This window comes from Hesperophylax consimilis, chromosome 7, assembly GCF_061612785.1.
Source record: "Hesperophylax consimilis isolate HC1 chromosome 7, BYU_Hcon_1.0, whole genome shotgun sequence".
Classification (NCBI taxonomy): domain Eukaryota; kingdom Metazoa; phylum Arthropoda; class Insecta; order Trichoptera; family Limnephilidae; genus Hesperophylax; species Hesperophylax consimilis.
This window is the reverse complement of record NC_142842.1, coordinates 16,809,181-16,881,269: the sequence shown is the minus strand read 5'-3', so window position 1 is coordinate 16,881,269 and position 72,089 is coordinate 16,809,181. Positions and strand designations below refer to the sequence as shown.

General features: G+C 33.1%; 5 protein-coding genes across 6 annotated transcripts; 4 read left to right on the top strand and 1 right to left on the bottom strand.

The window, feature by feature from the left end:
• Nucleotides 1–25,154: 25,154 nt before the first annotated feature.
• LOC149422384 (esterase FE4-like) lies at nucleotides 25,155–29,990 on the bottom strand. Its single transcript, XM_089633767.1, has 3 exons — nucleotides 29,770–29,990; nucleotides 27,315–28,597; nucleotides 25,155–26,902 (listed from the first exon to the last, which is right to left on the bottom strand). The coding sequence occupies exons 1-3, from the start codon at nucleotides 29,905–29,907 to the stop codon at nucleotides 26,731–26,733; spliced, it is 1,593 nt and encodes a 530-aa protein (XP_089489893.1). The 5' UTR covers nucleotides 29,908–29,990; the 3' UTR covers nucleotides 25,155–26,730.
• A 5,345-nt stretch (nucleotides 29,991–35,335) lies between these two features.
• Nucleotides 35,336–43,946, top strand: LOC149422383 (uncharacterized). The gene is made up of 6 exons (XM_089633257.1): nucleotides 35,336–35,619; nucleotides 37,977–39,265; nucleotides 39,351–39,497; nucleotides 40,859–40,994; nucleotides 41,659–42,944; nucleotides 43,688–43,946. Exons 1-6 carry the CDS (start codon nucleotides 35,485–35,487, stop codon nucleotides 43,836–43,838), a joined length of 3,144 nt encoding a protein of 1,047 aa, XP_089489383.1. The 5' UTR covers nucleotides 35,336–35,484; the 3' UTR covers nucleotides 43,839–43,946.
• A 146-nt stretch (nucleotides 43,947–44,092) lies between these two features.
• Nucleotides 44,093–49,296, top strand: LOC149422382 (juvenile hormone esterase-like). Its single transcript, XM_089633258.1, has 4 exons — nucleotides 44,093–44,950; nucleotides 46,217–46,352; nucleotides 47,279–48,564; nucleotides 48,871–49,296. The coding sequence occupies exons 2-4, from the start codon at nucleotides 46,218–46,220 to the stop codon at nucleotides 49,019–49,021; spliced, it is 1,572 nt and encodes a 523-aa protein (XP_089489384.1). The 5' UTR covers nucleotides 44,093–44,950; nucleotide 46,217; the 3' UTR covers nucleotides 49,022–49,296.
• A 3,014-nt stretch (nucleotides 49,297–52,310) lies between these two features.
• On the top strand, nucleotides 52,311–57,478 carry LOC149422381 (juvenile hormone esterase-like). Its single transcript, XM_089633766.1, has 4 exons — nucleotides 52,311–52,600; nucleotides 52,747–52,874; nucleotides 54,499–55,784; nucleotides 57,106–57,478. Exons 1-4 carry the CDS (start codon nucleotides 52,594–52,596, stop codon nucleotides 57,254–57,256), a joined length of 1,572 nt encoding a protein of 523 aa, XP_089489892.1. The 5' UTR covers nucleotides 52,311–52,593; the 3' UTR covers nucleotides 57,257–57,478.
• Nucleotides 57,479–63,290: 5,812 nt separating this feature from the next.
• LOC149422380 (juvenile hormone esterase-like) lies at nucleotides 63,291–68,387 on the top strand. Of its 2 annotated transcripts, XR_016302416.1 has the most exons (4): nucleotides 63,291–63,759; nucleotides 64,471–65,750; nucleotides 66,165–67,985; nucleotides 68,273–68,387. XR_016302416.1 is itself a non-coding variant. In XM_089633765.1 (3 exons), exons 1-3 carry the CDS (start codon nucleotides 63,625–63,627, stop codon nucleotides 66,313–66,315), a joined length of 1,566 nt encoding a protein of 521 aa, XP_089489891.1. In that variant the 5' UTR covers nucleotides 63,291–63,624; the 3' UTR covers nucleotides 66,316–68,216. The 2 variants fall into 2 exon arrangements, 1 of the variants encoding a protein (XP_089489891.1); XM_089633765.1 differs by lacking the exon at nucleotides 68,273–68,387 and having other exon boundaries at nucleotides 66,165–68,216.
• Nucleotides 68,388–72,089: the final 3,702 nt, after the last annotated feature.

The window sequence follows — 72,089 nt, the reverse complement described above, 5'->3', positions numbered from 1 at the left end:
GTCTTGTAACTAAAATTATTAGTTAGAGGCTTACAATTAAGACTTTTAACTAGTGACTTAAAACTAAACATATTTTTTATGGGCTAGTGGGTATTTACACAATAATAATAATAATAAATAATAATACTTGGATGACTTGCAAAAACACCTCAAGGGCGCTGTACAAACTTATAATACATTTGTACAGTGATCTATGTTATTACTTAACTATTTATGGAGAAAATATACAGTACAATACTTACCTGGTAGGTCACTTGAGATTAACACTTAATTAACATTATCTAATTGTTTATTGGCGAAATTTAGATACAGGATTTAGGACTTAATTGAAAAATTGAATATAACTGGACTTTCTCTTAGGATTGGTATATTTAATTTAAGGGTACGACAGCTGCGACTGCTATAATATGACTTATAACTATGATTAATAGCTAGTGTCTTACAATTAAGACTTACAACTGTTGCTTATAACTAAAGATTCACGACTTACGTACTTTATTAACGTAATTTATTTAGTAAACTTGTGAACCTGTTGATGATTATTCACTCAAAAATACAATCTCTTTGTAAATTTATACTAGCAATACAACAAATGATTTATTTGTAAATTCTATGTAGGTACCTAGTTAGTGCATAAAATTCTTAAATTGTTAAGATTTAAATATCCTATCAAATTCTACGTTTCTGTTATTTTACGGTTAAATAATTAAGAGCTTTTCCGTTTGAAATCATTTTATACAATTCCTTTAAAAAAACAGCAATCGTAACAAATGTTTGCCATATTTCGAAAATTGGTTTTTAGAAATGGTGTTTTGATAGAAACACAAAAAGGTTTACTACAAAAGAATGCAAGAGAAAAAAAGAATTATCCAACTAAAAGATTTCAATCTCCCCTTGGTATTTCGTGAGAGGTTAATGTGGACAACATTTTTGAATAACAATAAGTTGTGACATACAGACAGGTTAAGTCATCGGTTTCTAGTTCACAATGTCACCCAGTTTCAAATCACAATAAAAGTGCAACAATTAATTCGTGATATCATATCGGTGAGTGCTAACTACAATCTAGTCGTATCAATACAAAACTATTTCACTTGGGCTAGATAAGGCTGTATTGCGTTTCTGGTTATTATATGTGACAGCTGTCTAATAAAAGGTTACATTCCGCAGTTACGTGACGTAATTACGTTATTAAATCTGGGGTTTAGGATCACAGGGACCTATCTACAAAAACATTCGTTTTGTTGAAGGCGATGCCATACGTAGTAATGCAAAATCATGTGTATTTGGTTTGAAAATTTGGTCGCCTAGAAATGTTTCAGATGCTTTAATTAAATACTGCGAGTATAATACACCTTGGCCTTTGAAATAATCAAGTAATTTTTAGATAAATCTTTTTATAAGCCCAGAAAAAAATAGTGTAAAGGCTTATGAAAACTGCTTTAAAGTTCAAAATCTCCTACTTACGAATACATTTTCGGTTATGATTTTATTGTATAATGCGGAAAATTAAGTTATTTATAAAATGATCGAAAAAAAAATATTTATGCCTAAACAAAATAAAATAAAAGGCACTTTTTGACCATGTTTTTTTCTTGCATAAATCAAAACAGGCGGATGGAGTTAAGCGGGAATTTAAACCTTATCGCCATCTACGTAAGGATTGTTATTGATAGCAGCTCAATTTAAAATATTACACGACGTAGTGCATTGCCTTAATAATGTGATCCTAAGCCATGAAATATTTATGCTTACTCGTTCTTAGCAAATTCATTGGAAAATGAGCGTAGGTATTTCCTGAAATAAGCATTTTCTTCACATCCGAACGACATCTCAATTTTGACATAACCAACAAGATTATCACACCAACCAAAAGCTTGAAAATCCTGTGAAAATTATTTGATGACGTAATTCGTAATTACTGATAATTTCATCGTTTTATGCTTCCCATCTCCTACTTCTCCCTACTCAGTTTCACAGCATACAGCATATCTCACAGTGGTTCTTGTGCAGTATTCACTTAAAAAGATAGTTAAAAAATAATAGTTACTGTGGTGTGTCCCAGTGTCTCTGTGTATAGGGATTTGTTTTGATTTTCAATTGGAACTGATTGTGGGAACGACTCAAGACAATCGATAATGTAGGTGCAAACATTATTTTATTAAATAACTAGCTGAACCCCGCCACGCGTTGCTATAGCCCAGTCTGTCTGTGCAGATAGAGAAAGAAATGCGTATTTTACTTTTACCTCCAACAGATGGCACCATTATTTAAAATAAGATTGTTTTTACTTGTCACATGTGACAAAAAATAATGTTTTTACTGGTAGGTAAATTAAAACACACGCGTATTCGAATGCAACTGTGTGTCAAAATTTCAAAGCAATCAGTGAAGAACATTCGGACTTTTAAGAATTCGAACAAACGAAAATTAACATTTTTATTTACATTGATTAATAATTCTTTATTAGAAATTCATGTTAACTAATGGTGTTCATTCGAAAGGTTAATTTCTGATCGTCTTTTGAAAAGCAATGATCCAACGAGCAAATATTTTTATCTCCACAAATCTATGGAACTGCGCCTTTTTTGTATTGTTTGCTTCTTAAATTCCAAATCTAATTATTAAAATTACGTTGCGTGCTAAACATTCGTAAAATTGCAACAGAAAAAAAATGTGAAAATTTTCAAGCTCACGGTCATCAAGTGTGTTGTCGTTCTTGTACTATATCTGCACACAGATTTTATTGTTTTAGTTATAAAATAAATAAAGTTAACTCTTCTTTGGGAGTGGGTGGAAAACTTCATCATATTTTATTCAGCGTTTTTGTAGGAATACAACACATTTCCTCCCTACAGATAATATAAAAGGTATCTGACTGGAGGTTCTGGTTCTACTTAAGGATAAGGAATTGTCGTTAACCTTAAAATTAACGACTTTTTCGCTGTAATCCAAAATAAATTAGGGAGAGAATTTTGCTATCCATCCATAGTCAAGGACATGACCCCAATTTAACTATCCCCGTCATTTCAGTATTGGCACAAACCAGAGCGAGTGAGATAGCCGAAGGGCGATTACTACGCGGCTATCTCACTCGCTCTAGTATATGTCAAAGCTAAAATGAGGGTGATAGGTACACTAAAGACATGTCCCTAGCTATGCATAAAGAATCAGTGCAACTGGAATCGAAGTTAGCGAAAAAGTCGTTCATTATAACGACAATTCTGCTGTCATCAGAGGGAATTGAAATCGCAGTTATCGTAAAATTCGTTAATCATTTCAAGGTTAAGGACAATTCCTTATCCTTAAAAAACCCGGCATCTCCCCCTTGGTGTATATAATATTTTTTATAGTCATGTCCATAAGCAAAAAAAAAATCCATAAGAAATGTAACTAAGAATTAAGAATAACAACTAAAAATTTGTAAGCTTCTTAAGGTCATTTCATAAAATATCTGCATTCCTAGAGTCCTAATTTCTGCATTATTTCCTTAAAACAAAATTTCAAATCATCAAACGTATACGCGAAATGCATAATACCTGTAATACCCATCCAAAATCAGTAATAAATGGATAGTGTAATCGTTTTATTAATATTTTAAATATAAAACTGAATAAAAATGCAACATTTTCACGTAATATAGTTACGTAAAACAATGGGAGATGGCAGATGTCAAATAATGGCTGCAATCTTAAACTGTACGAAAATCGGTAATAACGTTACTCATGGCACCAACTACCAAAATAGAACACGTCCCTTATCACCCCGATTTGACAAACTGGATGAAAAAGGTATCGTGTAAAACGGGTATAAGTATGTATTTCTGTATCTGTTTGTAAATAATGAAATTAGAAAGAGCCCATCAAATTGTACAGTGCCCTTGAGGTGATTTTTCACAAAATTTTTTTTTTTTCTTTTCCGACTTTATGTTCGGGTTAAATCTTCCCCTCAGGAAAAACTAAACCCTTCCACACACTTTTTCACAAATGATCATCTAGTCAATCCACATTATGCAAGTGCATTATATAAGCATAATAAATACAAAACAATACAAGAAAAACACGTAAAAATCACCAGAGATCAAATGGGAAAATAATTCACCGACTCCAGATATTTTCATAATATCAGAGGGTTCGGCTCGGTAGAACTTCTAAATGGACCTATAAATCCTACTTATCCCTCAATATAAATATTTAAAAAATCTTTCATAATCCTACATGTATTTAAAATGACTGATTTTTGCATTTTTATATATAAATTCTTTGACAGATCTAATACGCCTAAATTTTGAATGAGAGAGCTAGGTATAATACTAGTAGCCGAAATAACAAATGGTAATATTTTCATAGTCTGAGAATGCCAAATTCTTTTAATCTTATTTCATTTCAAATCTGTGTATTTTCTTATTTTTTCAGAAACAGATCTTAGAATGTTAGAGGAATTTGGAATAGCGACATCAATGATATAAGTTATTTTTTTTAATTTTGTCATGTAAAAAATATATCGGGTGTATTATGACTAATCGTTCGGTCTGTTAGTATAGTTTTATCATAATATATTTTATAAAATTCTTTTTCTAAAAATGAATTTGGTTCGTATTCATAATATGGTACTTTATTACGGCAGTCAATCAAGTTACATTTATGTTTAATTATCACACTTTGGTGAATTATTTTTAAAACTTGATTGTGCCTAAATGGATACTCGGATGGTGCTTATACAGAACATCCCGATATAATATATTCTATAGTTTCCGGAAACCAAACATTTTCTACATAAATCATTAATTTGATTTGAATCATTGATTATATGCTTCCTATAATTTTTAGTATTAATGACTCTATCCTGAATGGCAAGCATAAATCCTTCTATTTCTGCGCTCAACTCTCCAATACTACGTTTGGTTGAGATAATTGAAGTCTTTTGCGTGAATAATTTTATTTGACCAGAAATCTAATAATTCCTGGTTGGGATTTATAAAAATGTTGGCATTCTCGTCGTATAAATTTAAATGTGTAATGTTTCTATCTGCCTTGCAAATTATTTTGTGCATTTCTGAGCTATAAGCTTTCCTATAAAAAAAATCTTAACATTTCTACCTGATTATGTTTCAAAGAAGTTATTTTGACTATACCTCTACCTCCTAAATTTCTAGGAAAATTTATTCGTTCTATAGCTGAATTTGGATGGTGGCAATTAAAATTTGTTAGCTTAGTTCTAATTAATCGTTCTAAGTTACCTAAATCTGTATTGGACCATTTGATTGTGTCCAAATGAGTACGTTAATAGAGGTATTGCCCATATATTATTTTTATTATCATTATCATTATTATTATGATCAGCACGTTTGCAGTGGGCAGTTACAGTTCTACCTACAGTTTAGTAAGCCGATACTTGGCCCGACCGATAAGGAAGTAATGCGACCATATGCTGTGCAGGCAGGCGGAGTACCGGCTGTGGATGGTGAAACGTAATCTGGAGACGGGAACTGCCCGCCGCATCTGTGGCCCTCTCGTCTCTCAGCTCCGCAGGGTCCAGTGGACAGACACGTGTGCAGCATCCAGTTGGGGGCCGTGTGTGATGATTATTATCTCTGCAGAATTATAGCCAAGGTTGAAACGTGAAAAGGAAATATGATATTTTGTTGCATGATGATTAATAGCATAGCGGTAGGTACCTCTAAATTCGATCAAAAACACAGTAAACAAATATGTCTTAGCGACTGTAGAAATCTTTGTAAATAGAAAATATAATGTTGAAAAATTTAGTAATTAGATTTCTAAGTCCCCATCACTAGGGTGTCCCGTGCTGAGGGGATACAAATCATCGATATATTATTATTATTTGAGGTACCCTCGAGGTGATTTTTACTAAAATTATTATTTAATGAAAGTTTATTACAAAACCTATCAATTCATTAGTTAAGGGCCTGTAAAAGCCCAGCCGGGCGTGAATTTATAAATAAATAAATAAATTTTGTAAGAGGGACACCAAAAAAAAAACACAACAATAGCACTCCAGAGCAAGATTACACAAGTTTAAGTATTTTAAAAACAGTAGAGGGGGTGAAATTTCGATTACACTCCCAATAATATATTTATTTCCAGCCCTGGATGAACGGAAATGTCGGCCTCAATATGTGGCAAGCATAAAGGAGTTCGCACAGTAAAATGACTTATTTAGATGATAATGCTTGTGGTTTTGAGGTTACCGATAAAAATAATCCGTTTGTTCCGAATGCCACTCTCGAAGAACCCCGGTAGAAAAGTTTTTATCTACCCACAACCTTTGTTATTCTATAAATGTTACCGTAGTGTCCGCCACTGGCAGCTAATCCCTGGAAGTATTGTGATCTGTACCGATCTGAAAGAAAACTAATGTGTTTTTTGCCTTCTTATATTCCTTGGCTCCTGAGATAGACATTGTGTGTCTGTTTTTAAAAAAGTTTGCTGACCCACGGCAAACGGATCTCTTCAGTGTACGGAGAAAAATGAGTATTGCAAAATTATTAAGAATCTCTCCAGATTATTGGTAATCCAGTTATAAAACTTTTAGTACATTTCGAATAAATCATCAAGATGACAGAACCTGCGATCGAACAAAAGTTTATCAGGAAACCTTTTAATAGATTCGTTAAAGGCCTGTAATCTCGGTTTTAAACAGATTTCCAACAATTTGAAGACATTCTTAATAAATTAGCAATAATATTTGGCTAATTTGTATGGCGCCGTTTTGGTGAAATATCACCTCAAGGGCGCTGCAATACTCATTTTTATCTGGTGTGGTACACAGGATGTAAACCACTCATTAGAAGGATGATCTATACCGATCCGCTGATCAATACAAGTCTTTTCGACTCTTCATCTGTTGACGTGAGTTTTTATCTGCTCATGAAGAACTTCAATATTTAAAAAATGGTTGATCAGTTTCCTCAAAAGCTTGTCGGAACAGTGCATTCCAAACAATGTTAATATTAGGCAAGCAATATAATATCAATAGGTCGAATCTCACTTTTTTTATAAGAACCCAATCGAATCTAAAATTATATGGCCTTTATACTTGTGTAACTAATACACCATTTAACGGTTGGTAAGTGATTTTTTTTATTAGTAGTCTAAATTAGGTTGTTAAGCGCCCTTGAGGTGAATTACTCACTAAAACGGCGCTATTATAATAATAAGTGTTTTATCATCGTCTTTTTTTGTAACATATACATATAATGATATCACTGCGATCTCCCGTGCTGAGGATTTCATTTCCATAATATTTTAATTTATTAGAATCGATAACATAAAGTAATTAAAAATATATTAAATAGTGTTGTTTCTAAAATAATTATAAATATATTACATGGTGTTTTTTTTGTTCAGTGGACAGGTTTCAGTTTCAGTCTGTATTTGGAGTCAATATATTATCTTTTTCTGATTTCCCTGTTTTGTATCCAGCTTTTTATTTGAGATTTTAATGTTAAAATATTGTTGTGAGTTTTGAAAGAGAGTGGGATTTTATTGTTGAGTTTAGTACCATAGTACAGGAAGCATTTATGAAATGCTTTTATTGCTTTTTTAGAAATGATCCAAACATTATAATACTTATTATTATTAGGATAAGATCGAGCAAACTTCGGTCACATGGACACGCCAACTCCACACTTTTGTAGGTTAATCTCTTTAGTGATAGCGTGCATGATAACGTGTTTGTCGTCTTTGGTCGTCTCTGTAACCTCAGGTGTGTCCGTCAGTGGTCAGGCAGGTACCTAATTTCTGCAGTAATTTTACCTGACGAGATGTTATTTAGACAGGCAATTTGCAGTTTGTTATGGTTCTGGTGCGAGACCAATTGACTTGAGTGATCTTTCGTGTTAAAACAGAATGAGAATGACATGTTAAATGGTACGCATTCATTTTATTACAAAATTGCCTTTATTATTTTGACCAACGCTTTCGTTACCATCAACACTTGCGTTATATGTGCAGCAAGAACTACTGACGAACATTTTTACAATATACAAATATGTAATACCTGTCTACAATACCAACGCTACTTACTTCATTGGCACAAACATATTTTATATCGGTGAAATCACTTAATAATAAATATTTTTAGCCAACAAATTATTAAAAAAAGTTGTATTTTTGGTCTTTTATAAATGATTAAATGTAATTTCTTTATAATATTATATTTAAAAAATACGAACAAAAGGTTAAAATGGAACAATGATGACATTTTACGTAATTTTAATGAGAATTCTCCCGGTATTTCAATGGAAGATGCTCCGAAGAATAACCGCCATTGACAACTAGTCTCGTTTTTAGTGTTTAATAGCTTGACTGTGGGATGACTAGCAGCTTCCATGATTTCTCACTTCTACAATAATCTCTTCAAGAGCGAGGTTCACTCTTTCAAGTACTCTCCACCCAGCATCCCCAAAGATGATTACGAACAAAACAATTACGAACATTGATTATTGCTAATTTATTGAAAATCTCTTCAAGTTATTCATAATTCGGTTAAAACGGGATTGCAGGCCCTTAACGAATGAATTGATAGGTTTCTTGATAATTTTTTTATAAAATACGACTGTATTATCATGATGTCGGAACACGTGTACCTAAAAATCCTATTATAATGTCATTTATATTATGAAGGCAAATACAGGTACGTGAACAGGTGTTCCGATTTATTGGGAGTTTACTAAAAGTTTATCAGGAAACGGCCTACAATTCCGTTATTAACCGGATCACCAATAATTTTTAAGAGATTTTAATAAACTAGCAATACTAATTTTCCCCCGCATACAAGTGTGGGGAGTTTATATTACAAAAATTAAGATATATTCTTACTCTCGACATGGCTGTTTCATTTGGTCAACGAAACAATAAAAAATCAAGGATTGACAAAAAAATATACAGGAAACGTTGTTTGCCACACTCAAACGTTGCTGAATAAAGCCTTTCTAAACTAAGAAAAAGAAATCCGTGAAAAACACGCGTTTTCCACCAGATGTTCCAAATTTTTGAAACCCGCTCGGCCCAAGTGGGCGGTCACCGCGCTGTGATCACGAAGTGTTAGCTCACCGTATATTACCGTGCGCATGCGTGCGTCCGAAATGATCTGTTTTTTATTATTTTAATCGGCCACCTGAGCAAAATCACGACCATAACACCGCCCTGGGGGTAGCGACCGGTTTGATTATCATCTATCCCGATAAAAAATACACAGATAGCTAAATTACAACCACCTTACCAAAAGCAACAATGTTGAAAATGATTCTTAAAACAAAAAAAATGATATAATCATAGTTTAAAGACGAGTTGCTTCGCAGAATTTGAACCATTCATAAAATTTTGAAGTTTTTCAAGTTCTGTTTTTATTTCAATTCTGTCAAGCTACTGACCTATTATGATATAACAACAGAATTCGAATAGGACTTTCACAGAACCCAAAAATTAACGTTGAAATTTGATGAACTGTTCAAATTATCCGAAACAAACCGTCCTAAGTCAATTACATGCCAGTGTTTCAACTTAAGGCGATGCCATACGTAGTAATGAAAAATCATGTGTTTTTGGTTTGAAAATTTGGTCGCCTAGAAATGTTTCAGGTGCTTTAATTAAATACTGAGAGTAGAATACATCTTGGCCTTTGAAATAATCGAGTATTTTTTAGATAAGTCTTTTTATAAGCCCAGAAAAAAATAGTGTAAAGGGCTATGAAAACTGCTTTAAACTTCAAAATCTCCTACTTACGAACCCATTTTCGGTTATGATTTTACTGTATAATGTGGCAAATTAAGTTATTTATAAATAGGTCGAAAAAAAAATATTTATGCCTGAACATCCACAAAATAAAATAAAAGGCACTTTTTGGCGATGTTTTTTTCTTTCATAAATCAAAACTGGCGGATGGTGTTAAGCGGGAATTTAAACCTTATCGCCATCTACGTAAGGGTTGTTATTGATAGCGGCTCAATTTAAAATATTACACGAGAAACAAAATATTAAACAAGAAAAAATAGTTTTGTAATGTTCAGACGACGTCACATACTTTAGTCTCTTCGCAAATTTGTCCCTATCGGGATATGATGACGTCAGAGTTATACCGAAGCGTTTAGATCCGTTGGTTTTTAATATTTTTTTTAATTCCTTTTACAATTTTTACCATTCCTACTTTCATTGCGTTTTGTATATATGTGTTAGGTACATGTTTTTTTGGGATCTAGTAACCATCAAACTAGGCACAAGGCTCAGGCCCGTACCATGATAAACTTATTATTTATTCTACACAGATGAATATATAGATTTATGATAAATATTGCTAGATATAATTCGTTTCACTGGAATTCATCACAATAATTTTCAAGATCTTATTAAATTGAACCTTTTTGGTCAGTCTCCGGATACTTCTAGGTGTTTTTTCAGCAGTGCAAATGGTATGAAAACTCGTTCAGGTCTCTCTCAGAGATAATGTTTTCAGTTTTTTGGCGGGATAATTTAACGTATATTTTCGAGTTTTGAAATAACCGCCGGTTTTTTGTCGAATTTGCTGCCAGCATTTTTCAGAGTGAATAAACAAAAAATATTTAATTCAGCTAGTTAAAAAACGCAATAGCTAATTTTATGGTTTTGTTGTCATGTGAATGTAAAAAAGGCACGGAGAACCGAGACTTATTTGCCAAAAAGTAATTTCCTACTTGTAAACGACCTTAGTTTGAGAGCGTTATAAAATAGCTTTTATTACGAAACGAAATTATAAATCGGCATTATCATTCTAAATGATACATTATATATTAGTGACATGCTCTAGAGTGAAGGATATTTAGGTACTCTGATTGATTCATTGATTCCAAATAATATGATTTTACGAGATGTCCGGAAATTTGTGCTCAAAACGGGACACGTAGAGAATCAACTAAAGCGCTAAAAAAACTTTTGTAGCCTCGACTCGTTTTAAAAGCCAGTAAACATCTGATCAGGTATTGATCTCCTAGCGACCGATTTATTTCAAATTTTAACTAAAGCATTCCAATTTCGGACTTGATTTATTCGAAAACGAAAACTTAAGGCGATGCACTACGTAGAGTAATATTTTAAATCGAGCCGAATTTAGACGGCGATAAGGTTTAAATACCCGCTTAACACCATCCGCCTGTTTTGATTTATGCAAGAAAAAAACATGGCCGAAAAGTGCGTTTTATTTTATTTTGTGGATGTTCAGTCATAAATATAATTTTTTTCCGATCATTTTATAAATAACTTAATTTGCCACATTATACAATAAAATCATAACCGAAAATGGGTTCGTAAGTAGGAGATTTTGAATTTTAAAGCAGTTTTCATAGGCCTTATCCATAATTTTTTTCTGGGCTTATAAAAAGACTTATCTAAAAAATACTCGATTATTTCAAAGGCCAAGATGTATTCTATTCGCAGTATTTAATTAAAGCATCTAAAACATTTCTAGGCGACCAAATTTTCAAACAAAAAACACATGATTTGGAATTACTACGTAGTGCATCGCCTTAAGTACATAGATTCACCAGTTTTCCGATTATACCACTAGTTTCCGGACATCGTGTATAACAAAAATTCTGTAAGAAATTATTGAGAGTGAAAATGTGTTTAATTTTAAATGTTAAGTTTCCAATTGAAAATATTATGTACTTAAATTTAACAAAATATGTTTGCAAAATTTAAAGTTAATATCTGGTAATATTTATTTTTATAAATTCTTGGCACACAAGATAGGTTGTGAGCCTGAAGAGAAGAGTAAGACGAAGGTTGGGAAGTACCAGGCTCTTAGTTGCCTCTAAAATCGTGAAAAACAGATTTTTTAATGGCCTATATTTTATAATTTTTAATACAAGTAGCAAAAATCTTTACTAAATACTTCAAATACGAAAAAAAATATCAGTTTGGTAAAATATTTTGCCCCTAAATCCAAATTTAAGTTTTTTATGGATAAGGCCGCGCAGCTGTTCCTTTTAAGATCTGGTCACTAAATACTGCTAAAACTATTTGAAAAAATGATACGTTTCGATTTTGAATGGTGTTTTTTAGCTGAGAGCCGGTATCCTGTTTTTTGTAAAATTTTGTTAAATATTTATCGGCAGGGGCGTTTTTAATGATTTTCTATGCATACTAAAATTAGTGTTGGCAAAAAATTTCTTACTAGAGATGACTTTTGGATCGACACGGTACAAATACGCTCTAAATAGTGTTTGTACACTCGTACTTCTAGAGAGTGTAAATTATTCAAATGGCGACAGGAGTGTACAAACATATAGCAACTAGGCGATTTCTTGAAGGCCTGTCTGTACCTGTCATTATATAAATCGGTAGTAATTAATATAAGAAAGCCGAGGGCAGTGTACTCTCTAATCTCTCACGCTTCCTTGGTAATATTGTCTATGCCCAGTGACGTAGTGACAAACTACCGCCCCGGGGCCAGCCTCGGAGCTTTCTTGGGGTTGATCTTGAAACCTAACGCTATCAAAAACACTTCTTACAAGTGTGTGAAGTGAACTGTTTTCAAATTTTACAACTGATTCCACATATTAATTTGAATGCACGATAACGCGTTCGTAACATGTTTCTATCAAAGATAGCTGGTAATTAAAACATTAAATTAATTGCACGATGTTTCTATGTAAACATCGAATAATTTTGAAGTCATAGGCATCAGAATGATCGGCTCTATATAATTCAAAATAGTATTTTATCGTCATCTTCTTTTTGACTGAACAGCGAAGTCCTGTTTTAACTCGACCGTTTGAAATTTCATCTGTCTGCAAATTTCGTTTCCATTTCAAGATGGTGGCCGTTGTAATGATTAAGTAAAGATTCTCTTTTCAAATGTGAAATCGTTGTGTTTATTTGGACTTTTTATTCGATTCATTTTTCAATATTATGGCACCTACTTGCATTAAGAAAATTTTAAAAGAGAATTGCCTTTGAGATGGTGAAGTTTCTTTCGACAAATTTTATAATTCCTCATTTGGGAAAAAAAATACGGTTTATACTTTAAGTGGGTACGTACTTACAAATTTTATAACTGCAAAGGAAATTTCCGTTTTTATTTATTAAACGATATAATTAGATACATTTTTGGACGCGAGGTCTACTTTTCCCAGAACTGCTAGTATGATATTATTTAAATAAGCTACTGAATCTCTTTGTTTGAAAATAACAATAATAATATGCTTTAAAAATAACAGTTTCGTAGTATTCCTACCATGCTACCCGAAACGTAAAACCCGTAAGAAAGCAGAATAATTTTATTTATTTTTACAATTACCGGGTCAAAGAAAATAACAGAATAGCACAATGCATGACATGAAGTTTTCGGTAGATAATAATATATACCCATTTTGTTTATTTGAATTCGATGGTGATTACGCCACTGGCTGTGCTATACGAAACGGAAAGTAATAACTACTAATAATTGCAGAACCACGATGGAGAAATGTTTCAATTATAGATTACGTGTGACGAATGCATTCTCAGGTGGAAAACTCGGCAAGTAAGTGCATTGGTTTAGCTTAGGGGCAAGGTTATTTATCATGCGCTGCCATGTTGAAAATAAAAATAAACTTGCAATAAGACTGAATTATTATTAATCACTAGCAGCGAGAGAAACTTAATATTTAATAATTGAAGATGATAAAGTTTCGAAGAAATATGAAACAGAAAAAGACACAGAAAAGAAAAAAGTTAACGGTCGCAACTGGAAATCGAACCTAAAACCTTTGTCTTATCATGATAATGCTCTACCGATTGAATTTGTTCTCGCAATATATATGAAAGTAGGTAGGCATTTGCACGCTGAGTATAAGAAAGAAAAACTCAAACATCAAATCGTGCTTTAATAATATTATTATTAAGGCGATGCACTACGTCGTGTAATATTTTAAATTGAGCCGCTATCAATAATAACCCTTACGTAGATGGCGATAAGGTTTAAATTCCCGCTTAACACCATCCGCCTGTTTTGATTTATGCAAGAAAAAAACATGGCCAAAAAGTGCCTTTTATTTTATTTTGTGGATGTTCAGGCTTAAATATTTTTTTTTTCGATCATTTTATAAATAACTTAATTTGCCACATTATACAATAAAATCATAACCGAAAATGGGTTCGTAAGTCGGAGATTTTGAACTTTAAAGCAAGTTTTCATAGGCCTTATCCATTATTTGTTTCTGGCCTTAAAAAAAGACTTTTATAAAAAATAGTCGATTATTCCAAAGGCCAAGATGTATTCTACTCGCAGTATTTAATTAAAGCATCTGAAACATTTCTAGGCGACCAATTTTTCAAACTAAAAACACATGATTTTACATTACTACGTATGGCATCGCCTTAATAATTTTATTATTAAGTTCTGCAAGTATTTTGGTTTTTATTATTGTTACAGCTGTTTTGGCTTTCAAAACCACAGTTTGAAAATGATCTTGAAAGCCGAAACAGCTGTAACAATAATTCAAACCAAAATACTTGCAGAACTTAATAATAATATTATTAAATTTAATTTATATTAAGTTAACACAAAAAACAATTAATAAATGAAATCGTGCAATTGTCCTACCTACCCAATGTACCTATCCAAAAATGTCACCATGTCCGGAATAATTGTTGCAAGATGTCAAACCTAACTTAAATGTGACAGTAAGCTGGTTGCAGTTCAGTGTAAAATAATACCATTTTTATCATTTACAAGCAGATACAGAAAAATATACTTACCTGGCATTTCAGATACATACACTTTTATTCAAAAGTTTACCACTTTGCACGTAGAGGACACTATAGTAAAAACACCGGACATTGATTTGATATTTGATATTTTAACCTCCATCACTATTTACATTACATTTATTCAAAGAATATTGGCAACAGTAGAGTTGATATTTATTTTAAAATACTGGAGAATTTTTATAAAATGACCCTAAAAAGCTTTCAAACTCCTAGTTGTTTATATTTTTAACAGAATTAGTTATTTACAATGTCACGGACTGTGAAGATGAAAGGTTTCAGACTTCTAGATATTACTGTCTAAAAATGTGAGTTTTAAGTTTAGCTCTGAATTCTATCGAGTCTGTGGTTATTCTTGAATCGTGTGGCAGTCCATTCCAGGATTAGGTCTTGACAATCCGAAAGCATGCTCACCGAACATAGTATTTTAGTGTGCGCTTTGGATCCTTCAACCTTCCGATAGCTGATGATGCTGCTGATCTAAGGGTCGACTGTAATTGAGTTGAATGGTTGATAAGTAAGACGGATTCATTCCTTATTATTTTTTTTGGTAAACTAATGTTTAAGACAAGATTTTTTATCCATAGCACAAAGGGAAACAATTATTTTTTTTATAAGCAATAATTATTAGCCTGAAACACTCATCCACATTGAAAAATCTCCTAGGCTAATAATTATTGCTTATAAAAAAAATAATTGTTACCCTTTGTGCTATGCATAAAAAATCTTGTCCTAAACATTAGTTTACCAAAAAAAAAAATTAATATGTGACAAGTTCTAGTATCTTCACCAAAAAATGTAGACAATTTGTCTCGACGCCATCTAGTGAGAGAGTTAGCACTTACAATGCCTTTCTCATATAAAATAAAGTTGGTTGTTAAAGGTGAAAAAATGTAACAAGCAGTAATTGTTGAATGAAACACTAGTATACATTGAATTATTTCGCGGATAAGAGATAAGCCGCCATAGCTTAGTGGTCAGAGCTGTCGACCGGAAATCGAAAGGACACGGGTTCAAGTCCCGTTGGCGTCATGTATCTTTTATCGGATTCATTCCGTTAAATACTTGTAACAAATAAGTAGATAATTACTGAACGCTCGAGAAATGAGATCCCTGAGGCTTATGTGTGGTAAAACCATGTATGAACTTGTGAGAAATGTAGAAATCCGCAAAGAGTGCAAGGCTGATGTAAAAAGGGAGGATTATACGGTTTGGGCAAGTCGGGGACGTCCGAGGAAGACATGGCAAGATCAAGAGAATCAGGTACTTGAGTTGTGCTACGTCAAGAGTCAGAATAATTCACATATGAATGTGAATGAGGAAAGTAGTGTGTGCCAAGACCAAGTTGTTTGGCGGTCCGTCCGCTGTGCGTACCCCTGCGGGGAAACGGCGTGATGGTTAGTTAGTTAGTTACTAATATGGGAATGTGATTACTAATTCCGTCGGCATAAATAATTTAAACTGGGTTGAAAGTTTCAGAAGGTCGTGATGAGATGTAATCAGAGAGCCTATGAAAATAATTTTAAATAAGAGATGTGAAACACTTTTTGCGTAGGGATAAATTCGTTAGATGCACACAATTGATAATAATAATATTTCGATATAGAGGCTGAAATTCTGCACGATTCTTCTGGCTGAAGCTCAATACAAATGGGTTCGTATCCTGTTCGTAATCTAACATGAAAAATATACGAAATAATTCTGGTCACTTTTAGTAATTTCCTTCATATGAATAATAATAATATTTTGATGATTTGAGTAGCGCTGTTTTTGTGTCAAATCTATGATTTTTTTCCATGGCTTTATCCTACTGCTAACTATAAACAATCAGATGACTTAAGTTATAAAACTTATAACAGATTTCATCCACCGGCTTATCAGTTGATAATATAAAAACAAAAACTATACACATGTGTTCAATGTATCTATCACCAGTGAGGTGTACAAAATATTATGTTCAATTAGATAATACTATTATGCAGGACCATACTCACCTGGCACATATAATTAACTTCTGGTTTGCGATTCAATTTTAAAAATAGAAAATTTTAACTTTTTCATTTTGGTTTGTTACAAAGAATTTGAACAATTCTTCAAATTTTAATTTTAGTTAATTTTCAAGTTATGTGAAGGTAAGTTCTGTTATTATTTCAGTTTTGTGAAGCAACTGGCCAATAATGATATATATTAGAACCATTTGATGAATTGTTCAAATTCTGTGAAACAAACCGTCCTTAGCTATTTAACAATGAATTATTACAAATTATCAAAATCATGTTTAATACATTCCTGTCAGCAATCACTTTTTGTGGTTTGGCACTAGAATGATTAATTAAATGCATAAAATACTTTATTTTATAGTATGCTTATTTTGACCTAAATGTATTATGCAGGCATTGTTGTTTGTTAGATTATTTAATCGCTTCCCGAGCGATCACGCAAAATGCGCGTGAAAACAATTTATACCATTTCGGGTTGTCACGCACATTACCAGATAACCTGAAGGAGAAAATTGACTTTTTTATTGAATGCAAAAAATTAATACTGTATAATAATTACGCAAAATAATCTATTTTGGAAAGATTATTACAAAATAATTCGCTATTTCAAAAGAATTAAATTATCTGAAAATTGTTGTTGTAAACGGTTCCATGATAACTCAATACAGTGACAATTCAACACACTTTTAAAAAGTGATATAAAGTCATTAGAAACGACGATTTTTTTTTATTTTAACCTAACCTAACCCAACCCAGTTAATAAAGTTTTTGTTTCATCACTTTCCATGTTTATATATAACTTTTTAAAGATGTGATGAATTATCATTGTGATTTGTGATGATTTATCCGGTCACCGATGTAAACAAATGGTTTATATATTATCAAAAAGCGTAAAAATCACAACTCTTAATTAAAAGTACGTTTGGTACACCTCATATAAATACATGATTTATCGTGATATTATGGCTAAAATCAGATATTTGGTTTCAAGATGTCTCTTTTTATGTTTGTATTTTCCTATTGTTGAATGAGAACAAGTAAGTATTTATAAATGTGTGTTGAATCTTGAGCGAAACTGGATGATAAAGCTAACATGGGACATGAAATTCACTTTCCTAACAGTACCGAAAAATCTAGATTTTCCTCGTAGTGCTTTCGTTGAAAAAACTTATTCTCGCAAAGATAAACGATATTTTGAATAAGGAAAATTACAATAAAAGTTTCACAAACAATTATTCAATCCAGTAAATAAAATACACGTAGATACATTCATATTAGGATAACGATAACCTTAACATAGCATCACGTAGACGACTAGCGAAATAACGCAAAAAATCGACAGCTGCTTCTAGAATTGAAAATCAATGTGATTTGTAATTTTTGCAATACGTTCTAAAATAATACCTATCTTAAACATCAAGGACATGGCGCACAGTGACTAAAGTAATTTGTTCAATGGACATCTGCCAAGTGGGACCAACAACTCTCAGCAGATGATCAGCGGGATATGGACTGTGGGTAGATAGCAGATAGTTAGTCTCAGATGGCAGATTAGAGATCATCAGGTGGCAGATGATGGCTTGATCGCTTGATGGTTCAGGGTCGGTAGGAACCAGCCGATGACCTTACCTAGCGCAGGTGGCCGATGGATCAAATCACAAATCAACAAAATTCGTGAATAGTAAAATGTGTTATTTGTGATTGGATTATATTTAATGAAATGGTTTTATAATTACGGTAATGGTTTTTTGGTAATGTGGGAATCGATTCTTAGGTTATTCAATTCGATGTCTTAGCCCCGACCAAAAGACAGATTGAAAGTAAGAAACTATGTGAAATTTGCTGGAAAAATTTTGGTCATGAAAACTTCCCGGTCCGGTGAGTAAGCCATAAATAAACAAGGTCTATATTGTGCTAAAGCAGATATACTAGGATAAAAACAATGCAACGCCAACTCAAGCTTCTAAGTGTGTGGCAACGTTTAGGACGGGTGGTTTCCGAGAGTTTGACAATTATTCAAATTTCAAAGTTAATTTTTAAGTTCTGTGAAAAAAATTTCAAGTTATTATTATTATTATTTCAGTTCTGTCAAGCAACTAGCCTTCAATGATAATAACAGAACTTGAATAGGACTTTCACAAAACCCAAAAATGTTTAAATTTGATGAATTGTTCAAGTTCTGTGAAACAACACATCCTTAGTTTTTAATACACTAGCATTTATATACGAGTTAAAAATGTGGTAAAAAATGTTAAAAGATTATATGGTAAAAAGTGTTATTAACTATGGGTACCATTCTTCTTTGTCCAGAATGTCGAGACTTGTAAACTCAAGTCAGAGCATTGAATTTTTTGGTGTAAGTCTAAATGACTTTCAAAAAGCGATACGTAATGTGTAATTTTTCACAACTTAATCGTTATTGATGCTCTGACTTGTAGTTATTTTCTATATGTACTTTTTCTATTTTACATTGTCTTTGCCCTTCACATACATGTACTCTCCATTCACTGTCATCTATGATTTCTTATTCGTGTCAATATTATGGTTTTAATGGACATATTGTCCGTAAATTAATAAATAAATAAATCAATTGTACATTCCGTGGCTAACCTACGAGAAGCTACGACGATTTTAGGCTTTCTAAGACAGATTTATCGGCAACACAAAACAATATTTATTATAAAGGTTTTATAATGTTCAATGAACTCTCCGTAAATGTTAAGGAAGCGAAAAGTTTACAGCTTTTCTTGGATTACGTCTCAATGTTGTGTAGTCCAAATATTAGTAGGTGATAATAGAATCTTATTATAGTAGTTAGAATTAGTTAGAATAGGTATATACTAGATAAAATATTTAAATTTTAAAACCAAAAGAAATAAATTATTAAAATAAAATTTTCAGTCCAAAAGGTGCATTTTCCAAATGCCCCAACATATGTAAGGCGAAAAATAGATTCGAATTATCACTAAAAAGTGGATTAAAATTCTACTTGCTAGTTTAGATGGGGACAAATTAGTTACTAATTTATTAACTCCTCTGTGTTCGAGGGGTAAGGCTCTCGACTAGCAACCTGGAGGTCGCGGGTTCAAATCCCGGAGTGCGCACGTAAATTTTATGTGATTAATTTTATGTAATTTATGTTATTTCATAATTTACTCACCGGGGATGCCATAGTCTCACTGGCTGCAGATGGCTGGGAGTAACCGAGTAAAAAAAATTAAGAATCTCTTCAAATTTCTGGTAATCTAGTAAAAAACGGGATTGCATATAACGAATGCTATTGCGGGCCTATAGCGAATGATTTGACCAATTTCATAACAAATAATCAGTAAAGTACGAATATGTAATGAGGAAGTCAGAAAATATGTTCTTAAAAAAATTTGTCGCAACTCGTCCATTATATTTATTCGGACAAGGACACCTATGTGAACACTTGTTCATATATTTTCTGAATGACTAATATTTTATGAGTAAATGGTAATGCAGTCACATTTTTAACAGTATCTTATAAAAAAAGCCGCACCCTTTTTTTCGTATATGTCTGCGTCAATGCGTGCAAATAGTTGATGCCTCGAATCAAAATTATTTTAGGACTTAAAATATGAAAAACTTTTAATAATTTTGTAATTTTATTTCAAATGAAAAAAACAACTAAATTAATTGATTAATAATGATGACAATACTTTTCTTGGATACTAAACTTATCAAAGGGAATGACGTGAAAACGATGGTATTTCTAGTAGTTTACTAAGTGCAACCACTCGTGTGACATGAGCTATTATTTATTTAGCGATATGATTAGAAAGACAAATAAAAGTTGTTCAAATGTTTACCACGTCGAGTGTCACCGTCTCTCAAACATGTGGGAACATTTTCCGGTTGAATTCTTATAAATAATAATATATGTTTATTCAAACACAGGTCTTGAGAGCAGAGATAAGGCAAGTAAAGGCTTGCTCAAATATTAGCACGTAAGGGAATGTACATTGTACATTGTACAGGTGAGCTCATATACTAAGACAAATAAAACAGCTCGGAGGCTGATTGAACAATAACATAATCAAACAATTAATAAACCTTAACCTCTCATGCCTGTGGCATATTCAGTCTGAGTATTTCTGCTTTGCAATAAAATCCAAGAAAGATTTTGAATGCAAACATATTTTTTTTAAATGAAAATAACACGTAATTTTTTCAAGAATTTCAAGTACCACGGCTAAAAAATACTTAATATATTGGGTCGCTTATATAGTCCATTAATGAATACCAGTTTTGCACAACACTACTACACGTACACTAGAGTGATGTGGTTTAATCATTTAGCGACAGAGTTGAGATTATACATTTTAAAATAAAATAAACAACATTGCCCCAAGTAATTTAGCAAATTATTAGCATCACTTTATATCACAATAGTTATTAGTTCTCTCTTTTCTCCTACATCTCATTTTCCTTCAGCCTCAAAACAAGTAGGCCTATGATGATGGTCCCTCTCGCTTTGATAATAATGTTTTACTAGTATTAGAACACTGTTGACTGTTTTTGACCCTAAATTCAATTCATTTACAATATGTAACAGACGTGGAATATATTTTTAAACTTATACAACACCTTTTTCCTGTTCGGGGTTTATCTTTTGAATTAATGTCCCTAAGAGCGCTGCTGATAGGCAATGCAGATAGTAAATAATGTCGCCATGTCGACAGAAAGAGTGATTGAGACATCGCAAGAAATCCGTAAGTCAAGAAGTGGAAGGAGGATAAAGTTTAATATGAAAACACTGACAGGACTCAGGGCAACTAATTAAAAGTCGACAGTGAATTAGTGGGGTAATTTTCAAGCGCATCCTTACCCATACCCATACCCTTTTAAATAAATTACTGCACTGTAATGGTGAGAGGTGTATTATTACGCTAGCGTCTGGACGGTGTAGGCCCTCTGATTGGTCGAATTCAAATCGTATGTTTCAGGTAAATCCCGAACAGGGGGTCTGCAGGCAAAATTCGACCACTCTGCCCCTCTGGCGGTATAAGAACGAACCAAATGACTGGCGCGAATATTTAAATATGCAGCTAGAAATAAGAAAACATGTCAATATAAAATCAGATATAATTAATAAGCGAAAAAATAATTATAAACCCTCTTTTAAATATTTTCCCACTCAACTGGTCTTTCCCGTCTAACGATATTGTAATTCCTAATTCTGATAAACCCCGCCCACTCTAACCCCTCCCCACTCCTTCCATTCCTTCTTTCCAATTGTAATCTATATTTCATTTTTGACTTCGGAGTATACTTACTCCTGATGAGGTGAACTTCGTTCATGAAACATGTAGTGGTTGTATATAATAAAGTGATGTAAACAAAGTTATTTGTGATTGAAATAAAGTTTAATAAGATTACATAATTTTACCCATTTCCGTTGTATATCAATGCATATGTACGCAATAAAATGTAAACATTATATTTATTTATTTATTAGAAAATTTGTATAGCGCCGCTTTTGTGAGATATCACCTCAGGGGCGCTATATTGTAATAATCTATTTATAATATATACTCACCCTCTCTCTGTGAATGACCTAATATGTACCTATTAAATGTAACTGTTGTTAGTATCACTTAAACTGGGCGAAGCCCAACCAAGTGCCGCCCGCAGGGCCCAGCAGCAAAAAACCCGCGGAGAGGGTTTTTAACTGCTAGTAATCATTATTGCCTCTATGTTTTTATTTTTTTAAACATCCGGCGTCTTTTAACAGTGTGTTGAATACTGAAAAAAATTGTCATTTTCATCACCCTTATCGAAGATTGCACGTAGAAAAATTAGATATAAAAAATAAAGATAATTTATTAAAAATCTATTAAAATTATTCGTATTCCTGTTAAAACCGGAATTAAACGAATGAATAAACAGATTTCATAATAAACTATCAGTAAAAACGAATGTGTTGTGGCGATCTCGGAACACGTGTTCATAAAGTCATCTATCTATATACATAAAAAATGTAAAATGTCAAATCTCCGAAAGTTTTTTACCGATTGCTTTGAAATTTCGACACAACTTTTCATTCGAATACGCGTGTGTTTTTATCTACCTATTCTCTTAATATATAAAAATCATGTGTCACTGTATGTTTTTACACGCTAATCTCCGAAACCGCCCAACTGATTTCAATGTTATTTTGTGAATATGTATGGTTGGTTTCAGCTAGAAATATAAGATAGTTTTGAACAACAAAAAAATAAATTATGTCAACGAATTTTTTTTCTTTTTTTTTTTTTTGATTTCTCATCCAAAAATACATACAAGCACACATTTTAACTTCCCTACATAGAAGGTGGTCTGTGACAGGACAACTTCTTACATTGTAAAATGCATTCCAAATTAATAAATTCTAACTGGTTTCTAATCTTAATATATAAAAATTCAGCCTTCATATGTTAGTGCTCACAAAACTCGAAAAGTAGTCGACCGATATCTTAACTTAAGGAATACTTAACGCAACATCTCTGCAACGTAATGAGATACAGAGTCGAATTGAAAGTCGATGTAATGTAGTTTTTAAACAGTAGCATTCTGGTACACAGTAGTGAATGGTGGAAGAAGTTGGAGGCTCCCGAGAAGACATTAGCTATAGCGAAGCGTTGCGGGGATCCACTAGTATTATATAGATGTCATCTGTGACAGGTAAAAACATGCTTTTTTGAAAAACAGCGCCATCTGTTGGACAAACATGTTGTTTTTAAAAAACCTCGTGTTCGTATATATTATGAAAGTAGTAAAAGTTTAATAATAAATGTCCTGCTATCACAGTCTAAAGGCGATGCAATACGTAGTAATGCAAAATCATGTGTTTTTGGTTTCAAAATTTGGTCGCCTAGAAATGTTTCAGATGCTTTAATTAAATACTGCGAGTAGAATACATCTTGGTCTTTGAAATAATCGAGTATTTTTTAGATAAGTATTTTTATAAGCCCAGAAAAAAATAATGTATAAGGCCTATGAAAACAGATTTAAAATTCAAAATCTCCTACTTACGAACCCATTTTCGTTTATGGTTTTGTTGTATAATGTGGCGAATTAAGTTATTTATAAAATGATCGAAAAACATTTAAATATTTGTGCCTGAACATCCACAAAATAAAATAAAAGGCACTTTTTGGCCATGTTTTTTTCTTGCATAAATCAAAACAGATGAATGGTGTTAAGCGTGAATTTAAGCCTTATCGCCATCTACGTAAGGTGTGTTATTGATAGCGGCTAGATTCAAAATATTACACGACGTAGTGCATCGCCTTAACATAAATTGTAAGGTTAGGTTGTATTATGCTAGATCCCTTAAAGATACCATAACAGATATGTAATATGTATATACACACACTCCCTCTTACAATGTAGTCAATTTCTTAAGCTTTAGGGCCTTACTAATAAACAACTGATAAACAACCATTAAAACACGGTAAATTGTTGTTTATAAGTTGTGTAAAATTTAAAACGCGTTGATTAGTAAAGGGATAAAGATGTTTCCGAACAACAGTCAATGTATTAAAAAACATAATATTTATACTTAAATATAATTTTTTTAATGCATAAGAAGATATAACCACATTTTGGTATTTTGAATAAGATCACTGTAGTTCCGAGCTCCATTGCAAAAATGCATTCGCTCAGGAAAATTCTGGTTTCAAAATAAAAGTAGATTTTAAGTTTTAAATAAGATAACCACACATCGCGTTGACACAACGAAACCTGCTCCTCGGCTGTGGATGGCTTATTGACACAGGTGTGTTTATTTTAAAGATTGCTCGGATACAAAATACAAATTTAAAAACGCCTGTGTTAGTATGACGCTTGACACCAGTCCACAAGTGCCAGTGGGAAGGTGGATATTTACGCCTGAAGTCAGAGATAACGCAATGATATGACTCAATTATTTCAGAGGAAAAAACTGAATGTATTACCCACAATGCACACAAATCAAATACTCATAATTTTATATTTATTTGTTCACTAAAAGTTCCCACACATTTATTATGGTTTCTGAGAGTTTTGAAAGTAATTTTCATGGGCGTGTCATGTCATCTATGCTTTTCTACCTACCTACTACATGTCTGCCTACTAATATTAATATTATTAACAAGCATTAATAAGAAATCGCATGGTTTTCTAAATGGTTTGGTTAAGATTATATAGAACCTAAACGATGTAAGTGAAGAAGCCATGCATACAAATATGCTACCCACGGCTTGGTGTATTGGACTGACCTGCAGTTGAGTTTGCCCAAGCAAATCTCCAAAATAAAGTGGGAATCTTAACGACATAAGTGATGAAGTCGTGTAAAAACAATATTCGACGGACCTACTTCCTAGCAGGTAATAGATAATTGATCTTTCAGTGAGGTTTACGTTAATTTATAAATATAATAATTTTGTTTCCTTGAATAAGGGTGTAATTATTTTTGATTAACGTATTGCTAAAATCCCATACGTATTGCTATAATCCCTCGGGAAGTTAGTAATTCAACGTCTAGAAAAACAAAACCTGTTACTTACCGCTAATTTTACAGTAAAAACATTTTATTAATTATTCAAACTATTTTACATAAAATATTATTATTATTGGTAATGCACTGTTTTATTAAATCTTAAATATAAATAACTTACATCCGTGGGGATAGCTCTAAATACCTATATGAATGTTACAAATTCGTCGTAAATAGATAAAACGTGAGCCTCGAGCGATTACCCGTTATTAGTCTTTTGTCGCCATAAACACAAAATTTGGATATATTTGTTGATTAATTTGTAGAACTCCATTTCAATTTTTTCTTTTAAGTATACTCAATAATATTTTTATTAAATTTATAAAAAGTTCTGTTGTGTGAGTATTATTACGCGTGACAGCTATTTCTGAAGGCATTATATATATGAATATATTTGATAAATATACATGAATATATGTGGTGACCGGATAAATCATCACAATGATAATTCAACATTTCTTTATATAATGTCATGGAAAGTGATGAAACAAAAACTTTATTAACTGGGTTAAGTAGGTTAGGTAAAAATTTTTTTTCATCGTTTCTAATGACTTAATATCACTTTTTAAAAGTGTGTTGAATTGTCACTGTGTTGAGTTATCATGGAACACTGTTTATGACACAGAATAAATAATAATATTTTTCACTTTTCTACGAATGTAGTATGTATAATTCTGCTCCTTATTCTTATCAATACAGTTAAAAAATACTGTTTAACTCAATCTGTACTGGCCTGTATACCTGTATACATGGTGTCACTACCAAACTTGCTCGATGGAACGACTCCGAATTCAAAAAAATGACGCCTGTAGATTATATTTGGATACCAAAGATACATTGGAGGGGACCCACCCTTTCCCGACGGCTGTGTGAGGAAACTGATTGTTTAACCTCCTTAGCCGCACACGTCAGGACTCTAATTTTTTTTTGTAAAAAGAAGCTACATTTATTTTAAAACGAATCTAGACCCTCCAATGTCCCTGCATGCATGATTTTTAGTACGAAATAATGTATACCAAAGATACAGCAGCGCATCGACAATGTTCACGGAACTAGGACTGAATGGATTTGCCGGCCTGATGAGACACCGGGTCACTGGAGCCAGGATGCAGCCTACCAGCACCAAACGCCACTCCTGAGTGAGCGCTGGGCCCAAGCTCACTCAAGACCACGCCCTGCACAGTTGTTAATTACTTTGTTGTTAATTTCTTCTTCGTCATATATTTGTTAATTTTTCACATACCTACTGTACAAAAAATATGTATATATATGTGGAACGTGTGGGATTGCACTAACCTCCCCACATCCAGGAATAAAAATTATTATTAATGCAGAACCTGCAGACGAGCAGCCATGTGGCAGCTTTGCTAGACCACAATTTTTTTGCAAAACCTGTATTATCTACTATGTATTATTATTAAATTGAATAAATAAATCTATTTTATTCATAAGTGTAGTAAATCTTTCTCCATAATGTTCTTCTATCAGAATAAGTTTGATCGTCCTCCATTGTAAGATTGTCTCCAATGCTCAGCAGCCAAAACTTATCTTCTGACAGAGGCAGCCATTTTACTTTTACAATATTGTCATCTGTCAACTGCGGAGTAGGGTCACTATAAAGAGAAAATACATACACTATGTAAACAAATTTATAAATGATCAAAAAAGATAGATCAAATTTGCTACCACCACTCGCCGATTGTTTCTAAAAGGAGATCTATAAAATCTCCACATTTATCTTTGCTTTCTACCAAAATAAAGCATAAACTTCAGACGTCAGTTATCTCTAATCACTCAATGCCGTCTAACGACCAAATGCAAAAATTTTTCGAATCTTAAAACAAAACAAAAAATGCCATAAAGTCTTAAAATTGCCGAAACGAGAACCAGAATTCAAGAATAGATGGGTAATTACGCATATTTAAATGTAAGTGTAATTTAGTGACAGTCTGTACCCATTTTAATATATGAACAGATGGTACCTAAATAGAGTTGTATTTTTATGTTATACGCTTATATTCTTACCCTGTTTTAGCAAAATCAGTCCACATCTGTACCATTTGTTTTCTAACAATAACATCCTTAGGCAGAGCATTGCTAGCTCTGACCGATTGATTGGTTCCCAAATAAGTCTGGTCATCGGCATGGCAAGCTCCCCTTTCTGTAAAACCAGCTTTGGTTTTTAAATAGTTCATATTCCCGTCATAATTAAAGCAATAGAAATACTCATTGCCGTGATGCTTTAACTTAAGCTCAGTAGATTTGCAAAGTCCTCCGTGGATTACCAGGTCTGTTAGATAATCCAAAATGTAGTCATCTTCATTTATATCATCATTTCTCGGTCTGTAAATGGATTTAAACTTTTCGTCAAGTATTTTTCTATCCACTTTGAATTCTATCGGCAAACAATCAACCAATTTTCCTTCGTCCAATAAATCTTTTGTCTCGTTTTTGAAAAAAGTTTTCATTAATATTCCTTCTTTGTTGCTAAAACCCGAGATAGTTGGAACTTTCTCAAAATTTCCTTTCTTCAAAAGTTCAATTGGAATCTCGCTTAAAAAATTTTCATAGCCGGGAATTGCACAGACTACTGGAGTAAATCCACAAAATTGTGTACGCTGAATATGTTTATCTGTTATTATATTTGAACTATTTGTAACTAATTCTTTGGCTTTTTTACCTTTAAAAAAGGTATACAAACTTTTAGGTTCCTTTAGTGTCTTTCCCAAACTTTGTGCAAGTCTGATGGGATTGTCAAGATGGTCTCTGGCTAACACAAATGGATTTAGTACAGAACCTGATTGTAGTATAGCTTTTTGAAATAGTCCTCTTGAGCATGGTGACAGTAAATGCGATTCTATTGAGCAAGCGCCTGCACTTATCCCGAATAATGTTATATTTTGCGAATCGCCGTTGAATGCACCAATATTATCACGAATCCATTTGATTGCTAGGCTTTGGTCTTTAAGTCCCATATTTCCGGGTGCGAACTCAGCATCAAGGCACAGAAATCCTAATACGCCAAGTCTATAGTTTAATGACACCAAAATGCAGTCTTTTTCAACTATGTATTCTGGTCCGAACTCACTGCGATTTCCTGAGCCATAGTTAAAAGCTCCCCCGTGTACATAAACCATAACAGGAAGGCGATTTGGTTCAGTAGGTGACAGGTAGGGAGTGTGAACGTTGAGGAAAAGGCAATCTTCATCACCGATACATTTTTTTTTCTCTTCGTCAAACTGAATTGAAATGTTCCCTTCTTCGGAAGCATCTTTTACTCCTTCCCACGGCTCAGCAGGCAGCGGATCCTGTGAATTTAAAAACAATTTATTTGTAAAAACTGCTTTTGGACACAAATCTTTTTAACATTGTGTAACGGGACGAAACCGCGAGACTCCGAATACTTTATCGCTCACACCTATTACGACATCCCTATCTACGAATCGTAGATCTCCTATTGGTTACGCAAATTATTAACCAACTAATCAAAGGCTAACTCCACGCTACCTACCAATTGTACCACGGACGGCCTATATAAGTGGAGGCACGGCCTTAAACAAGCAGAGTCGAAAGCTCAAGACCCGATTTTGAGAGTCGTTCCTTCCAGCGAGATTTCCATATCAAGCCCTAGGCTCAAAACCTGGTAACTGAACGTCCCTTTCAGTAGGTCAAAAAGTAACTAGAAGATTATTGAATATAATCAGAGATAGCGTGCCTTGTCACCTATCCCACGTATATAGTTATATTGTTTTATATAATTTTTATTTCGAACTTACCTTAATGATTAATATCACTTTAGTGTTTTAAAATTTTATATTTATTTTATTGATTTTTGGCAGTGTCTGTATCATCATAACAAGCAAAACAAACAATAAAATAAACTTTTCGCACATTCCTATAATTTTTTTTTAGCTAGATACAAATAGTTTAAAACTTACGTAGGAAACCGACAACCTTTAATATTAATATTTGATCTTGACATCAATGACATTTCTCAGTAGATCAGTTAGAAACATTCTACTGCCTATGATAATTTTTGTTAGTCTAAAAAAGTTTAACTAATATTCAGCATTTGAGTATATTATAATGCAGTTAAGTGCTTATCATAGTTATGTAATGAAGGTTTAATTAATATTGAGCATTTGAGTACATTATAATGCAGTTAAGTGCTTATCATAGTTATGTAATGAAGGTTTAATTAATATTGAGCATTTGAGTATATTATAATGCAGTTAAGTGCTTATCATAGTTATGTAATGAAGGTTTAATTAATATTGAGCATTTGAGTACATTATAATGCAGTTAAGTGCTTATCATAGTTATGTAATGAAGGTTTAATTAATATTGAGCATTTGAGTATATTATAATGCAGTTAAGTACTTATGTAATGTAATGAACAAACACACAAAACTTGCAAAATATTTTAGGCCCTATCACACCTAAATAATACACTGACCATAGATATAAAATTGTATATTACTTTGAATCTCAGATCCCCGACAGGTGGTTTAGCGTATGGAATGCCCAGAAAACTGTAGTATTTTTTTCCATCTTCCGTCACTGACTCAATTCCTTCGAGTACTCCTTGAACGATCTTAACTTTATGACGTGACATCATGAGGATGATTATTTCATTTTTCCGATTACTACGTAGTTCAGTTAAACACAGTAAAACGAGATATTATAGTGAAGTATCTTTCACGGAGCACTTTACAAAGAAAACTGGAAAATTACCCATTACAAAGTCAAACACCTTGCGATTGTGTGTTATCATGCAGTACAGGGTGCAGCAAAACAGACCGTGCAGTTTTGAAGGACCGGTACATCCCGTGTGATGGGGATAGGAACGTGGAAGGGGTCTAATCAAAGATGATAGAATATAATATCTTTGGGTCTCATTGTGTCGGAAGGGTCGTGCTGTTTTCAGTCATTACCATGGTTTGGTACAAACAACACCGCACGTTTCTTCAAAATGGCTGTTATTTCGTCGACACCCAGCGGACCTTCCGTCTGCAATTTGCGACTTCTTCCTGTGGGGCTAACGTTTTTGAAGAACTCAAGGATTAAATTAATAGGAATGAGGAATGAATGATGAGGCCGAAAACTTCAGAATTCGGCCTCATCAATGTATCGCTGCTGGGGGCTATTATCTTATAGACTTAATGCATAAAACGTCATGATGTACCGAATAAAATGATATAAACTCCATTTCGGTAAGTCACCGTTCTGTAACACGGTTTTTTTTAATAGCCGTTGAAAACTGCACTGTCTGTTTTGCCGCATCCTGTACAGGTATAATATAATTTATTATTAACTTTGCTAAACAAATAATATCTGACATAAACTTCAGCTATATTGAGAATAATGTTTACTAACAAATATTGTTGACCGTACTGATGGCCTTAGATAAAAATGAAATTAAAATAAATGTAAACAATAAGTTATACAGTGTGATTGGCAGTGCCGGATTTAATGATGACAAAACTTGAAGCTATACATTGATCTTTTTTAATTTTGAAAAGATCTGCCCAAAACAATTTTTTGCAAAAACGTAATCCCCGGGTATATTTTTGAAGCAATTGAATTGAAGCAAGTGAAAGTGAAGGATAGGAATTATGATCACTAGTTACGGGTGGGCTCGGGAGGGAGATAATTGAGAAAGTAATTTAATTAATGGAGGATTGAATGCAACAATTATTTTTCTTAAGTAGAAAGAAAGCCAGTCCACAAATGATTTCTGATACCAATCCTTACTGATAAATAAACAAATTGATAAGATAGAGATGAAGTATATAAAGTGATTCAGTGAATGCAGATCCCAAATTTATTTGTGTAGATGCATACGATATTATTTTTCGTTTATACACATAATATTGACAAGTTTAATACTATTAATTTGTTTGTATGTGAATAGTCAAAGATGTTAATTTCAGTTGTATGTGATTTGATATGAAATTATTCACGTTGAATACACATTTATTTTTTTATATTGGAACTGATGGGAACAGTTCAGACAAGATATAAAGTATGTATCAACATTATTTAATTTAAAAAAATAATTAATTGATATTTATTAATTCATACTTGAAGTGTGTATTTCTTTTGTTTAAATGTTTGACAGATGTCGTAATTTTTAAAGTTTTCTAAAGTTGTTCATTCGAAAGTTAAATTTCTGACATCTCTAATTTGTCAAAAAGTAAGAATATTACATAATTATAATTCACAAATCAATTATTTCATGGTTCTGTGAACTAACTCACTAACTACCTCTTCTTTGATGTCGTAGAAATAAAAACAAAGATTTATTAAAACCGCAATTTTTAAATGATTAGCTTCATTATTCATTACGCAATCGTCCCAGATATATCAGGAAGTTTACCTTTCAAACCACAAAAATTCCTGCAAATTCATTTAGACAGACAGGGGAATTATTTTATTAAAGATTAAAAAGTGACCAAATTTGTGGTTTTTAAGACGCAGCCACGGATACAAGTATGGGTTTCATTTGTTTATTAAAATTACTTACGTAATAAGACAATAATGTAACTATAAGGAATTAAAACGTAGAAAAAAACACTGGTAATAATGTGATGGAATTTTTTTTAAAGCGTACCGCTGATAAATCTGTTCAAACCTTATAATTTTTCGACTCACTTGATGGCGCATGTATCTGAAAATTAGGGAACAACCGATCTCTCAGGGGTAGGGACATATTTTTGAAGCTTTTCCTCCAATATGTTGTTCTATTTTTAAAGTAGGTAGCTACCTAAGAACTAAATGAAAATAAAGAGTTGGACAAATCAAACGAAAGAAAATACAGTTTGAAAGGTAGAACGCAGTTTAGGAGAGAAAACACAACTTTGGAACAAACATAATACCTCTGTAGGAAAAATGAGGAGGGACATATCAATTGAAGATTTGTGGAATGTAGGGGAACGAAGCATGGAAAGAAAAATGTAGAAATTAGTTGGAAATATTGAGGAAAAAGGGCAGAAAATATGTACATGTTTTATTATCACTTTCAACACAAGATCCGTGTGGGTACCTTTTCTATCAACATGATTGTAATTAATAAGTATGTTTTTTAAAAATAGGTTTGTAAATGTTCAAGTTATGTAGAGCCTAGGAACTCGTAATAAATTGTACAGCGCCCTTGAAGTGATTTTTCATAAAAACATCGCTATGTAAATCATCATATTATTATTGATTACAAGGTGTTTAAGTGTAATGAAATTGGCTCTTATACGTAATTTGTTAAATAATGCCTTTCAAAACTTGTTAAATAATGCTTTTAAAATACTAGTAATTAAGAATATACCTGAACAAGTATTCACGAGATGTAAAAATATTATAATTTTTAAGAACACGTATTCCGACTTACTCATAACATAATTGTACATTACTTATAGTTTGTTATGAAATAATATTAGTATGTCAATTCATTCGTCATATGCTTCCAGTCCCGTTTTTAACAGGAAAACGAATAATAATTTGACCAGATTTTTAATAAATTAACAATATTTTATATCTGTAAGTTTTCTCCGTGTATGAATAATTATTGTACAGTACGAATATCTTCTTCTGAAATTAAATATCTCGTTGTGATCATTGAAACTAAGTATATATTTAGCTATGTATAAATCGTCAGTGGCTGAGTTGACATTGCGTGTGGGTCTCACCCGGGCGTAGTGTATTCAATTCTTTAGCAGGCTAAGTCCTCCATCAAAACACAAGCAACATTTTCAACTTACTTTGGTGGTAGTAGGAATTTTCAAATATTGACAGGTTATTCGTAACCCGAAAATGTTTATGTCTCATTTAAAATATATATTTATATATATTGAAAAAATTTTATCTTCCCAACAACTTTTTAAACTGTTTCCAGTAGCAAATGTCGAAGAAATATTTTTATCGTGCTTCCTTTTTCAATGGACAGAACAATCAAAGAATATCAAGAATTCGACTAATGAGAAATGGATACCTTTCAATTTATTAGAAAACCTAAATTTGAAACAACACAAATTCAAAACCATTATATTCACTAAGCCATTAAAAAAACAATAATCTCCATTCTGGATTGCGCGGTATTATCAAGCAAATAAACATAATTAAAAAAATTGTAAAAAACCTTAAATTAAAAAAAATCTTTTTTTCCAAAAAACATATTATAATATACAACCAAAGTATAAATCATGACTTCCTTATCGGGCATAAGAGTTTCTCTTTTCTGATTTTGTAAAATATATATGTATAAATGTAAGTCATTTTCCTAACATTAAAAATATATATATGTATATATATATATACTGAATCATCTTACGTTTATAGGTTTATCACGTTTCACGGAATATATATATTTATATATACCCCAATTTCTGTTATATTGAGATTATTGAGTCAAGTGTGAACAAATCATCTCGTTAACTAGGTGTATTTTTTTGACATTGAATTGACAGTGTAAATTGAATAATTCGTGCCGTTGAATAGACTCTCGCAAGCGGACACGATCAAGAATATAATCTACGACTTTGATGATGAGTAACAATAATCATGGGGCGGGTCTAGGGTTGCCAGATGGTCCAGTTAAAAAAAAACTAACATTTTTTATCAAAGGGTCCCCCCTTTGATTTTTTCTGGTACAATTTGTCGAAAATCAAAAGGTCCTTAGATAATCACAAACCCCTTTGATTTTGGCCAAGACAAACAGAAAATTTTGAACGATTTTTCCTTCACAAATATTTCGCCATACTCTTTTGTCATACTCCTCTCCATCTCCATAACTTGTCAAGGATCAAAACAGATAGATTCCTTGTTTTAAATTCCTTTACACGTAGTGAGACTCTGGTAGACATAATACTAATCAAAACGCACGACCTACCACTGTTTATATCTATGGTAATAAATTATTTAGTTACACCAGATAATTCCGTCACACAGTTGACATAGAAAAAACAGATTGGCCTGACTAAAAAAATCTTAATGTATTATTTTTATCATTAAACGCTGTCTTCCTCTTTCTTTGTATAATTAATTCTTGAATAGTCACGATTTATTTCCTTAGTTTTGTCGCCTTCTAGACGTTTTTTCTACGTTGCACCGCTGCACTGCCACGCGTTAACATGGAAATTTTAAAGATTTTTTTTGTCTATGAGCCTGTGACCGGGTGATGAGACTGATGAGACTGGCCAGCACTATAGTTTATGTCGTTTATGGTTAGAAAGCTTCATTGATACGAGGTCTGTAATCGGCCTGTTCCTATTTCCCCAGTAAAAGATACCCACAGTCTCACTACAGGGTGTGTGCACTTCTACGCTTTGTACTTAGAACAAACACACATCTAGGTTATTTTATATTATGTGCTTACATAGTACAATGTAGCCAGGGTTGGTTCTTTTAAGACTTCGTAGTAAGCGTTTAAAAAGAATAATGAGATGGTTTGAAAGAGTTATATGTAAATACGAATGTTAGAGGGAGCGCGCTAATATTGATAAACGATAATAAATTAGCGAAAAGTATGAAAATATTTAACGAAACAAGACTCGCTTAAAAGAGAGTAAAAATCTCTCGACAAATGCTTATGTTGCATTTAAAGATACAGTGTGGATTTTTCTTACTATAAAATGTTAAATAATAAAACAAAATGTGTTTTTAATCATTTTCCGAGTATACTTTGAGATTTTTTTCTGCCGAGGGAATTTCATATAATTACTGATTCTGCATTAAAAATGTACAGATGTTATCTTCGTTAACAACAAATATATTTTTTAGTAACTTAAGGACTTAAAGCGTTTAAATATATCAAAAATCGGTTGAAATTCGGAATGCGAGGGCTGAAGGTGCAATTGGAGCAGTCCGCTCCGGGCGCCGCCTTTCCAAGGCGCCTAGGAGCCAAGAAGCCAAGGCCCTGGTAGTACTTAACACCAAATACAGCACCCTTAAGGTTTACTAGCGCCAGGCGCCATTTTATTCGGGGCCGGCCCTGACAATATTGCCCAATTGGTTGGATCCGCATGAACACAATCACCTCAATTGAATAACATCTTAAACTTACTTCGTACGTTCTCGTTGAGTACTTCGACTAATGTAGTTATATCTTGACTTCAGACTGATTAACAGCTAATTTTAAAATTCTACTATTATTTACAAAAAAATCAACAATTAAACGAAATATAAAAAAATAAAGTAACTTTTAACTATGTCTAGCCCCCGGGTAAAAGTTAACGAGGGTGACTTGGTTGGAATTTTCTCTACAACCGTCAATGGGAAGGCGTATGTTAGTTTTAAAGGAATTCCGTACGCTGAACCCCCCGTTGGTAACAGGAGATTCAAGGTAAAGTTTATTTTTTCATAACATTACTAATGTTGCATATATTTTAACCTATTACATGCATTTTTGATAACACGTAACTTGGTGTTTTGTCCCATTTTTTTAACATTAAGGATGGGATCAAAAGGAGGCCTTGAAGAAAATAATTTCCCTCAGGGACTATGTCATCTTTTGGGATGCTGAGTCTAAGATCTTTTATAAGGGAAGGAAGGAGAGGAAATTCTGAGAAGGTATGAGGGTAATATTTGAAAGTATGAATGAATCTAAGGATCAGTGTGTCCCTCACACTGGGGTGTAAGGAGATGGGTCAAGAGATTAAAGGAGAGGTCAAACGGTCTGCCTTTTGTAAGCCAATATAACTTTCTTAACTAGAACTACCAATTAAACCACGAGCTTAGAAATGTTCTGTAAAACTGTAAAAAAAATAAGAAAAAATCCATTTTCAATTCAGCGTAGTAAATTTTTAACAGAATATATAAAATCGCCCAATGACAAAACATAAACAGTTGTGTATTGGAATTTTATCGTATATTATGATTTTTGCTACGCAATTTTTAACAATGTTTTTGATAAAAGTTTATTTTTGTTAAAATAAGGATGAGATTTCGAAAAAAAAACAAATAACACTAATAAAATAGTAATTTTATGTAAAAACACGAAATAGCAAAAGAAAACCAAATTAAAATGAATAATATCCATACTACGTAGCATTAAAATAGGATGAGTGCAACAACCCTTTACACGCGGTTACATACGAACACAGTTTGTCTTTGAAAAACCCTGACTGAAAACAAATCCGTTTTTGGAAACGGAACCGGTGTCAAAATACACGGGAGCTGCTTACGTAACTGCTTATGTACAAGGGTTAAATAAAACTGTCTCACCTCATTCCTTGGCTTGGTGGTTTGCAAAAAGGTGGCGTCTTGTTATCAGCCTGCCCGAATGCCCCTGGGCTAGAGAGTTTTTAACAACGCCACTAATATCACGCGAGTCTTACAAAATTGATGAGCAAAAGCCGACACGTCAATTTAATTAACCTTTTAAAAGCATTTTATTTTAATGTCTAAAATGAACGATGAGGTACAAAAGCAAGTAGGTACCGACAAACATATTAGTTCCAGTACCTATTAACCGTTTCGTGCAATCTCATGTAGGTACATACTAACAAAACACGTATTACGTAAGTCATATCAGGGAAAAATGACTTTGCAATTATTGTGGAAATATAATTATTATATTCTGTGTACAGTATACACGTATTTATGAAAACGCTGTGTATAATGTTAGATTAATTTAAAACACACTTAAGGTAAACAATATTCCTTATCACTATTTATCAGGTTACCACGTAATTTGTTATAAAAAAAATTGTTCTTAAAAATGAATTTAATTTTAAATGATAACAGTTGTGTTGTTGATATTCTTGAGTAGTGATACTCTGAGTAATACATTTGAGTAATCTGAAAGTATGTTGCCTGTTGTATGCTGATGATGCGGTGCTGATTGCTAATAGTATGGATGATCTGCAGTCTCTCGTGTCTATGATGAACGAAGTATGCGTAAAGAATGAGTTAATGATGAATGTAAGTAAGTCTAAAGTAATGGTGTTTGAAAGAGAAAGTACGAAAACAGTGTGCAATATAGCTGTGAATGAGGAATACTCGGAGCAGGTGGATGAATTTGTGTATTTAGGAAGCATGTTTACGAGAGATGGGAAGGCTGACAGAGATATTGAAAGAAGAGTAAATGCAGGTAACTCCATTAATGGAGGACTGAACGCAGTTGGCGCTAACAAAAAATTGTCCAAAGAAGCGAAGTTAGCAGTCCACAATGGAGTGCTGGTACCTTCACTGATGTATGGAAGTGAGGCATGGAACTGGCAAAGAAAGGATGAAAGTAGATTGAATGCTGTTGAAATGAGATCCCTGAGGCGTATGTGTGGTAAAACCATGTATGATCGTGTGAAGAATGTGGATATCTGAAAAGAGTGCAAGGCTGATGTAAGCGTAATGAGTAAGATCAAGAAAGGGACGCTTAGATGGTTTGGGCATGTAGAGCGAATGAGGGAAGAAAGGAGTGTAAGGAGAATATACGATGCAAATGTGAATGGTAGCAGAAGTCGGGGACGCCAGAGGAAGACATGGCACGACCAAGTGAATCAGATACTCGAGTCGGGCCATGTCAAGAGTCAGAACAATAGAAGAGTACCTATATATGAGACGATGTATGAATGTGAATGAGGCAAGGAATGTGTGCCAAGACCGAGTTGTTTGCCGGTCCGTCCTCTCTGCCTACCCCTGCGGGGAAACGGCGTGATGATTAGTTAGTTAGTTAGTGATGTTGTTATTTATTTTTCACAGGATCCAATTCCGAAAACACCTTGGGATGGTATCAGAGATGCAACTAAGGACGGGAGTAGATGCGCTCAATTAAGCTTTATTGATGATACCTACAAGGGAGATGAAGATTGCCTTTTCTTAAATGTCAGCACTCCGACCCTACCAGATGCAGCTGAAAAGGTCCCTGCTTATCCTGTGATGGTGTACATCCATGGAGGCGCATTTGTGGGTGGAAGTGGACATACTGAAGAATATGAACCAGACTTTCTCCTCGAAAAAGATGTCTTGTTCGTATCCATCAACTACAGACTTGGACCTCTTGGATTTCTTTGCCTAGACACACCGGATGTTCCTGGAAATGCAGGACTTAAAGATCAAAGTCTTGCCATAAAATGGATTAAAAAAAACATTCATGCTTTCAACGGTGACCCTAAAAATATTACAATATTTGGTGTCAGCGCAGGATCAGCCAGTGTGGAGTATCACTTGATATCGCCGATGTCTAAAAATCTATTCCAGAAGGCAATTATGCAATCGGGATCTTCATTGAATCCGTGGGCACTAACCAAAGACCACCAAAGTCACGCCAGAAAATTCGCCGCTTCTTTAGACATCGTTGAAGATTCTCACGATCTTTTGGAGCAGTTGCAAAAGGCTGATTTGAAGAAGATTGTTATAATTGGTTGTACAATGTTGGAGGGACAGCCAATGAGAGGAGAAGTTTACGCTTTCACACCGGTCGTAGAAAAGGTGTTTCCAAATGTTAAAGCGTTCTTGCCATGTGATCCAAAAGATCTCTTACGATCTGGAAGCATCATGAACATTCCTACCATTACTGGATTTTGTAGCAATGAAGGATCGTTGATCAAAATGTTCAATAAAGAGCAGGTAGAAAAAATCAAACAAAGCAACTTTGTCGGTGTACTACCAATTCTGTCAGATGTCAACGAAACTGAACTGAATAGTTCATTTTCAGCCGTTTACACACCAAGTGAAACCGATGAATTTAAAGTAGAGGATGAATTCTATGCTGATCTGTCGATTGTTTACGGAGTATTTGAAGCCCTCAAATACCGGATGATGCATACTAATAAAAAAAATTACGCGTACATCTTTTCATTTGTGGGTGGATTCAAAATGAATTTCAAATTATTTGAAACCGTTAAGGGAGAAGGCGCAGCCCATGGATCCGATATTCCATATTTGGCTAACAGTGCTTATTATAATGAAGAAAAAGACGTAGATATGAGCAAAGAGTATCTGATGAGGGATCGAATGGTGACAATGTGGACAGATTTTGCCAAACATGGGTAGGTTTTAATTTTATTTTTGTAACAGCGAGATGATATTTGTACTTGTGAAAGATTATTTGTGATTTTTCTTTTCTGTTTTCAGGAATCCAACTCCCGAGGGGTCTAAAACAGAAATAGATTGGCTAAAAATCACCGAAAATGATTTCAATTTTCTTGAAATCAATGATCATTCGTCCATGGTCGCTTTTCCTTACAAAGAGAGGATGGAGTTGTGGGAAAAGTTTTACAAGTAATAAGAACTCCACATATTTTTTTGGCATTTCTACCCTTTAAATAATTTTTGAAAAAATCGATTGAATTTCATTCGAGATATGGAATTTTTTTAATCGTATTTTGTGGTCGAGCAATTAGTGCGATTAACCATTCGATCATTTTAAATATTTACCATCACTAGCTCATGAAACAAGGTTTTGTAATTTTGGTGGTATTTATTTAGATTCAGGTCAGAGTTAAAATCGATTTAAATAATTATTTTCAAGTATGCAAAGTTTATTGTTTATTATCTCGTGCCCCCCGAACAACAATGATCTTTCTGCCATTTGAATGAAACTGAGATATTTAGGTTGAAAGTTTGAGTCCCGAATAAAATACAAACACTTTAATTATTAGTAAAATTTGAATAATTTATTTTTTTTAAATTTTAAAATTCTATGCAAAAATATGTTGTATTTAGCTAAAACACACGAGAAGAAAGAAACAGAGTGTAGCTTTTCAAAAAAGCTACACTCAAACTCCAGCAAGAGGGTTCTATCTGAGCATTTTAATGGTTTTTATTTTTGATGAATGTCATGTTTTTATGTATTTCTTTTTTTTGCATTCCGTAATTTAAAGATAATTCAATTACAATATGTTATTTTTTAACTTATTTTTTTCATTTATTTTACATGGAACTTTATTGTCCCAAGCAAATGAGCTCGGAGTACAACGCAAATGGAACCACATTTCTCCAAAATTATTTTGTATGGCAGTTAGATCTAAGTTGCCCATGAAATTTTGATAACAGAAATTTGTTGTTCTAAAAATGTCGGTTCAAATAGACAATTTTACCAAAATATGAGAAAGAATCTTGTTGTCACAATGTAACAATCTATCTACAAATTATATAATTAATAACCACAACTTGTTGATTTCACATTAAAAATTATAAAAATTTATTATAATTACATGTAGGGTTAATGATATTAATTTTATCGAATTTTAATAAGTGCTCCTAGGTCGTAAATACTGATACGCTGTGTTGATTAGATTTTTGAAAGAATCTGTGCAATCAGTCGGGTGAAGTGTCAAAAGGACTCATTTTGTATCCACTAGAAAAACTTCCATTAACATATTTCATGATATAGTTCAAATATACAAACTTATCTTTGCAGCTCCCATAAAAGTTGCAACGACAGAGGTGTCGCTACATATTATATTAAAAACATCATCTCTTCGTTAGTGCATCCTTTGGTCATGTACCGATAAGGTTCTAAATTTGCAAAAACACGTTAATTCCTAGTTAGTTCATCATTTAGTCATTGAGATAAGTTTGTAAATATTTCAAGTTCTTTTGTTTCTGTAAAATACTTATTTGCATATTTTTGACGAAAGAATGGCAGGCCCAGTGATCAAAGTGAAACAGGGGGAGTTGGAAGGTGGAGAGGCAATTACAGAAAATGGAAAGAAATATGTCTATTTCAAAGGGATTCCTTTCGCCGAGCCTCCAACTGGAGATCTCAGATTTAAAGTAAGCTATTTGTTGTAATCTACACCACTGAACAGAAAATCAATGAAAGTGTGATCTATTTTTATTTATGCCGCTTATTACATAATCATTAAAATGGAACCAAAACCTCTATGACCTAGGATGTTTTGATGGAACACGACATAACTCTATCTTAGCATTCACTACGAATTTCATACTGTTATTGAAGGATCCATTATTATTTTTTTCATGACCTCAAGAATCAAGAATTTTATTTACTTGATCGTGCAATATCTTCCTGATGCGTTTTCGACTTCTTTACGCATTCAACAGCGCGTCGTATGTCCTCACACAAAGTGAGATCACAAACAAATTTTTCTAATGGAATAAGTTTTTTTAATAATTTTTTCCTTTTCTGTTTGGATTATACTCATTTTTCATTGCCAAGCGATCATTTTATGGGTCATGTTAGTTAATGGTAAGGATAAGACTATAAAGAATGAGAACAAAATGACAACAAAAGACATGGACAGGGACTAGACGGTTAAGCGAAAATATAGCATCGTCTTTTTTTATGGTACTAGAATTTTTATGCATGGTCAGCATGATATAAGCAAATATGGATAAATCTATTTTTATTTGCATATAGGTAGGTTTAAGACAATTGAAGACTAAATAAGGAAACACGAAAAATTGATTTTTTTAGGACCCTGTTCCAGTAAAGCCATGGTCAGGAAGAAAGTTGGCTTTAAAGGAAGGAAGCCAATGTACCCAAGTGGAGATGTTTGTAAGTGGCGAGTTGCTTGGAAGCGAGGATTGCCTGTATTTAAACGTGTATACGCCCAGTTTACCGAAGAATCCCAGTGACGAGAAATACTCAGTAATGGTGATGATACATGGCGGAGGATTCAGAAGCGGTAGTGGAGGTTCGGAGGGATTCGAAGCAGATCTTTTACTAGAACAGGATGTAATTTTAGTGACCATCAATTATCGGCTTGGTGTTCTGGGATTTCTGTGTCTCGATGTTCCCGAAGTTCCCGGAAATGCTGGGTTAAAAGACCAGACTCTTGCCATGGCTTGGGTTAAGGAGAATATCGAATCGTTCAATGGAGATTCGAACAATATCACCATCTTCGGATGCAGCGCTGGTTCCGCTTCTATAGATTACCAAATGCTTTCTCCATTGTCAGAAGGCTTATTCCACAAAGCAATTCTCGAATCAGGATCATCATTAAACCCTTGGGCGAGGAATAAAAATCCAGCTCAACAGGTCCAAAAGTTCAAAAGTGCCCTTTGTATAACAGCAAACGATACTGTTGATTTGATTAAACAGCTGCAGAGAATTGGCGATAGGGAGCTTGTCGTAGCAATGGACAAAATAATAGATGAAGATTCATTTAAATCTAGCGAATTTATGGGATTCGCTCCGGTCGTAGAGAAGTCTTTTGAAAATGTCAATGCATTTTTAACAACCGAGCCACTCGAAGTCTTGAAACAAGGGAAATTCCACAAGGTTCCGATAATAATGGGATTTTGCAGCAACGAAGGTTGTATGTTCAAAATGTTTTATGGAAAACAGTTGCCACATATTATTGCAAGACAGTATACAGATTGTATGTCATCATTCAGCGTTGGAGATGAAACAAAACTGAATGAAGATTTGACAAGTGTTTACAACGTCAGAAATCAATCAGAGACTGAACAAGTTGATAACTATCTCTCCGACTTGCTGTTTGTCGCAGGAATCGAAAAATCTTTCCATTATTACGTTGAGCACGGAATTCGTGGTTATGGTTATCTCTTTTCATTTGAAGGAAGTGTTCAATCTGACTTTGAAATTTTTAAGGCCTTCAAAGGGAGCGGAGCGTGTCATGGTTCTGAATTGATGTACCTAACTAAAATGGCACATATAAATTATGATACTGTAACACCAGCCGATCTCAAAGTTCGACGACAATTGCTTGAGATGTGGACCAACTTTGCGAAGTTTGGGTGAGTTTATATCTATTTATTTTCCACCATCCTTAGGAGTGTGTGCCAACACTTAGTTTATTGCCCGTTGCAGGAAGCTTATAAGTAAAAATCAATTAATTTAAACTAAACATAAAAAAGTATAATTTAAAACAACATCAAAAATTCCATTTTTTGTAATATTAGCACTCTTTTACACCCAAAATTCACGAGCGTCTTCTTAACTAGAAGAGTGGAGACAGCAATCGTGGGATTGCTCTCAAGCAAAAATGAACCTTACAGTCTTCTTAATTCGAGGGGCGGGGAGATAATTTTTTCCCGGATGGCAAGAGAGAGTGTGACTTCGAGAAAAATGGAACCTTAAGATAGTTTAAACGAGGAGGGGAGGTTGTTTTTCCGAGACAAACTTTATATATCTTAATTAAAACACGAGTTTTTCTCAATTAGAGATAAATTAATGAAGAGCTAGGAACATATGTCATATACTTACCCTCATGCAGATCATTTAAAATAATATATTGTTGTACACCGTTAGTGGACGGTTTTAAAAAAATATTCATCCAAACGAATTCATATATTAAGATTAAGGTCATGGTTATTTTAAGTTAATTTTAATAAACTCCCAGCATTGCCAATGTAAACCGTAGCATCTTGAAATGGATGCTAGTTTTCGTCAACCGAAAATCTTGAGTATTTATTTAAGTAAAACGTTCTCAGGTCTGTTTGCTGTATTATTTGTTTTAATATGTTTTATTGTTCCACAGGAATCCCACACCTGAAGAATCTAGTTCTGAACTCATAACGTGGACTCCAGCGACCAAGGAGAACTATGAAGTGCTTGAAATTAACAAGGATTTGAAAATGATACCTTTCCCATGGAAGGATCGAATGAAGCTGTGGTCGACTATAGAATAATGATTAAAAATCCACAATAATACAGAGAACGTCTTTCTTTTAAATAATTTAATTTGAATTTGTGCTTGTAATCAAATACTGGCGATCTAAATATAAACCTCTAATTCACACACGATTATTGATTTCTCAATTGAGTCGGGAAGTTTTGTTAGAATGATATTTAAAACTGCATGTATTTTTAAATCTTTAATATGTTTGTATGTAAAATATTAATTTCAATAAATAATAATTTTAAAATATCTTGTACGTAAATTTATCGGTAAGCTTGTTGTACAAGCGGGGAAACTTTAACTAATCTAATCAATTTTGTTGTAGAACATTTTTATTTGAGCTTTCGTTTTCTTGTAAATCGAGTGCAAAGTGGTCGTTAGGGGGTTAATGCCAGGTGATCAATTTATTTTAAAGTACGTCGAAGCATACACCTGGCATATTTTTTAATATCTTAGTTGCGATAGAAAAAAAATTAAAATTAATAGCTCAGATTGGAAAAAAACAAAAAAAAATTATGCAGTCAAATTACGTTTTTCACGGCGAAAAGTATTTTTGTTATTCGTTTTTGGGGTGTTATGCCGTGTTGTGCTACACGGCATAACACCCCAAAAACAAATAACAAAAAAAAGTTAAATTACGATTTACGTCCTAACGAAAGACAAGAGTAGATCAAATGTTTTTTTTATATCCGTAGCGTCTGTTAAAATTATTCGTTTTCCTATTAAAAACGGGACTGGAGACCTTTGACGAAAGAATTGATATCAAAATATCAGTAAAGTACGAATATGTTATTAGGAAGTCGAAATCCGTGCTCTTAAATATAATAATATTTTCGCATCTGGTCCATAATATTTATTCAAACAAGGCCATCTGCGTGAACACGTGTTCAGATATATTCTGAATGACTAATATTTTACTAGCAAATGGACATACATTCACATTTTTAACAGTATCTTTATGAAAAAAAACGTACTCATTATTTTCAGAATTCAGCCGTTGAGTGGAGAAGTGTAAACTGTCACACTGGTTGTTGAAAAGGTGTTTCCAAATGATGAAAGGGTCTTGCCGTCCGAAACAAAAAATCTACACCCCAAGTGAAAGAGATGAATTTAAAGTACAGGGTAAGTTTTATGCTGACCTGTCAATTGTCTACGGAGTACTTGAAGTAAATATCGCGTGATGCTTACCAATAAAAGCAATTTCGCTCACCACTTTTCTTTTGTTGGAGGTTTCAAAATGGTTTTATAATTACATGAAGCCGTTTAACATTTTGCTAAGATAAGGACTTGCACAAGATGACAGATTGACAAATATGCACAATGTATGTGATGATCGATCGAATGGTGAAATTGTGGACAGAATTACGTTTTGGTTTTATTTTTATTATTGTAACTGTGACATGACACATTTTAATATTTTGTCAATGTAAATTTATAATGAAATAAATATGCTACCTTATTGAAAATGGTTTAAATTTTCTTGAAATCGATGATCCCTTTTGCATGATCGCTTTTCCTTACAGAGAGAGGATGGATTTGTGGGAAAGGTTTTACAAGTAATAAGAACACCATTTAAATATTTTATTGCATGGCCATCATATAAAGATTAGCTGAAAAAATCGGTCAAAATACCTTCGAGTTAAGGAAAAATATTTTGTCGATTATATGGCCGATCGATTAATGCAATTAACCCTTTGGTTATTTCAATGCTTCGGAGTCGAAAGCTTAGATTTTGATTATTTGCCATCACTAACCCATATTGCAAGTTTTTTTATTTTGTATCTGGATTTGGGTTTTTATCTGGAGCTGAAGGTAGAAATGGTTCAGAAATTAAGGTATTTTTCAAAAAAGAATATGAAAAAGATATTACGTTAGGTACACAGTACACAAGTTATAGGCATTCACTTAAAACATTTCGTTTATTATCTGTCGTAAATAATGATATAATTAGTATCTACAACTTGTTGATATCAAATTCAAAAGGTTATGTAATTATCGGGCTCTTGACATTCATGTTATCTAATTGCGATAGATACTCGTAGGTACTTGTTCGTTGTGTTGATTAGCATATTGAAAGAATCTGTGCAATCAGTCTGGTTAAACCTGTTTACAAGACAATACATATACGTACTCCTTTTGTGAGCATCCATTTGCAAGACTACAAGACAAATTGCACTATTACGTAGTTCAGATATACAAACTTATCTTGGCAGTTCTCCCAACAGTTGGAACGACAAAGGTGTTGCTACATATCGTACTTCTTGCGTTGCAAGTGCAAAAACACGTTCGTTCCTCGTTAGTTCATTATTTAGTCATAGAGATAAATTTGTAAATATTACAAGTATTTTTGTTTCTGTTAAATACTTATTTGGATATTTTTGACGCCAGAATGGCAGGCCTAGTGATCACAGTGAAACAGGGGGAGTTGGAAGGTGGAGAGGCAATTACAGAAAATGGAAAGAAATATGTCTATTTCAAAGGGATTCCTTTCGCCGAACCTCCAACTGGAGATCTCAGATTTAAGGTAAGCTATTGCTGTAATATATTAGTGGTGTAGAAACCATTGAAAATAAATTCCCTGGAAGTGACTATTTGTACTTATGTCGCCAAAATACGTGATCATTAGGATGTACATTATACAACCTATTTACATTATACTACTACATCGTCTCATGCCGTTATTGCATAATTATTCTTTTTAACGGCTTTGAAAATGACCAGAGATATCAAGAATTGAGGCTTTGCCGACTACTTTTCGCATTCACCAGCCACACGTTTATCCTCACACAAAGTAAATGCATTAAAGAGAGATAAAAAAGACTATTTCGAAGCCATCTCATTAAATAAATTGTCTCTTGTTAAAAAATAGACTTATATTTATATTATTGGAATAATATCTTCTTATATCTGGTTTTACCCATCAATATGATATGTCATTGAAGAGAAGATAATTCTAATAAATCTAAACGAAACATGAAACATATAAACAAACATCGGATATGTTCTTCTGGGACACCATCTAGGTTACAAACATATTTTTTCAAACTTTGTAATTATTCAAAAAGATATGAGAAAAATTAGTTGAAGATAACATTGTTAATTCTGAATTTTAAATATGAGATCGACAATAATGACGTAAAATAACTAGGTCTCAATGACCGAGTGGTTAGTGACGTTGTCCCGATATGAGAGATATTCTAAGATCAATTCCCAGATGAGACCAGATGTCACCTTTTATTTATTCTTGCTATGTTTTGTTCTGTTTCATGTTGTGTTTAGATTTTTTTAGTTTTACCTTTTTCTTCAATGATATACTCCTTTCTTTTCGGATTATATCTCTTTTTAATTGTAAGCGCCATTTTATGCATTATAATGTTATTTGTTAATGTTTAGGATAAAATACAGATAATTTGATATTTAATAAGGAAACATGGTACATTATTTTTTTAGGACCCTGTTCCAGTAAAGCCATGGTCAGGAAGAAAGTTGGCTTTAAAAGAAGGAAGCCAATGTACCCAAGTGAACATGTTTGTAAGTGGCGAGTTGCTTGGAAGCGAGGATTGCCTGTATTTAAACGTGTATACGCCCAGTTTACCGAAGAATTCCAGTGACAAGAAATACTCAGTGATGGTAATGATACATGGCGGAGGATTCAGAGGCGGTAGTGGAGGTTCGGAGGGATTTAAAGCAGACTTTTTACTAGAACAGGATGTAATTTTAGTGACCATCAATTATCGGCTTGGTGTTCTGGGATTTCTGTGTCTCGATGTTCCCGAAGTTCCCGGAAATGCTGGGTTAAAAGACCAGACTCTTGCCATGGCTTGGGTTAAGGAGAATATCGAATCGTTCAATGGAGATTCGAACAATATCACTATCTTCGGATGCAGCGCTGGTTCCGCTTCTATAGATTACCAAATGCTTTCTCCATTGTCGGAAGGATTATTCCACAAAGCGATTCTCGAATCAGGATCATCATTGAACCCTTGGGCGAGGAATAAAAATCCTGCTCAACAGGTTCAAAAGTTTAAAAATGTCCTTGGTGTAACAACAAACGATACTGTTGATTTGATTAAACAGCTGCAGAGCATTGGCGATAGGGAGCTTGTCGTAGCGATGGACAAAATAATTGATGAAGATTCATTTAAATCTGGCGAGTTGTTTGGATTCGCTCCGGTCGTAGAGAAGTCTTTTGAAAATGTCAATGCATTTTTAACAACCGAGCCACTCGAAGTCTTGAAACAAGGGAAATTCCATAAGGTTCCGATAATAATGGGATTTTGCAGCAACGAAGGTTGTATCTTCAAAATGTTTTATGGAAAACAGTTGCCAAATATTATTGCAAGACATTATACAGATTATATGTCATCATTCAGTGTTGGGAATGAAACAAAATTGAATAAAGATTTGACAAGTGTTTACAATGTCAGAAACCAATCAGAGACTGAACAAGTTGATAATTATCTCTCCGACTTGCTGTTTATCGCAGGAATCGAAAAATCCTTCCATTATTACGTTGAGCACGGAATTCGTGGTTATGGTTATCTCTTTGCATTTGAAGGAAGTTTTGAGTTTGACCTTGAAATTTTTAAGGCCTTCAAAGGGAGCGGAGCGTGTCATGGTTCTGAATTAATGTACCTAACTAAAATGGAAAATATAAATTATGATACTGAAACACCAGCCGATCTCAAAGTTCGACGACAATTACTTGAGATGTGGACCAACTTTGCGAAGTTTGGGTAAGCTTACATTTATTTATTTTTCATCATCTTTAGGTGAAATGACAACGAATCTCCCTGTGGTTTGCAGCCCGGAACAACTCAACCGTACTGCCCTCGTACCAGTCACCCAATATCCTTGTATAGAAATCACAAACTAAGTTTAAGAGTACGGTTGTATCATGTTAATTTTAATAAACTCCTAGCTTTGCCAATGTTTAAGGGTAGGTACATCTTGATATGGATGATAATTTTCGTTAACCGAAGTTTATCTTTAGTAGTTCTCAGGGTGTGTTATTTTAATAAATATGTTTTATTGTTCGACAGGAATCCCACACCTGAAGAATCTAGTTCCGAACTCATACCATGGACTCCAGCAACCAAGGAAACTTATGAAGTCCTTGAAATTAACAAGGATTTGACAATGATACCCTTCCCATGGGAGGATCGAATGATGTTGTGGTCGACTATAGAATAATAATTGAATATCCACAATAATGCAAAAATGACTTTCGTCTAAATTATTTAATTTAAAACTAGTGCTGGTAATAAAATACTAGTGATCTAAATACTAACATACAACCGACTTTTGGAAAATAAATTGCTTATCATTTTTGCTACCCTTCAATTCACACAAAAGAAATGATTTCTCTATTGAGTCCTGCAGTTTTGATAAAAAGAAATTTTTTTATTATTTGGTATGAACTTAGTGTATTTTTAAATCTGTAATATGCTTGTATGTAAAATATTAATGGTAATAAATAGTAATTTAAAAAAAATATATTGTAATTATATTTGTCTGCAAGCTCGTAGTACAAGCGGGGAAACTGGTGAATCTACATCTCATTGGTAATCAATTTTGTTCTAAAACTTTTTTACCGGATCTTTCGTTTTCGAGTAAATCGAGACCGAAGTTTTTTATGATTTGAAAAAAATTGCTCGCTTGGAGGTTAATATCAGGTGTCCCATGTGTTTTAAAGTGCGTTGAAGCATAGACTTCGCATCTTTTTTAACTTCTTAGTTGCCATAAAAATTATGCAGTCACATTACGATTAACGTCCTGACGACAGACGACAGTAGATCAAATGTTTTTTTAATATCCATAATGTCTGGACAAATTATTCGTTTTTCTGTTAAAAACGGGACTGGAGGCCAATGACAAATTTCATAACAAACCATCAGTAAAGCACGAATATGTTATGAGGAAGTCGGAACCCGTGTTCTTAAATATAATAAATATTTTTGCATCTCGTTCATTATATTTATTCAGACAAGGTCATCTGGGTGAACACGTGTGCAGATATATTCTGAATGACTATTTTTTTTAGGAAATGGACATGAAGTCACATTTTTAACAGCATCTCATTTTTCGTGAGTTGAAGTGTACACTGTCACACCGGTTATTGAAAGGTGTTTCCAAATGATGAAGGGTTCTTGCCATCCGAACCAAAAGATCTTCTGCATTCTGACTGGAAGCATCATGAACATTCCCACCATCACTGTATTTTGTACCAATGAAAGATCATTGATAAAAATGATCAACAACGAAGAACTGAAAAAAGTAAACAAAACAACTGCTATACCAATTCAGCCAGATTTCAACGGAACTGAACTGAATCTTTCATTCACAGCGGTTTATACACCAAGTGAAACCGATAAATTTAAAGTACAGCATAAGTTGTATTATTGTCTAGCCCTAGAATATTGCGTGATGCTTACCAATAAAAGCAATTACGCTTACCATTTTTCTTTTGTTGGAGGATTCGAAATGATTTTATTTTTTGTTATTATTATTTATTTTGGCTGTCACCCATTAGGGGTTATCTTAGCCATACACAATTAACATTTTTTTCTTATTAACAAATACAAAAAATGACAGAATATAAATATACATGTTATTATACATCATAAACATATACTTAACGTAAACGATACAGAGCTGGTAACAATAGGTAATCATAACATTATAAAAATAGGAACCTGTGTACAATATAAGTGGGCGTTATTCGCTATTTAACCAGAGATTTTTAAAAAATTAGTAGAGTTTTTTTAAAAACAGAACTATGTAATTGGCAAACTTATAAACGAATACAGCAAATGGTAGTATATATATGTAATTTTAAAACATAAAGATAAACGTGAAACAAACATACCATAAACATAACATAAATATTACTTAAAATTAACATAACATAAACATAACATACACACAACATGAACATAACATATCATAAACACTACCATAAACATAACATAACATAAACATAACATTGGTATAACATAAACATAACTTAACAATAACAATACAGAGCTGGTAATAATAGGTAATTACAAAATTATAAAAATGAATCTGTGTACAATAATAGTGGACGTTTTTTGTTATTTAAAAGAACAGGTTATTCCATATAGTAGCACTTGTTTTAAAACAGTACTAGACATAGATATACTTATAAACAAATACAATAAATTAATCAATAAAAATATGCTGATGAATATAGAGTAGTGTTTTAACAGTTCAAATATTGAGTTGGGATTAGAGAAAATAAAGATGAAATTAGGAACCTGAACAAATCTATACAAATTAAAGTGAAAGAAATGTGATTTATAGTCAGATATTAAGGCCAATTAAATTTTGCCAACAAATGGTAAATTTCAGGAGTGTTTAGACTAAGAAGGCAGGGTATACTGGTAGGGAAATCAATATCAAGTTTTACCAATTCATGCATGAAGTTTGGAAACTTGTGCTTGTGATAAAATACTGGTGATCTAAATATTAACATACAACCTATTTTTGGAAAATAAATAAGTTATCATTTTTGCTACTCTCCAATTGAATTGATTGAATAATTGATTTCTCTATTGAGTTGGGCAGTTTTGAACGAAATAATTTTTTTTATAAACTGCATGTATTTTTAAATCTGTAATATGCTTGTATGTTAAATATTAATTATAATAAATAATAAATTTAAACAACCTTGAACATATATTTGCCGGAAAGCTCGTCGTACAAGCGGGGAAAATGGTGAATGTACATCTCATTGGTAATCAATTTTGTTCTAAAACTTTTTTTGTGAGCTTTCGTTTGCACATCAAGTGAAACCGATAAATTTAAAGTACGGGATAAGTTTTCTGCTGACCTGTCAATTGTCTACTGAGTACTTTAAGCCCTTAAACTTCACGTGATGCTTACCAATAAAGCGATTACGTTTAACAAGTTTCTTTTGTTGAAGGTTTCAAAATGATTTAATAATTATGTGAAGCCGTTTCACATTTTGCTAACCGTGCTTACTTTAATGAAGATAGGACTTGCACAAAATGACAGATTGACAGATATGTACAAAGAGTATCATCCGATAAACCATCGAATGGTGAAATTGAGGACAGATTTTGCAATTTTAATTTTTTGTCAATATTAATTTATTAAGAAATAGATAAGCTACCTATTATTGAAAATTGTTTCAACTTTCTTGAAACTAAGGTATTTTCAAGAGTGAATAAAACAAGCCATTACGTTAGGTACACAGTACACAGGTTATAGGTATCCACTTAAAGCATATCGTATTTATCTGCATTCGTTATCTGTCTGCAATTAATGATATAATAAGTGTTTACAACTTGTTTATATCCAATTAAAAAAAAATAATATAAATTTGTCTGGCTCTTGACATTGATGTCATCTTATTGCCATTAATACTCGTAGGTACTTATTTGTTATGTTGATTAGCATATTAAAGGAATCTGTGCAATCAGTCTGGTAAAATCTGTTTACAAGACAAAACGTATCTGATCAATATCAAACGTACTCCCTTTTTGAGCGTCCGTTTGCAAAACTTTTATTTACAAATTGCATTATATAGTTCCGATAAACAAACTTATCGCAGTTCTATCAACAGTTGCGATGACAGAGGTGTCGCTATATATCGTACATATTGTGTCGCAAGTGCAAAAACACGTTAATTCCTCGTTAGCACATCATTTAGTCATGCAGATAAGTTTGTAAATCTTTACAAGTTCTTTTGTTTCTGTTAAATACTTATTTTTGACGACAGTATGGCAGGCAAAACATTGTAGACGAATTCGATTCAAATTGCTGAGGTTGTGTTCAACATAATATAATAACTTTCTCTCTGAGGTATATATCTTCAAGTGCAACGAAAATAAATGTAAAATCTCTGTTAAAAATGTATTGTGACAGTATGGCAGGCCCAGTGATCACAGTGAAACAGGGGGAGTTAGAAGGTGGAGAGGCAATTACAGATAATGGAAAGAAATATGTCTATTTCAAAGGAATTCCTTTCGCCGAGCCTCCAACTGGAGATCTCAGATTTAAGGTAAGCTATTTGCTGTAATCTACACCATCTACATGAAAATAAAATCACTGGAATTGTGAAGTATTTATACTTATGTCGCCAAAATTACGTGGTCATTTGGATGAATACTACACAACCTTATCATAGTCTGATGCCGTTATTGAATAATTATTCTTTTTAATGACTTTGCACATGACCAGCGACATCACGAATTGAGGTTTTAGTGTCTCCTTTTGTGAATGCATAAAAGAGAGAACAAAAATGAATATTTCAAAGCCATCTCATTAAATGAATTATTTCAAAATGAATCCATCTTTTAAAAAAAATAGGCTCTTATTTATATTATTGTAGTAACATCTTCTTTTTTCTTTTATCAATATGATATGTCATTGAAGAAGAAGATAATAGTAAGAAATCTAAACGAAACATGAAACATAATGTATGTACTTTGGTTTATTTGGGATAAGAATACATTTTTAACAGAGATTTTACATTTATTTTCGTTGCACTTGAAGATATATACCTCAGAGAGAAAGTTATTATATTATGTTGAACACAACCTCAGCAATTTGAATCGAATTCGTCTACAATGTTTTTCGTTAAAAATAAATCACAAATGCGTGTGCCGCATGGGTATTTTCCATTCAATTCCATTTAATAATTCAGACCATTCAGTATTTGGCAAAAAAAAAGATTTTTTATTCGATTTAAATAATACGTTTTTAATAATATTTTACCTTCCCAAACTACTATGCTCCTGGTAGATTGCAAAATCACTTTCTTAATTAATGCGTAAGCAAAGTATAGTTGTTTGATAAGACAATGTTTGTGAAGCCTTTTGTATTTCTTGTTTTTGATCCTGGTATTTTAACTATATTATCTGATAGTGTTACATTTATATGTCTCTTACTAAAGTTCTCACTTAAGATATTATTGAATTTCTTACAATGATTTTTTTTTCTTATGTCTTTTCTTGAACCATAAAAAATAAGTGGTTATTCTGACAACAGACAGATAGCTACGCCACTTAAGTCACCTGTAATTTGGTTTGTACAGATTGGCATCAATGGAAAATAATTAATTATATTTCATTTTCACAGCATTTTAACATTTTTTTTCTCTTGCCTTTTGTATTTTTATATTTTCTCACACTTTGTAATTTGTTCTTATTACTTTATACCTTTGTTAATGCAACGTGTTGTACCGTATGTTTTTTTAATAAATAAATATCGGATATGTTCATCCGGGACACCATCTAGGTTCATCAAAAAGATAACAGCCAAAAAAATGGGAAAAATTTGTTGAAGATACCATTGTAAATTATGAATTTGAAATATGAGATCGACAATGATGACGTAAAATAACTAGGTCCCAATGACCGGGTGGTTAGAGACGTTGTCCCGATACGACAGATATCCTGGATTCGTCACCTTTTTTTATTATTTTTATGTTTTGTTCTGTTTCATGTTTTGTTTAGATTTTTTAGTATTATCTTCTTCTTCAATGATAGACTCTTTTCTATTCGGATTATATCTCTTTTTAATTGCCAAGCGCCATTTTATGCATTATAATATTATTTGTTAATGTTTAGGATAAAATGCAGTTAATTAGATATTTAATAAGGAAACATGGTATATTTTTTAAGGACCCTGTTCCAGTAAAGCCATGGTCAGGAAGAAAGTTGGCTTTAAAGGAAGGAAGCCAATGTACCCAAGTGAACATGTTTGTAAGTGGGGAGTTGCTTGGAAGCGAGGATTGCCTGTATTTAAACGTGTATACGCCCAGTTTACCGAAGAATCCCAGTAACGAGAAATACTCAGTGATGGTGATGATACATGGCGGAGGATTCAGAAGCGGTAGTGGAGGTTCAGAGGGATTCGAAGCAGATCTTTTACTAGAACAGGATGTAATTTTAGTGACCATCAATTATCGGCTTGGTGTTCTGGGATTTCTGTGTCTCGATGTTCCCGAAGTTCCCGGAAATGCTGGGTTAAAAGACCAGACTCTTGCCATGGCTTGGGTTAAGGAGAATATCGAATCGTTCAATGGAGATTCGAACAATATCACCATCTTCGGATGCAGCGCTGGTTCCGCTTCTATAGATTACCAAATGCTTTCTCCATTGTCAGAAGGCTTATTCCATAAAGCGATTCTCGAATCAGGATCTTCATTAAACCCTTGGGCGAGGAATAAAAATCCTGCTCAACAGGTACAAAAGTTTAAAAGTTTCCTTGGTATAACAACGAACGATACTGTTGATTTGATTCGACAGCTGCAGAGCATTGGCGATAGGGAGCTTGTCGTAGCGATGGATAAAATAATTGATGAAGATTCATTAAAATCTGGTGAATTATTTGGATTCGCTCCGGTCGTAGAGAAGACTTTTGAAAAGGTTAAAGCATTTTTAACAACCGAACCACTCGAAGTCCTGAAACGGGGGAAATTCAACAAGGTTCCTATAATAATGGGATTTTGCAGCAACGAAGGCAGTATTCTCAAAATGTTTTATGGAAAACACGTGTCAAATATTATTGCAAGACAGTATACAGATTATATGTCATCATTCAGCGTTGGAGATGGAACAAAACTGAATAAAGATTTGACAAGTGTTTACAACGTGAGCAATCAATCAGAGACTCAACAAGTTGATAATTATCTCTCCGACTTGCTGTTTGTCGCAGGAATCGAAAAATCCTTCCATTATTACGTTGACTACGGAATTCGTGGTTACGGTTATCTCTTTTCATTTGAAGGAAGTTTTGAGTTTGACCTTGAAATTTTTAAGGCCTTCAAAGGGGTCGGAGCGTGTCATGGTTCTGAATTAATGTACCTAACTAAAATGGCAAATATAAATTATGATACTGTAACACCAGCCGATCTCAAAGTTCGACGACAATTGCTTGAGATGTGGACCAACTTTGCGAAGTTTGGGTAAGCTTACATTCATTTATATTCCACCATCCTTTGATGAAATAATAGCGAACTAGCTTTTGCCCGTTGCGGGCAATTAATAGGTAATAAATATTTGTGTAAACTGATGTACAAAATATATGTATTTTGGTGTTTAATGAGGATGAGGCAAGGATTGTTTTCCTACATAATGTATTTAATGTTTGAATGTGGATGAAGCGAGGAGTGTGTGCCAACAATTTTTTCCCGTTGCATGCATCTAATAGGTAAAAATGAATTAATTTAAACTAACTTTAAAAAAGTAGGATTTGGTGTTTGAATGTTGAAGAAGCAAACAGCGTGTGCCTTCGCAAAGGGCCCAAGAGTTAACCGCTCAATTTTGTAAGCCTGCAACTGAGTCACTTCGGGTCAAGGCTTCAGAAAGAACCATATGTCTCAAAAAAGGGCCTAGGAGCTTACCGCTTATATTTTTCACTAAGCCACTCGGGTCGAGTAGTTCGATACGCTTAGTATGATGCTCATCTCGGGTACTTTACGGTTCCATTAATTAAATATAGTTCCATGATATTTCATCAAAATGAAAATTAAACACACCTTTAAAAATTGACATAAAGTCATTTAAAGTGATGAAACAAAAAATAAGGTTAATAGTTATCTATGTAACCTAGTTTTTATTTCATCACTTTTCATGACTTTATATCACTTTTTTGAGGTGTGTTGAATTGTCATTTTGATGACATACCCGGTCACCGTCCGGGTTAAGGGGCACCAAGGTCGCTTATCAGCAATCGCGGGATTTGCAAAAATGAACCTTACAGTCTTCTAAATTCGAAGGGCGGAGATGTCATTTTTTCTCGGACGTCAAAAGTGAGTGTTCCTTCGAGCAAAACTGAACCATAAGAGAGTCTAAACTTACGAGGAGAAGAGGTCGTTTTTCCGAGACAGGATATCCTTAAAAATAGCAACTTAAGGCTATTAACTTTATATGTCTATGTTAAAACTCGAGTGATTCTCAATTAAGCAGGTATTAATTAAGATCTTGGAATATATGTTATATACTTACCCTCATGCAGATCATTTGAAATAATGTACTGTTGTACACCGTCATTAGACGGTTTTTAAAAAACATATTCATGATCCACACAAATTCATAAAACAAGTTTAAGGGCATGGTTATTTTACGTTAATTTTAATAAACTCCCAGCGTTGTCAATGTGAACCATAAAATCTTGAAATGGATGCTACTTTTCGTCACCCGAAGTTCTTGAGTATTTATTTAAGAAAAACGTTCTCCGGGCTGTTTGCTGTTTTATTTATTTTAATATGTTTTATTGGTCGACAGGAATCCCACACCTGAAGAATCTAGTTCCGAACTCATACCATGGACTCCAGCGACCAAGGAAACTTATGAAGTCCTTGAAATTAACAAGGATTTGACAATGATACCTTTCCCATGGGAGGATCGAATGATGCTGTGGTCGACTATAAAATAATGATTGAATATCCACAATAATGTAGATAACGACTTTCGTCTCAATAATTTAATTTAAAACTTGTGCTTATAATAAAATACTGGTGATTTATATATTAACATACAATCTACTTTTGGTAAATAAATTTGTAATCATTTTTGTCATTCTCCAATTTACATACGATAATTGGTTTCTCTATTGAGTTGGGCAGTTTTGTTAGATAGGCATTTTTTTTATAAACGGGATCTGTAAAATATTAATTATAATAAATAATAATTTTAAAAATTCTTGTATTTGTCGGAAAGCTCATAGTGCACGAGAAGAAACTACATCTCATTTGTAATCAATTTTGTTCTAAAACTTTTTTTTGAGCTTTCTTTTTCGAGTAAATCGAGTCCGAAGTACAAATTTTTTAGTCATATTTGAAAAATAAATGGTTGCTAGGGGGTTAATTTCAGGTGTTGCATGAATTTTTAAGTGCTTTGAAACATAGACCAACTACTACTAGCAACTTTATCAACTTCTTGGTTGCCGTAAAATGGAAAAAAAAGTTTTTAAAACATGAATCGAGAAAAAATACGAAAAAATAAGAAATTAAGCAGTCAAATTACGATTTTCGTCCTGACGAAAGACGACAGTAGATCAATTTTTTTTTTTAATCAAAAATTATTCGTTTTCCTGTTAAAAACGGGAGTGGAGGCCTATAACGATAGGAATGACAAATTTTGTATCAAACCATCAGTAAAGCACGAATATGTTATGAGGTCGTCATGAGAAGTCGTAACCCGTGTTCTTAAAAATAATAATATTTTTGGATTTCGTCCATTAAATTTATTCGGACAAGGTCGTCTTGGTGAAAACGTATTCAGTTATATTCTGAATGACTAATATTTTATTAGAAAATGGACATGCATTCACATTTTCAACAGTATCTGGTTTTAACTGGTCCTGCTCTCCAACTCATTTAATCGTACCTAAATTACAGACTCCAATATGTCAACTAAGATAAAAATAACAGTCAATACAATAACATAAATTATGGAGTTCCTCAAGGATCCATATTAGGGCCACTCCTTTTTCAAATATATTTATATAAATGATATATGTCAATTAAACCTAAATGGCGAAAATTTCTTATACGCAGATGATACTGCTTTATTTTACTTCGGCAAAACTTATTAGCAAAATCACAACGGGATCTTAACATATTATATAACTCGCTAATTAAAAATATATCAAAAATTAATATTAAAAATATAAAAAAGTTACATGATCTTGCTCATCTCATAAACCATCGCAAATAGAAGGAAAAAACCTACAAATTTCAGATGGTGAAAAATATGTGGTACTACATATCTATAAGCAATTATCATTTAAGCAGAACCAACAAAACTTAAAGAAAATATATCACTAATTGGTGTATTTGGCAGAATAGCCCATCTTCTTCCAATACAAGTAAAAAGGGATTATATTTTAGATTAATCCAGTCCCATTTAAATTATTCAATTGAAATATTGGGAAACACATACATTTCATATTTAAACGACTGCCAAAAAAGTGTGCCAAGAAATGAAATTACTGAAAATCGAAAATTATATAAATATAACATACTTATGCTTATTAATCTCCATAAATATGGATTTATACACACGAAAACAACGTTTATAAAAATACCACAAGTACATGAACAATACACAAGACGACATTCCAGGCTTTCAGTCCTGACACTCTGAAAGCACGCTGACCGAACTTAGTATTTAGTGTGCGCTTTGGTTCTTTTAATCTTCCGATAGCTGAAGACGCTGCTGACCTAAGGGTTGACTGTCGTGAATTGGTATTTTCCGGAACACATTTCGTGAGTGATTTAAATACCATCCAGCAAAGCTTAAAGTGGATTCTTTCAGGACATTTGAGCAAGAGAAGATTTATGAGATGCTCTGAAATGCGGGAATATTTAGATGCACGATAAGTCTTGCTGCAGCGTTGAAAGCGATTGCAATAAGGAAGTTGAGTGAAAAATATTTTGACTTATAAAAAATATGTTCATGTAGATCAAAAAATATCGATTCTAAATAAATAAATATATTTCTATATTATTATTCTTAGAATTAGTTAAACGTTCTTGAAAAAGCATTTAATAGCAATAAACTGAATACGCTCCACGATTGGTCGAAAGAATTCTGACGTCACATGTATTGTATCGTGGCTGTACGTACAACGGATCACCTATGGTGCATCTCTTTCTATTACATGAGAGATGGTCGGTTTAGATGAGAGAGGTGTATATGCCAAACGTTTATTTGGGTCAAATCACAGCCGGTCGTTGAGTTAAAGCTTCCAAGTAAGTATATCAAATTATTAATTGTGTTCATTTGAACGTTACGATAAATAAAATACATTTTTACAGTATAATAATCATTGCGAATTCTACCCATGTGACATTTACCAGGTATATTTTTATATACCTTTTATATAAATATTTTTCACTCAACTTCCTTATTATTCTCTACTCATTATAATATATATTATAATGTGGTGATGGCTTTTAAATATTTCATCTTTTGTTTACCATATAATAAGGCACTGCTGAAAACCAGCTGCATTCCCGGAGAAACTAATAATAGAGATAGAGACAGAAAAAATAGCTCCCATCTATTGTCAAATATGTGTAGGTATTTGTTGTTATTATTATATGAAATGGATTTCTAAAGATACATATTCGTATAGTGCTTTATAATAATATGTTGTTTATTGCATCGCTTAGAAGTTTTTATTATTATGCATGTCACATTACATGTGATACACTTCAGGCCGCCGGCCGCCCAGAAAAGTCTCACAGTGAACTGGGCTGTAAACCGTTATTTTACTTTTGGTCTTTACTTTTCTGCGCGGCGGTCTTGAATTGGCGCGGGGCACGTCAACAAATAGCGACGGCAATACCGTACCGGGCGGGAAAAGCAAATATTCTAACTTATAATATTAATTAAACTATGAAATCTTAATCATTTTTTTTTTTTTAATAACACCAATTATAATAGACGGTTAACATTGGTAAAAGAAATAGTGGAATTCCTTATTGAAGAATTAAATTTTTTTCCATACAAAATGTTTAAGCAACGTGGTTCCCACAGTTTGAATGACGTCACACCCACACCCCGCCTCTTACCGCTCGGATTCCGCTCTTTTTGGCGGGCTTAATAAAATTCAAACATTGAGAATTAATTTAACTATGAAAATAAACTTAAAAATACTTGTATTTAAGTTTGAATGCGAACATTGATAAAAAAAATGGACTCAACTTCCTTATTCGCTAATTTGGTATTTGGAGAGACTTGCGTATATTGCATTACAATAATCTAGATGTGAAACAATATAAGAATTGACTAACAATTTAGTCGCCTTTGTAGGCAGGTTTCTTCTCACTGCTTTAATTTGCCTTAATTAATAGAACCCCGTGCTTACAGTTATGTTCACTTAGATCAGCGTCCAGATTGATGCCCAGTAGTTTTATACATGATTTTTAAGTCACTTCCTGAAATAGTTATTGCGGAGTTATCAATGTTACGCTGACGTCTGCTTGAGGCCGTTCAGAGAAACACTGCCTCTGACGGATTCAGCTTCAATCTGTTTGATAGTGCTGGACAATATTGAATCTAAGAAATTTTCAGTATTCACGTCAGACAAAAAATACCATTGGAAGGGGCCCCGCCACTTTTCCAACCACGGTATAAAGATTTAGGGTAGATTATCAAAGTCAAGGATCAACGTTGAATAGATTTTATAATTGTTTTTATTTTGTTACTTATTATCTACGTTATGTAGATATTCAACGTCTTCGCCCTGGCTTCGGCGGTTGTGTGAACAAAGTAGCGATTATTATTTTTTCTACATTTGTATCAATGTGTACAAATAGTGTGTATTTTTGTTTTTGTTTCGAAGTATGGCAGTAGCCGATGAAAATACGCCTAAGATGTAAGTCTCGTAAAAAGGCCATCAGATGCGCGCGAAACTTCTTGGCTCTTTTAAGCTCGTTGTAACGACGTAATACGCATGGGGAGGCCGTGCAGGAGAATATGTAGTATTTAGCGCAAAGTAAAATGAGCTGCTGATTTTGTAGTTCTTAAGTCCGAGTTCTATTGATTTTATTTCCGAGTCGAACCAAGTTTTAGTAAGCACATATACCTCGTAATGGAGTAAAGATATGGTAGATTGTTGTTCATAATGTAATAATACAAACATATTGAATAACTCTCAATAAATATTGTATTATAATAAGTACTTAGGAGGAACCTATTATCTTAGAAGGTGTCGATAGCATCAAATACCTAGGAGTTATCATAGACAAATCTCTGAGATGGGGCGAATATATAGATGAAACTTCCACAAAGATCAGAAAACTAACTCATCTATTCATGTCTGTGAGAAATATTCTTTGCGTAAAAGATCTTAAACAAAATGTACCATGCCTTGTGTAACTCATTGCTGGAATATGCATCCTTGGGATGGGGAGGATGTTCCAAAACATTACTTTCGATTACTGTATAATAATGACTAGCCATTTATTAAATAACAATTCGAAATTTTAAAATTGGAAATTCATATGTCATACGGCATGTATTCTGGTCTCGTAATGTGTAATTTCTATCACCTAAGAAATTCTAAAAATATAGTACTAATGGATTCATATGTCTTATACTGATTTATAAATGTGGAAATTCTAACTATACAATTGTAAATGTTCTCCAAAATGTCCTGGAAAGAATCTCAGACTTGTGATGTCCCGAAAGAAACCAGTAATCTGTTCTGAATGCAATTACTAATGTTATCCAAATTGACTCTGGTAATAAATTACATCTTTGCGATTTTTTCAAGGATAAAGAAACCATCCTGTCACTTCGAATGCAATAAACAATGTTCTCAAAATTCGTTTTGACAGCATCGCCATTCCATTGTAAGAATATTATGTACTAAATACACAATTTGGCTTTCCTGAAACGGGAATCCTTCCCAGTTTGACAGACAAAGGTTCATTTTGTTTTGTATTGTTTGCAATTTATATACAGGGTGTCCGGAAACTCGTAGTACAAGCGGGAAACTGGTGAATCTACATCACATTTGGAGTCGATTTTGTAGTATAATTTTTTTTTATTTGAGCTTTCGTTATCGAGTAAATCGAGTTTGAAGTTGTTTTTTTTTTTTTTTTTTTTAACAAATTCTTATAAATTATTACTGAAGATCAAAGTACCCAACTAATTAAAACTATTTGAAAGTAAAACAAATGAAGAAACTCGGATTTGAAGCATTATTTTGAAATCACCCTTCATTTGACCCGGTGTAATCATAAAATATTTCTGCTCTGCAGGGTTAAAACATCTGTTATTCAACCCTAAACACCAGAAAAAACTTTAACCCTAAAATAGCCGAAAAATATTTTTTTTTGGTTTTTTTTTTTTTTTTGAAAATGCTCAAATAAAAAACTTTATGTTTTTTTGGGTTCCCCATGTGGTGTAGATTCTCCAGTTTCCCGCTTGTACTACGAGTTTCCGGACACCATGTATATATATAAAATAAATAATTAACCTAGATTTAAAACCCTTTTGATACTTATGATAAAATAAAAATTGTCTTAATATTGGTATTTATTATACAGAATTTGCGTGTATGTTATTCATATAATTGTACAAAAGTAGATATATAATATATTTATACATAAACCATAAATCATTTTGGTTAAAATATGGTTTATATTCCGTAATATCCCACAGTTTGAGAATTCAAGGCATTTTAATTCCCGCGCATAGTATTCGTTCACCGAGATAAAAGTTTATTTCAAGCACCGAATACCCAACGATCGGCGGACTCACGCCGTCGACTCTTTCTGCGTGTAGCCGTTAAATTCATTTCGACTTTTGTAAATTACATGTCACATGGAGACTATATCTAACTTTTGGTAAAACGAATTTTTGTTCTCAACAATTTCAACAGATGTCGCAAATACGATAGGTAATACATCTAAAATTAGACGATAATGATGCGCAGTTGTGAAGGCAAAAAAGGTGGGCGTTACCCGAATTACAATTCCAAAGAGCAAATGCTGAGTTTAGCATATCGTTTATTATCTGACTGCAATTAATGATATATTAGTATATACAACTTGTTGATATCAAAATCGAAGAATTATATAATTGTCGGGCTCTTGTCAATATTGTTATCTTATTGTGGAGGCGTCGATACATAATATATCTTGTGTCTTGTGGCATCTTGCGTCGCAAGTGCAAAAATACGTTAATTCCTCGTTAGTGCATAATTTAGTTATCCAGATAAGTTTCCAGTAAATTTTTACAAGTTCTTTTGTTTGTGCTACTTATTTGGATATTTTTGACGCCAGAATGGCAGGCCCAGTGATCACAGTGAAGCAGGGGGAGTTAGAAGGTGGAGAGGCAATTACAGAAAATGGAAAGAAATATATCTATTTCAAAGGGATTCCTTTCGCAGAGCCTCCAACTGGAGATCTCAGATTTAAGGTAAGCTATTTGCTGTAATCTACACCACTGAACAGAAAATCCCTGGAAGTGTGAATATGACCAGAGACGTAAAGAATTGAGGCTTTGGCGTTTATTCTCACACAAAGTAAATGCATTAAAGAGAGATCACAAATGAATATTTCGAAGTCATCTCATTAGATAAATCATCTTAAGATTTAATCTAACCCTTTTTTAAATAAACTCTTTTTTATATTATTGGAATAAGATTTTCTTTTGAAGGTTATACCCATAAATGTGATATGTCATTGAAGAAGAAGATATAGATATATAGTTTATCCAGGACACTATCTGGTTTACTAATATTTTTTTAGAACTTTCTAATCATTCAAAAAGATAACAGCCATAAATTTGGGAAAAAAATACTTGAAAATAATATTGTTAATTCTGAATTTGAAATATGAGATCGACAATAATGACGTAAAATAACTAGGTTCCAATGAACGAGTGGTTAAAGACTTTGTCCTGATAAGATACATGTAGATGTTCTGGGTTCGATTCCCAGTTGAGACCTTCACCTTTAAAATAATATTAAAAGTCGAAGGCGAAGCAAATTTATCGCTTCGTTTTTCTTTGTGACAGTGGCATTTTTATGCATGCTCATCGTGATTTTTGCAAAAAATGTAATTAACACATTCTGCAGTACAAGATAATTAGATATTTAATAAGGAGACATGGAATTTTTTTTTTTAGGACCCTGTTCCAGTAAAGCCATGGTCAGGAAGAAAGTTGGCTTCAAAGGAAGGAAACCAATGTACCCAAATGAACATGTTTGTAAGTGGGGAGTTGCTTGGAAGCGAGGATTGCCTGTATTTAAACGTGTATACGCCCAGTTTACCCAAGAATCCCAGTGACGAGAAATACTCAGTGATGGTGATGATACATGGCGGAGGATTCAGAGGCGGTAGTGGAGGTTCGGAAGGATTTGAAGCAGACTTTTACCTAGAAAAAGATACAATTTTAGTGACCATCAATTATCGGCTTGGTGTTCTTGGATTTCTGTGTCTCGATGTTCCCGAGGTTCCAGGAAATGCTGGATTAAAAGACCAGACTCTTGCCATGGCTTGGGTTAAGGAGAATATTGAATCTTTCAATGGAGATTCTAACAATATCACAATCTTTGGATACAGCTCTGGTTCTGCTTCTATAGATTACCAAATGCTTTCCCCATTATCGGAAGGCTTATTCCACAAAGCGATTCTCCAATCTGGATCATCATTGAACCCTTGGGCTAGGAATAAAAACCCAGCTCAACAGGTTCAAAAGTTTAAAAGTGTCCTTGGTATAACAACAAACGATCCTGTTGATTTGATTCAACAGCTGCAGAAAATTGACGATAAGGAGCTTATCGCAGCGGTGGATAAAATAATTGACGAAGATTCATTTAAATCTGGCGAATTATTTGGATTCGCTCCGGTCGTAGAGAAAACTTTTGAAAATATCAATTCATTTTTAACAACTGAGCCACTCGAAGTCCTGAAACAGGGGAAATTCCACAAGGTTCCGATAATAATGGGATTTTGCAGCAACGAAGGTTGTATGTTCAAAATGTTTTATGGAAAACATCTGCCAAATATTATTGCAAGACAGTATACAGATTATATGTCATCGTTCAGCGTTGAAGATAAAGCAAAACTAAATAAAGATTTGACAAGTGTTTACAACGTCAGAAATCAATCAGAAACTGAACAAGTTGATAACTATGTCTCCGACTTGCTGTTTGTCGCAGGAATTGAAAAATCCTTCCATTATTACATTGATCACGGTATTCGTGGTTACGGTTATCTCTTTTCATTTGAAGGAAGTTTAGACCTTGAAATGTTTAAGGCCTTTAAATGGAACGGAGCGTGTCATGGTTCCGAGTTAAGATACCTAACTAAAATGGCACTTGTAAATTATGATTCTCCAACACTAGCTGATCTCAAAGTTCGGCGCCAAATGCTTGAGATGTGGACTAACTTTGCGAAGTTTGGGTAAGCTTTCATTCATTTATTTTATATCATCATTAAGTAGGAGTAATCAGCAATCGTCATCCGTGATTTGCATCCCGGATCAACTAGCGGTACAGCACTCACCTCCATATGTACACGTCACGCAACAATCCCAAACAATCTTCTCCGAGATTATCATTTGGGTAATAATGTAGTTCTCTTATATCACGATGAGCCTAGACATTAGAGAAGTTTTTCGTTTTCACTTTGATACGCTTATATTTCTCATTTGATACGCTACAGAGCAGTTTGTTCATTTTAATTAATTCCTAGCCTGAATCCTAGAATCTAAAGTTGAATAAAAATTTTCGCTGATTGATGTCATTGCATATTTATTTTGAGAAACACGTTCTCTTTGTTGTTTGTTTTAATTAATATATTTCGTTATTCCAACAGAAATCCCACACCTGAAGAATCTAGTTCTGAACTCATAACGTGGACTCCAGCGACCAAGGAGAACTATGGAGTGCTTGAAATTAACAAGGATTTGACAATGATACCCTTCCCATGGGAGGAAAGAATGGAATTGTGGTCGAAAATAGAATAATATTATTCAAAAACCAGCTTTACATTTCGTGTGAGAAATTTCGTAGAAAAGTGCGTGCTGACATTTTCATAAAAAACATATTTAGGAAAAAGATAAACTACTTTTGATAAGAAAAAAATATAAATAACACATATTTTAATGTGTTTTTTTAAGCAGAAATTTCAACCAAACTGATAAAAAAATATTTTACCTAATCGAGAAACACAATTTTTAATTTTGAAATAATGAACAGGATGCATTGTGGTGTGTAAAAAACACACTGTGGTATTTCTCATGGCTGCTACAGTGACGAAAAAAAGAACATTTTTTTAGAAGCCAATTTAAAAAAAAAATAATAAAATTAAAAGTTACCCGTGACAATTTTTTTTTTAACTAATGGCACGATATTTATGCACTGCACACCACTGTGTCTTTGTGTTTCTCTTTAAAGCTACCCTTTCTAAAAACGTTACACAGTTAAGATAGGATTTGTATCCTTGACTACCCACTTTAATGTTTTGATCATTTATTTTGGGTTAACTATTTTTGTAATATTTTATACCTTACTACTGACATCACGGGCAGAAATCATAACAATCTGTATTTGTAATCATAAATATGTATGTTAGTCGTAAATCTCTTATAGCGGTATACTCGGTCAAAAAAATTTGTGTAGTTTTAAATTACCAGTTAAAAATCTTAGTTGTAAATCACTAGAGATCAATCTTCGTTATAAGCTACTAGTTATAAGTCACCAGCTATTAAACTTAGTTCTAAGCTACAAGTAATAAGTTATAAGTCTAAGCCATAGGAATACATTGAATGTATCAACTAAATTGTAAAGCGCCCTTGAGGTGATTTTCTCATTAAAACGGCGCTATAAAAATAATCCAATCATTATTATTATGTATTTGAGCGCTTCTCTATAAAAAGTAATTCGCTCGTAACTACGGTTGGTGCTCAATAACACTTCGTTATTACACCGACCGCTGTTAATGTATAACCCACAATAAAGTATTTACGAATACAATCTTTAAAACTTGCTCTTTATTTTTCTGTGAAATTATTGATTTTACTTTTGCAGTTGCCAACAGTTGATCAACCCTGATTTTTCCATCTCATTTTATAAATGTATAAAATGTATTATCAGATCTTCTAGTTCTTTTTTAAGGAACAATATTCAAAGTGGTTACATCGTGCCTCTTTTAAGTGATTTAACCATGGCAAAACTGAATAAGTTTGCCATAATTTTACTATTGAGCTTGTGTGTTTGGGCGCTTGTCGTTTCCAAGTCTATCAGGCACCAGAGAAAGTTAATTAGATGCGCGAGTGACTACAGAAGATGTATTTCAAGAAAGTTTGTTGCTCCGAACCCTCGAAGAGGACCGGGAAGAAAGACATGTCTACTTTGGCGTCCAATTTTCAAGTGCCCTCGCAAGAAAAGTTCAACTACTATTGAAATTCCTCAAATATCAAATAGACCGTATTCAACAGCATATAATGTTCCTGGTCATTGGAATTTATCAACGGATTATGCGAGTTTTCTTAATCCTGCGAATGTTACTTGGGATTCGCCAGCTCATACCACCGTTAAACTGAACCCAAATATCATAATTGCTCCTGAAGAGTGTGGTGATGGGTATAAAATTGATGATTTTGGAGACTGCCGAGAGGATTTCTAACAAAAACAGGTATTAATAAACATCTCTGTTATTTTACTATCTTGATCGCATAACGCCCTTGAGGTGACTTTTCACAGAAAACGGCGCTATATCATTGAAATATTACTATTATTGTAAACTAATATTGATGTTGGGATAAGTTTTATTGCGTCATTGCTGTGTAATATTTCTTCAAGGGCTAAAATTTTTGAACATCTACTGATATTACCTAAAATTGTTTAAAATGTACCGACATTACCTCTAAAATAATTCGTGCTACTTAAATTGTCTGAGGCTTTATGAATTTTTTTTTTCAGAAGTTGCGGTCATAGAACAGTTTCAGAGTTGTGGGATATATAACTTCATAGATTGAAATTATTGAAGTCAAACTATTAATGGCACCTTTGTCAATTAAAAAAAGAATTATAATAATTAAAATAAAATAACTTTGTTTAAATACCACTTTATTGTATATATTTATAACCAACCGGTTTCAGTTCATCCCGAACCTTCATCAGGGTTAATAAAAACATATTCTTTTATTAACCCTGATGAAGGTTCGGGCTGAACTGAAACCGGTTGGTTATAAATATATACAATAAAGTGGTATTTAAACAAAGTTATTTTATTTTAATTATTATAATTATGTATACCCACAAAGTGTTTGCTACAAGTGAAAAATTAAAAAAAGAATCATTAGAAATTCTTGTCCGTTAAAATATTCGTTTATTTGTTGTTTTCTAAACCTCAATTAAAAAACAATTAACACTGAATGGTTTTAATTAATTTTGAAGAAATTAATAACTTGTCAACAGTGGAGCCTTAACACAAGCAAAAAATATTCGTTTATACAGTTCAGAATCCAGTAAAGAAACTGCGACTTGGTGCCTACTTATTAATAAGTTTTTTATAAATATGTTTTTAGTATTTAATAAAAAAAATTACAATACATCTGTCTTTTCATTTGTAAAATTTTATGGGCCTTTTTGAAGTAATTATTGAAACAAAACCGAATTAAAAAACCAAGGGCCAGTTGTTTCACAGAATTTGAACATTTCATCAAATTTAAACGTTAATTTTATAGTTCTGTGAAAGTTATATTCAAGTTCTTTTTTATGTCATTTTGCGCAAGTAATTTCACAGAATTAAAATAAACACAGGATTTTAATAGAACTTTCACAGAACTTGAATATGTACTTGAATTTTGAGAAACAACCCGTCCTAAGTAGTGGTGAGAGATGCACGAATATGTTTACAAAAAAGCATTTTAACAGGTTCCAAAGGGTGTATGTTCATAAAATTCTAGCACTGACTGAAGGTTTCTAAGACAGAATATTAATTAATTGCTTACAAATATTTTCCATAGAAAAATGGCAATCGAGCAGAACAAGACAAATCTTTTGAAAACCCTTTCTAAGTGCGTTGGACGTAACAACCTGCGTTGGCCATAAAGCTAATGACACAGTTTGTGTATAAAATGACGAATTGAGTTTACCTTCACGGGGAATGCAGATAATAGATTATAAACTGCACTATAGAAAGGTGAGGGGAAGAAGTGAGAAGTGAGAAGAAGATAGCGACTAGTTAAAATACAATACAAAATACGAAAACAACAATGATACCTTTCCCATGGGAGGAACGAATGGAATTGTTGTCGAAAGTAGAATAATATTATTCAAAACCCAGGTTAATACTTACAGACCGACTTTCCGTGTGAAAAATTTTGTAGAAAAGTGCCTACCGACATTTTTATATAAATATATTTAGGAAAAAGATAAAATACTTTTGATAAGAAAAAATATTGTATAACATATACTTAGAAAAACCACAAAACATATTTTAATGTGTTTTTTTAAGCAGAAATTTCAACTAACTGATAAAAAATATTTTGCATCGTCGATGAACTCAATTTTTAGTTTTGAAATAATAAACAGGATGCATTGTGGTGTGTAAAAAATACACTGCGATATTTCTCGTGGCTGCTACAGTGACGAAAAAAAACATTTTTTTCAGAAAATTGCCAACTTTAAAACAAAATAAATAAAGTAAAAGTTACTTGTGACAAAAGTATTTTTTTAACTAATGGCACGTTATCCATGCACTGCACACCACTGTGTCTGTGTGTTTCTCTTTAAAGCTACCCTTTCTAAAAACGTTACACAGTTATGCTTGACTACACACTTTAATGTTATAATCATTCATTTTGCGTACACAATTTTTGTAATATTTTATACCTTACTACTGACATCACGGGCAGAAATCATAACAATCTGTATTTGCGAACATAAATATGTATATTAGTAGTAAATCTCTTATAGCGGTATACTTGGTCAAAAAAAATGTATACTTTTAAATTACCAGTTAAAAGTCTTAGTTTTAAATCACTAGATTAGACCAGCTATTAAACTTAATTCTAAGCTACAAGTAATAAGTTATAAGTCTAAGCCATAGGAATACATTAAATGTATAAACCAAGTTGTTAAGTGTCTTGAGGTGATTTTCTCATGAAAACGGTGCTCTTCATTTTTCTGTGTAATTATTAATTTTACCTTTGCAGTTGCCAACAGTTGATCAATCCTGGTTTTTCAATCTCATTTTATAAATGTATAAAATGTATTATCAGATCTTCCAATTCTTTCTTAAGGAAGAATCCTCCAAGGGGTTACATCGTGCCTCTTTAAAGTGATAAAACCATGGCAAAACTGAATAAGTTTGCCATAATTTTATTATTGAGCTTGTGTGTTTGGGCCTTTGTCGTTTCCAAGTCTATCAGGCACCAGAGAAAGTTCATTAGATGCGCGATTGACTATAGAAGATGTATTTCAAGACGGTGTGTTATTCCAAACCCTCGAAAAGGACCGGGAAGAAGGACATGTCGACTTTGGCTTCCAATTTTCAAGTGCTGTCGTAAGAAAAGTTCAACTACTACAGAAATTCCGCAGATATCAAATACATTGTATTCCATAGCAAAACGTCTTGCTTGTTATTGGAATTTTACAAGTTTTCTTGATCCTACGAATGAAGATTGTGGAGATGGGTATAAATTGGATCATTTTGAAGACTGCAGAGAGGAAATTTAACAAAAAAACACGTATTAATAAACATATCTTGATTTCTAAATACACTTAAATATTAACACTCTCAAAAAACATTGTTTTGATTTAATCGTAATTAGTTATTTTACTATCTTAATCGCATAACACTCTTGAGGTGACTTTTCACAGAAAACGGCGTTATATCATCCAAATATTACTTTCATTGTATTCTAATATTGATGTTTGGATAAGTTTCATTGCGTTATTGCTGTGTAACATTTCCTAAGGGCTAAAATTGTTCATGTACTGACATTACCTGTGAAATAATTCGTTCTGCTTACTTAGATTGTCTGATGCTTTATGAAAAAAATGTTTTTTTTTTACAGATGTTACGGTCTTGCCAAATGATGAAAATGCAGAACAGCTGTTTACTATGATCGTTCTTTTAATGTAACACGCCCTCTCATCTGGAATAGACTTCCCTCAGCTCTTACTAATCTCCAGAATTTGGCTGAATTTAAACGGGCTTTAAAAACAAAATTATTTAAAAAACCTTCCGTTTATAAATTTTAACTTCTTTTCAATATTTTATAATAAGCCATATTCTAAAACTTCCGGTAATTGTTTGGTTTCGATTGTCTCCTTATTGTACCTTTAAAGTGTCTGCTCAGAAAATTCTCATTTCTGAGCACAAACTGCCTCCTGTTTTATATTATGTTTTAGTTTTAATATTCGTGTTTTGTCCTGTCCTGCTGTTATTGTTATTCTATGTTTTGTCATCACTTTGTATAAACAGTGTATTTAGTGTTATAATATTAGATCTGTATTGGGTAAGGCATACAGTAGGTATAATTCGACCGGTCAGTGGTTGAGTGAGCATAGCGCTTGGGTCTCACCCGAGCGTCGCGTGTTCGATTCCTCGGCTGGCTAAGTCCTCCATCACAACACAAGCAACATTTTCGGCTTTCTATGGTGGTAGTAGGAGATTTTCCAACATTGTTGGGTTATTCGTAACCTGGGAATGTTTGTCTTTCTTTTTTAAAAAAAAAAAAAAAAATTTTAAGAACCACTAATACTGAATTACCATTTTTTTTAAGTT

Coding starts and splice junctions, on each gene's coding strand:
- LOC149422384 (XM_089633767.1), bottom strand. CDS start 29,907: ATGATGTCACGTCATAAAGTTAAGATCGTTCAAGGAGTACTCGAAGGA. Junction 28,598..29,769: donor TCGGGGATCTGAGATTCAAA/GTAATATACAAT, acceptor TTAAATTCACAG/GATCCGCTGCCTGCTGAGCC. Junction 26,903..27,314: donor ACTGATTTTGCTAAAACAGG/GTAAGAATATAA, acceptor TTCTCTTTATAG/TGACCCTACTCCGCAGTTGA.
- LOC149422383 (XM_089633257.1), top strand. CDS start 35,485: ATGTCTAGCCCCCGGGTAAAAGTTAACGAGGGTGACTTGGTTGGAATT. Junction 39,266..39,350: donor ACAGATTTTGCCAAACATGG/GTAGGTTTTAAT, acceptor TTCTGTTTTCAG/GAATCCAACTCCCGAGGGGT. Junction 39,498..40,858: donor TTGTGGGAAAAGTTTTACAA/GTAATAAGAACT, acceptor TTTTGACGAAAG/AATGGCAGGCCCAGTGATCA.
- LOC149422382 (XM_089633258.1), top strand. CDS start 46,218: ATGGCAGGCCTAGTGATCACAGTGAAACAGGGGGAGTTGGAAGGTGGA. Junction 46,353..47,278: donor CTGGAGATCTCAGATTTAAG/GTAAGCTATTGC, acceptor TTATTTTTTTAG/GACCCTGTTCCAGTAAAGCC. Junction 48,565..48,870: donor ACCAACTTTGCGAAGTTTGG/GTAAGCTTACAT, acceptor ATTGTTCGACAG/GAATCCCACACCTGAAGAAT.
- LOC149422381 (XM_089633766.1), top strand. Junction 52,875..54,498: donor CTGGAGATCTCAGATTTAAG/GTAAGCTATTTG, acceptor ATATTTTTTAAG/GACCCTGTTCCAGTAAAGCC. Junction 55,785..57,105: donor ACCAACTTTGCGAAGTTTGG/GTAAGCTTACAT, acceptor ATTGGTCGACAG/GAATCCCACACCTGAAGAAT.
- LOC149422380 (XM_089633765.1), top strand. CDS start 63,625: ATGGCAGGCCCAGTGATCACAGTGAAGCAGGGGGAGTTAGAAGGTGGA. Junction 63,760..64,470: donor CTGGAGATCTCAGATTTAAG/GTAAGCTATTTG, acceptor TTTTTTTTTTAG/GACCCTGTTCCAGTAAAGCC. Junction 65,751..66,164: donor ACTAACTTTGCGAAGTTTGG/GTAAGCTTTCAT, acceptor TTATTCCAACAG/AAATCCCACACCTGAAGAAT.